At 51.4% G+C, this 62,287-nt stretch overlaps 2 protein-coding genes, 1 long non-coding RNA gene and 1 pseudogene across 8 annotated transcripts; 3 read left to right on the top strand and 1 right to left on the bottom strand.

The window, feature by feature from the left end:
* Positions 1 to 7,915: 7,915 nt before the first annotated feature.
* On the top strand, positions 7,916 to 8,851 carry LOC103634419 (uncharacterized). The gene is made up of 2 exons (XM_020541265.3): positions 7,916 to 8,078; positions 8,411 to 8,851. The coding sequence occupies exons 1-2, from the start codon at positions 7,953 to 7,955 to the stop codon at positions 8,639 to 8,641; spliced, it is 357 nt and encodes a 118-aa protein (XP_020396854.1). The 5' UTR covers positions 7,916 to 7,952; the 3' UTR covers positions 8,642 to 8,851.
* A 1,150-nt stretch (positions 8,852 to 10,001) lies between these two features.
* LOC103633491 (uncharacterized) lies at positions 10,002 to 17,360 on the top strand. Of its 2 annotated transcripts, none has more exons than XR_556534.4 (12): positions 10,002 to 11,077; positions 11,672 to 11,839; positions 11,958 to 12,179; positions 12,269 to 12,308; positions 12,382 to 12,443; positions 12,638 to 12,903; positions 14,581 to 14,812; positions 14,902 to 14,943; positions 15,052 to 15,079; positions 15,233 to 15,370; positions 15,467 to 16,493; positions 16,874 to 17,360. It is a non-coding gene; the product is annotated as an uncharacterized lncRNA (long non-coding RNA). The 2 variants fall into 2 exon arrangements; XR_002263720.3 differs by having other exon boundaries at positions 15,018 to 15,079.
* A 60-nt stretch (positions 17,361 to 17,420) lies between these two features.
* Positions 17,421 to 20,325, bottom strand: LOC103633490 (GDSL esterase/lipase At1g28600-like; annotated as a pseudogene).
* A 685-nt stretch (positions 20,326 to 21,010) lies between these two features.
* Positions 21,011 to 25,295, top strand: LOC100278701 (uncharacterized). 5 transcript variants are annotated; one of them, NM_001326432.1, is made up of 7 exons: positions 21,112 to 21,241; positions 22,273 to 22,323; positions 22,391 to 22,433; positions 23,638 to 23,678; positions 24,830 to 24,889; positions 24,984 to 25,056; positions 25,131 to 25,295. In NM_001326432.1, the coding sequence occupies exons 1-6, from the start codon at positions 21,173 to 21,175 to the stop codon at positions 25,041 to 25,043; spliced, it is 324 nt and encodes a 107-aa protein (NP_001313361.1). In that variant the 5' UTR covers positions 21,112 to 21,172; the 3' UTR covers positions 25,044 to 25,056; positions 25,131 to 25,295. The 5 variants fall into 5 exon arrangements, with proteins under 5 accessions (NP_001313358.1, NP_001313361.1, NP_001313360.1 ...); NM_001326431.1 differs by having other exon boundaries at positions 25,149 to 25,292; XM_020540446.1 differs by having other exon boundaries at positions 21,122 to 22,193.
* The last annotated feature ends 36,992 nt before the right edge of the window (positions 25,296 to 62,287 follow it).

Raw genomic sequence — 62,287 nt, 5'->3', positions numbered from 1 at the left:
GCTAAATGTCCTAGATTCGTGGAACTTGGATTGATTTATAGCATACATGTATTTATGCCTTTGATCATGTTCCTTATGCATCTTGTTGCTTACTTGTGGTGCTCAAGTTGTACAAACACTCCCCGGACCTCACAAGTCCTTTTTGCAAGTGATGCACATATTTAGGGGGAGCTGTGCTACAACTTGACCCTTTGTATAGATGTCCAAACAGTGTGGGCCGCCCGTTTGGCCCGTGGCACGACACGAATTTAGCCCGGTCCAAATACGGCCCGGCACGGTGGTTACGGGCCCGGCCCGGCACGGCCCGTTTAGCGGGCCGGGTATGGGCAGATACGGCGGCCCGCGTGCTTTGGCCCGGCCCGACCCGATAAATGGGTCGGCCCGACGGCGGCCCGCATATTTATGTAAATACTAAATATGTAAATACATTTAATTCTCTCATAGTATGTAAATACTAAATACGCGGCCAAACATATATAAAATGCATACATTAATATAAAATGCATACATAAATATTTTGTTGTCTTAATATATATAAATAATATGTTATTATATATGATTAATTATGTTAAATATATTTATTTATATACCGTTCTACTGTTGGTTCGGGCCAGTGCCCGGCCCGGTCCGTTGAGGCCCACCGGGCCAACAGGCCGCCCCGGCACGATTTTTCCCTGTGCGTGCCGGGTTTGGGCATGTCCCTAGGCACGTGGGCCAGCCCGACCCGGCCCGAAGCATCAACGGGTCGTGCCTGGCCCGGCCCTATTCGTACCGGGCCGAAACGGGTTCGGGTCGGGTCCGTGCCGGGTGACCCGTTTGGACATCTATAACCCTTTGAGACTAACCAGGTGCTTGAGTTTGCTTGTTTTAGTCTCAAAGGAGGTTTGAAAGGAAAAAGGTGGACTTGGACCATGAAAGACTTCCACTGCACTCCGATGAGAGGGTAACTTATTCCAAGTTCATCTCACATACTCTTATTGCCTTTGTATTCTTATTTGAAGATTTTGGTGAGGCAATGGGGTTCTAGGGCCTAGATTGATCCCGTTTTGGTGCTTGATGCCAAAGGGGGAGAAAATAAAGGCCAAAGCAATAAATAGATCAGCTACCACTTGAGAGTTTTTGAAAATAATAGAATAGAGTTGTTGGTTTGTCAAAACTCTTTTATTGTCTCTCTCGTCAAAAGTTGGCTTCTTGTGGGGAGAAGTATTGATTATGGGAAAAGGGGGAGTCTTTGAAATCTTAAATCAATTTCTCTTGGAATGACTCTCTTTATGTCTTAACATGTGTGTTTGACTTAGAGATAGAAATTTGAGTTTGATTTGCAAAAACAAACCAAGTGGTGGCAAAGAGTGATCCATATATGCCAAATATGAATCAAAACAATTTTGAGTTCTCATTTGCATTGATATTGCACTTGTTCTAGTTGCTTTATGTTGTGTTGGCATAAATCACCAAAAAGGGGGAGATTGAAAGGGAAATGTGCCTTTGGGCCATTTCTAAGTATTTTGGTGATTGAGTGCCAACGCAAGTGCTTTTGTGTTGATCTATGCAATGTGGTGAACAAAGTGCAAATCATGTCAAAAGGTATGTTTCTAGACTTAGTACATTGTTTTATGGACTAATGTATTGTGTCTAAGTGCTGGAAACAGGAAAGATTGAATTGGAAATGAGATGGCTCTGTTCAGCCAAAGTCAGCTCAGTCTGGGTGCACCGGACTGTCCGGTGGTGCACCGGACAGTGTCCGGTGCGCCAGGCTGGCTCAGGCGAACTGGCTGCTCTCGGGAAGAAATTAACGGCGTACGACTATAATTCACCGGACTGTCCGGTGTGCACCGGACAGTGTCCGGTGAGCCAACGGTCGGCCGAGCCAACGGTCGGCCGCGCGATCCACGCGAGACACGTGGCCGAGCCAACGGTCGGGAGGGGGCACCGGACTATCCGGTGTGCACCGGACAATGTCCGGTGCGCCAACGACTCCTAGGCGCCAACGGTCGGCTTCGTCAAATAAGGAAGGATATCCGCACCGGACTGTCCGGTGCGCCAGGCGACAGAAGGCAAGATCAGCCTTCCTGGAATGCTCTCAACGGCTCCTAGCTGCCTTGGGGCTATAAAAGGGACCCCTAGGCGCATGGAGGACAATACTAAGAATACTCAAAGCATTCCTAAGCACCAAGACTTCGATTCCACGCATTTGTTTCTTCGTGATAGCATCTAGAGCTCTTGTTGAGTTGTGAACTCGTCGGGTTGTGTTGCGAGCTCTTGTTGCGACTTGTGTGCATGTTGACATTCTGATTTTTGTGTCTTGTGTGCGTTGCTCATCCCTCCCTTACTCCGTGCTTCTTTGTGAACTTTAAGTGTAAGGGCGAGAGACTCCAAGTTGTGGAGATTCCTCGCGGACGGGATTAAGAAAAGCAAAGCAAAACACCGTGGTATTCAAGTGGGTCTTTGGACCGCTTGAGAGGGGTTGATTGCAACCCTCGTCCATTGGGATGCCACAACGTGGAGTATGCAAGTGTTGGTCTTGGCCGAACCACGGGATAACCATCGTGCCATCTCTGTGATTGATCTCTTGTGGTTATTATGTTTTGTTGAGACTCCTCTCCAGCCACTTGGCAATTATTGTGCTAACACTTAACCAAGTTTTTGTGGATTAAGTTTCAAGTTTTATTAGGATCACCTATTCACCCCCCCTCTAGGTGCTCTCAATGGGCCACGCTACCGTGCAGGGAGACACACACGTAGAAGACTCGGACATCAATGAATGCAGTCGTCCAGGTGGTGGGGGAGGGCATTGTAGGGTTGCACGACGGGAAGGCTACCCCTAATGTGAGGCACATGCGGATTCCATTTGGGCAACATCCCCCTGTCCAAGATCACCCCTGCACGACACGAGGTGAAGAAACACTATGTTTAGCGAACAGAATATTTTACAATTCGTTGTTGGAGACGGTCTCAATGCACTACATGCGTCGTACAGTGACAAAGAGCAATATGTAATGTTATCTTGTTATAAGCAATGTAATTATACGACTAATAATAAATTAAAGCCCCCCACTCTAGAGCGCAACATCCGACGAAGTATTGATGTTGACGTGCTAGAAAGAGTCACACTATGTTCATGCATAGATGCAGAACAAAAATACATGTCAAATTAAAGCATGTACAATTGATTGTGCGTCACGTTATTCTTGCTAGTTGTCGACGTAATGGAGGAGCATCAGAGATCATAGTGACTACATCAATCACAGTGTAAGAGCAGGGTAAATTAGTCACATGCGCTTTTGTATACATTGTCTCTGCACAAAGGAACTGGCCTATGAAGTACTATTTGTTCTCTACAAGTGATGGGAGTTTCTCTATGGGAGTAAGGTAGCAGGTGAGCATTGAAAAATCTGGTGGGATATCAAAAAACTCTTTTAGTGTGGCCCATCTTGTAAATACTATCATTTTTTCAATAAGGAAAATTTTATTGCATCAAGATAATCATTGAAAGGGAAATGTGCCATTAGGTCATTTCTATTTGTTTTGGTGATTAAATGCTCAACACATTACTATGGACTACCAACTCCACATATGAGCATGAACACATGTGCTTATAAAGCAAATTGAGAAATATAAGAAAATTGCATTTTGGAGCATATTGCAAATCCTATTGCATCGAAGGAACAAACATATGATTATAGCACTTAATAATTTTTTAGTTGCTAAATATGTTCATCCAAGTGTTAGGAAGCAACTCAAGTTGAACCAAATTGGAGAAAAGATGTTTGACTAAGTTTGGCTAAACTTGGGTCAGTCTCGGGCGCACCGGACTGTCCAGTGTGCACCGGACTGTCCAGTGTGCACCAGACTGTGTTTGGTGCCCAGGCTGATCAGTCGGCGAAACAAGCCGCTCTCGGTTTTCTATCGGGGGCACCGCGACTATAAATCATCGAACTATCCGGTGGACACCGGACTGTCTGTTGTGACAGCCGTGTGTCTGAGCCAACGACCGGCCGTGCAATCAGTGTCGACCACATCAACCTAGCCAATAGTCACCAGGCTGCACCGAACTGTCCGGTGTGCCAAGTGACCAACGGCCGACAACGATCAACTTTGCAGGGAAGAAAAGAAACGCATACTATCCAGTGTCCGGTGCACCCGTAAACATAAGGCAACCAGGGTCTTCCAAATGGATCTCCAACGACTCCTAGGTCACTTGGGGCTATAAAAGGACACCCTAGGCGCCATTTAGCAGCACTCAAGCATCCTTTGAGCACACTACAACTCCAAACCTTTGCAACCACACTTTTGATTTGTTAAAGAGAGATTTGGGCGCGTTCTTGAGCTGTAACGCTGTCATTTTGTTTCGTGCGTTCTCTATTTTTGCTTGTGTGCGTGTTGTTGCTATGTTGTGCTCTTATGCACGTTTTTACTCCTATCTTTACCCTGTTTTTTATTGTAATCAATTGTGTAAGACGTGAGAGACTTCAAGCTGTGGAGATTCCTCCCAAAACGATTTTAGTATAAGGAAGATATCTATGACACTCAAGTTTGATCTTTGGACCACTTGAGAAGGGTTGAGTTCAACCCTTGACCAAAGGATGTCACCACAACGTGGAGTAGACATTGGTCGAACCATAGTAAAATTGTTGTGTCTCTTATCCATTTATTTTTTGTGATTATTGTCTTCTTGGGTTCTCTACTCACTTGCAATATCGCTCCTAAGTTTAATACTCATCTTAAAGGAGCAATCAAGTGAAGAGTTCTTCCTTAGCTTGACTTTCTCCCATGCACTCGGTACCTCGAAGTTTTTCTTGCCTCCATCCTTGGCTTGACCATTTGTCTCCAAGTTATGCACATCGAGTTCCACATAATCAATGACCATCCTACACTTTGCTTGTAATGTCCATTATTCATAGTCATCTAAGCCTTGGGACGATGACACTTGATCACCTGTGTTGAACCATATAAGTTTTGCACTAAGCACCTGTTGAACATTTAGCGCATATGTCAGTCCTTTAATTGGGTTGTCATCCAAACCAACAAAACCCACAAGGGAGCTTTCAGCCTGCAATATTGTCCTCTAAACGGCTCTCTAAATATAGAGGATATTGTAGGATCCTAGATATATAGAGTTTCTCTCTCCTCAACTCCATCCATTTTACTACTTTAAACAACAATCTCAGCAAAACTAAAATATGTAAAATACATTTTCTCCATCCATTTACTACTTTAAACAACAAATTTAGTAAAATAAAATATGTAAAATACATTTGAGAGTATGATAAATACGTACGTACAAAAACAAAAACTAAAATCTCTACTATACTTAAAGCACCAGTTTCAACGGTCGTCATGCGTCATCTTTTTACAAAAAAAGTCCCTACATTTCTAAACCAACTCAGCGTAAAATATTAAAAAGCAGTGCAGCAGGTGGGGTTTGAACCCATACGCTAATGGAAGAAGGGTGGAAGACACTGTGTGAAGCTATCTAACTAGTAGAACATCATGCCCAGATATTTATAATATTGAATATAAAATGTACATATGTATATATGATTTTTTTGTAAAATAGAAAAAATAATCATGTCGGGCCGAGCCAACACTACGGGGCGAGGCTACGGCCCAAGCATCGCACGACGCTCGTGCCGGGTTGGCCCAGACACTATTAAATGGGTCGTGGTTCGAGCCTGCTCGCCAGACATGGCCCATTTGACCATCTATACCTCCGCACATAATGATGGTCCTCGCCTCGGTTGCCACCACCTCGCTCGCCATTCTACTTCTTTTCTCTCTCCCCTCATGTCTCCACCTCCGTGCCACCCCATTCTCAGCAGAGGGCGTAGGAGCAGGCGCATCCTCCACGTTTTCGTCTGACACCAGTCCCGACACCGACTCGAGGAGTGGCTATTGCACGTCCACGAGGACGTTTCACATCATGCGCGCACCATCGTTTTCGCCATCGTCGGACGTCCCATTCGTCTTCCCGGTCTTTGCCATGTTCTTCCTCCCTAACCTGCTGCCCTCACCCACGGTCACAGCCACGAGCCGACCGACGCTCGTCGACGCGGGTACGAGGCGAGTCGGTCATGCTCCTGGCCTTTCTCCGTGCGTGTCGTCGAGGAGGATAGGGTGGCGCCTCCCACGCTTAGGTTATCTTAGCGATGAGGAGTCCAGGTCTAAGATATTGGACAACTAAGGCCCGTAGCGTGGCAGTAGTCGACATATGCTACGGAGTTGGTGGTGGTGGTGTGTCGCTTCGGCAGGTCCAGGGCTGGGAAGACACTCGCATTCTCTCGCCCTTCTCGGGCTGACGTCTGGTGCGGGTGCCTCTTGGTTTGGATCTAATCCGGCTGGGCTTCTTTCTCCGCTTGCGTGCTCTCTCTATATATCTAGCGGTATACTATCTATGTCGTCTCCAAATGCCCAGGTCTTCGTCGTGTCCATCTCCGGCAACAAACATGTATGCCCGCCTCTTCCCTTCCTCTCCTGCTCTACGAAACCTTGGAAGTGGGGGATGCGAGGGATGGGGGTCTCTGATTTGCTGCCTATGATACCCATGCGTTCATAAAAAATATTATGCGAAGAGTGGAGACAACCAATAAAAATTTTTGAGATCTTTTTGGTGGATAATTTACGTGGGTATTGTTGCGAGCCGTCGCAACGCACGGGTAATCGACTAGTATGCCTTTAATATAGGTGTTTATGTATAGATAACGTTGTTGGAGAGGAAAAAGATATATAAGAGAGAATTTTTTAGAGGAAACCGTAAAAATCAAATATAGGGAATGAATATATAAAGAACGTTGTTGGAGATATGCTAATACTTTGGTGTCGTATCGATGATAGTATTGGTTCTGTTTTAAATTATAAACATTTTTTATTTACGTTTTTTAATATACACGTGTAAAAACCATGAATTCCCTATATATGAAAGCAGGTCAGAAACGGCGCTCCCTAGCCTATCCACGTCAGCGTCTAAAATTTTAGCTATCGGATCGCGCATCGACGTCCGACAAATCTGCCTACCCATCTCGGTTCTGGGATGCTCGCGAAGGTTCTGGACCGGAGAAGGCCCCCCTCCACCTCCCCGCCAGGAGCTCCGTTAGCTCCCATCACGGACCACGGTGCCAGCAACTCCACCACCCCGCCAGGAGCTCCGCCCCCCTCCTGCCGACGGATCTCCAACCCAGCCATGAGCTCCCCCCTCCCGCTGGCGGATCCCCCACCCTGCCAGGAGCTCCCCCCTCCCGCCGGCGGATCCCTCTCGGCTGCCGGGGCGGCACTATCCATGGTGAAGAGGGTGTCGACCGCGATGGCTACAACGACGATGATGGAGCAGCTTGACGCTCCCAACAGATGCGAGCCATTCTCCTCCTCCCTACGTCCTTTCTCCCTCCACGACGCCATAACCATGCCTACTCCGGCCGAATCTAAAGGTGTCGAGATCCCCAATCCTTCCCCTCCTCTCCCCCTCTCCACGACACCGCAACTGTGCTCGCATCGCCATCCCCTCCCCTCCCTTGTCTCTTCGCCAGGAATCCCATCCCCGCCCCCGATGCCGCAGTTCTGCTCGCATTGGCCGGATCTGGGAATGAAGAACCCACGGTTCCACGACCTCCTCTCCGTGGAGCCTAAAAGGCATCACCCCCATAAGCGAGAGGAAGAAGACACATTCCTATGTATTCTCTCAGTCTGTCTGCTGTTGTCTAGAAACATCATGTAATGAGGCTGGGGAACGATCCCACGGAGTGCTCCCGTGTCAGTCGCCTTGGTTCGGCAGAGGCCAGCCACCGCGGCGCCTGGCCCACAGCAGCAGCCACCACGGCTCGCTAGGACTAGGCCGACCTAGATGAGATGCAGTGAGCTGATGGGAGAGATGGGCGAGCAAGAATTGGTACGGTAACCGGGAGCCAATCTTGATTTATTCCTTATGTCATGAATTCCTTTTATTTACACCCACAGCACCCATGTCCTCCGCCTCGTGCCTCGTCCATCCCGCTCCAAGGTTCCGGGTTCGGCTCCTGCCTCTCCCCTCCTCCGTCGCCGCGAGGCCGTTGCTTGGCTTCAGGCCTCGGTGTGGGGCTCCAGCGAAGGTACGTCTATCTGTTCACTCGATTGTAGCTGTTTGCGCAAACTAAATCTTCATTCAACAGTACATAATTTGCTCTCTTTTGTTGCTTGGATTTGTTGAATTTTGCATTTCGCTGGTTAAATCTGGGCTTCAGACTTCCATTTTTGTTGCGTGTGCTGTCTGATTACAGGTTGGCGTACGGAATTAGAGTGATCAGTGTATCCAGTTTGTTATAGGAACTGCAATGTTGCTTATCAACTGACTATGCTATATGCTTAGTCGACCGCTACTCATGGTCTTTTTTTGGTCTTGGAATAATCCGGAGCGTCTTTTCTCTTTCCTTTGAGCTTATAGGGATGGGCATTGTGGCACGTCTCATGCTTCAAAAATGGTCAGGATGGGCCAACAACATCTGACGAAGGTGATGACTTCAAGTATGTTGCCCAATCACAGAGCTCTGGTGGTGCAGAGGTGAAAAAGGAAGAGGTGAGTAGCTTAAACGGGGAGCAGGAGCAGAATTTGAAGGACGGCGATGGGTTCCTGCAACTGCAGAAGGCAAGTCTGATTTGCTTGAATTGTTTGTAATTTGTACTCCAGTAAATTTGGACATGGAATGTGCTACTTGGATGGGGGTGCTTGAGAGAAAAAGTGACGTGTCATTATTTAGGATACATTAAAGCTAAAACTACTGCATAACTGGATTGTCAACTTATATTTGTCTTGATTGTCTGATAATTTAATGTAAGAAACTGGAATGAAAACTATTGGTCATAATTATAAAACAGCTATAGAATATGTTACAACTGTTTTCATATGGCAATTTGCATGCTTTGTTAAATTTGTAACTATTAATCAGGACATATTACAAAATTGTATGTGTTTGTATATTAGCACTGATAGCAGCATTTGATCACCCAACACAAAAGTTGTTTGCTGTTCTAATTATTTAACTGACCAAACATAGGCTAGGGAGCGCCGTTTCTGAGTTGCTTTCATATATAGGAAATTATCATTATTTAGCTAATATTTGCTAACTACTGCCTAGCAGAGTGGATAGTAGGTTGTGGTGTAACTGGTGTTCAGATCCATAACTAATGGATTAATTAATAAGTGGAGAGTAATGTTCCTGTGAGCCCCCATTATTTGGGTAGATAGTAAGATAATGGGGATTTAGAAACAATCTAAAGTTTATTCCCATATGTTATCTAGACCTATTTATATCCATAGAGCTAAAGTTTAGCAGATTGCTACATCCTTATTATTAGTTTGGAGCCAAACATGTCCTGATTGTATAATTTAAATGTTTATATGAGTAACCAATTTGTTTTAGCTTTGCTATTTTACAAGTGTTAGGATGCTTAACTATTTCATACTTGCTTTGTAGGAATGTTAGATGCCGACAACATCTTGCTCTACCAGAAGGTACCAGCTCCAAATCAGAAACCAAAATTTAGGGAAAAAATACGAACTGCAACCTTATCCGTCATCTTTAGTAATTCATGTGTTTATCTTATTTGCACCAAGAACTATGCTGGAGGCTATAAAACTGTGAATGCTATTTGTGACATGTAAATAATACTAGCTTGTACATGCATCTAAATGCATATAAGAAACACAATGCACCTTTTGTTTGCATCCCATGTAAATTAAAATTTAAATCCAAACATTACAAAATTACAAAACACACACAACACTACGCGCGCATGGGCGCACGCAAGACACTAGTCTAAAAAAAGACAGAACACCTTATACACCGTCCGTAACTTATTATTGCGGTGGACTGGTTTTTACATTAATTTATCATGGGCATTCTGTGCACCACTAATAAATACTATCTTTGTTCTCGAATATTCATGGTTCGCTAGTTTATTTTTAAACTAAACTGCGATAAATAAAATAAATCTCTACTACTAATTATAAGCCTAATGTAGGCGTCCACACCTCCGGTGCACGTTCTGCCGCCCGCGCATCCCTCCCGCATCCCACCCCGCCCGCGGCCGCACCCCGCCCCGCATCACGCAATCCAGGCGCAATTCCCGCTCCAGCAAGGTTCTGGGAAAGGTTTCCATCGTTGACGAAGCACCAACCTCCATCCTTCTCCACGCTCTCCTGGAAGACTACCATCCATGGTTTACGGAGAAATCGTGCCTCCCCAGTGTGCCCTTCCATCCATGGCGGGGGGGGGGGATGCGGGAGGGATGCTGCCACCGATGAATCGCTCATTGCCTTCCCCGCTGAGGAGTTTGGGTGGGAGCAGGTCGCGTCCCACTCCACTGCCGCTGTGGAAGCCCGAAGCCCGAGTGGGAGGTGGTCGCCTCGAAAACCCTAGCACTCACCCCGCCTCCTGCTATCCTCTCCTTCTACACCCGCTCCCGCATTTCTATTTCCACCACTGCCTCTCCCCACCGCGAGTGCGGCCACGACAACCGCTATAGGCAAATCTGGGGAGAAGAAGCCACCGATCGTGAGTGCGAAGCGGGCCGACACAGTATCTGCAGCAGTAGCGCCTGAAATGTCGGCCTCCGGTGGCGGCTCCGCAGGTAATCGCACGGTGGCAGATGTGCTGATGGGGAACGCACGGGCTGCTGCCAGCAAGACGAAGAAGGCATCACCATCTCTGGAGAATCCGCAAGCAAAGACCGACCGTGCAAAGGTCGAACTGGAGGTCCAAGCGGTGCCGTCCCCAGCGAAGTCCCCCAAATTACCAGTTGTGATCACTCAATTTGATGACGCGAAGGAGAATTCCCTATCGCCAAAGAGGTCCTAAATCCTAGCTGTTAAATCTGACACCTAGCCTCCTGGTGAAGGTGTTGTCTCGCACACCGATGGGAAGAAGGGTCACCCTCATAGACCAAGGCTAAATGACAAGCTTCCTAATCAGAGGAGAATAATCGGACTGCTACACCCAAGAAGGTCAAAACCATAGATTTCCTGAAGATAGAGGAGAAGAATATCACCCTAGAGCTAAAGAAGAAAGACACCAAGTTCAACCCGATGGCAGTTCAATAATCTTTTGAAGAGGTAACTCCCTGTTTTGTGCTTATTTACACTCCTACATTTATTTTGAATAGGATCAGATTGAAATTATCCTATTGCTTGCGCATTAGATTTTTGTTAGTATTTTTAATCAACTCTACAGTCATGGTAGGATGCAACTGTGCAATACACGTTTTATAGGGTTCTACATGTGCTGTAATTTATTGATGATTGTTTGTGCAGTAAGAAATGGTGCTTTGCAAAATTTAGAATAAACTATGTAATAATAATGTACTGTTACTAGGGTTTTATTCTCCTATATAAGAAGTTCAAACGGTTATTATTGACATATTAATATATTTATATCTCATCCTTATCTGAGTTTATCTTGATTAGCTAAATAGTAAAGGCATTGAGTTCAATAACCTTAAGAAGATCAATGTTTACTTTGTTGGTATGATACTCTTAACCCAACGTGTAAATTGTTGAGTAGTTTATTGAATATATGTGAATAGATAAGGTTGTTTTTAGTTAACAAAGGAGGCCACATTTCATATGTTGTCTCGGCATAACCTACTTGGAGCTATTGCGGTTGCATGATTTTTTATGTTAATTCTAGCACTCTACATCGTTCGACAGTGCCGCGGCAGAGCCAAGAATCAGAAGTACCCTCCCATGGTGGGCACCGTGTTCTAACTGTTCCACTTCTCCCGGTTTGATGGAGCACCTGACGGAGCTCGCCCACAGGTACCAAACGGTCTTCTGATTCTTAGGCAAAAAATCACGGATGCAAGAACTACTCTCCAGGTACAAAAACCATATTTTTATTTCTTTAGTGTTTATATTATTTAAATACTGAGCTTCATGTTCTGTTTTGGATGTAAGCTCTTCTTAATATTTTATACTGGATTCTGTATTACTGGAGGTATCTTCAAGTACAACAAGCAAATAAGAAGAAATATATCAATTTAAGCAAAATATGAGCTTCATTGACACAAGGGGCCCTGAACTAGAGGCCGAAAAGAGAGTTGGGGCTGATGGATTTACTGAATGGCAAGTTGGAGAAAGCTGCTACAACCCAAACTGCCTTCTCTTTTCTGTGACTTGTACAATGTAAATTAGACTGGCAATTATAATTACTTGGAAGGTACTGGTATATTTTTCTTCCTTTCAAAACTCATAAGTTGTTGGTATCTAATAATGGATAAATCTGGCCTTCTACTATTTATTTTGTAGGATAGTTCTGACATCATTACCGTAGTGCTGGTAATGCATGGTAAGACATCGGTTGATTATGAACCTTTTGCTATGCAAGAATAATTTCCAATTTGTCTTGACAATATTTTCAGGCTAATAACAACATTATTCGTTTCCATCCCACAAGAAGGAATATCAATGGTCTTCTACAAAGGTAGAGTTTACCACACTTTGTACACAAAAATTGACTCAGAATGGTAAAGTGTGTACATGTTTATATGGATGCATTTTCTCTAATTTTATATTTTCTCTACTCCATAGGGGTATAGAGACTTCCTATGTCCAGTGTACTCTCAGCACCATCTTTTACTCTGATTCTTATCTGAACATTCGATATCAATTCTGTAGGCACTCCCTGCTTCCGTGGTTATGGCAGGCGTAATGTTGAGCGCAGGAGGAATTCTGTCCGTGGTTGCATCGTGAGCCAAGACCTATCTGTTATCAACTTGGTGATTGTGAAGAAGGGTGAGAATGATCTGCCTGGTCTGACTGACACTGAGAAGCCAAGGATGAGGGTTCCCAAGAGGGCCTCAGAAAGTTGTTCAACCTTAACAAGAATGATGATGTACGCAAGTACATGAACACATACCGCAGGACATTCACTACCAAGAACAGTGAGCTTCCTTGCATCAAACCGCAGTTCAATTTCAATGTCTTGTTAAAGTAGACTTGAATTTGGTTGGGTTTGACAGTTTGTCTCCCAAGTGCTCGCATGCTTTGTCTTGGTTATTTACCCTTCTACTTGGTACTCTTCTTGTTATGTGTTGGATGGGTTTCTTGACAATGAGCCACAGAACACAGGCAAGGCCGCCACCCCAGTTGTTCTGAATGCTATCTACAGATGAACGCTACTCTGGAAAGCTATGGTACCCGCACAAAATATTGTAGCTCGTGCGGTGTACCCCTCCAAAAGTTCGTTGGTTTTAGAGTTTTTATCTGTTTGATCTATGCTGAAAAAGGGTTCTACCTTTTCTGTGAATTATGCAGACGTGAATTTTAGTATCATTTTCAGTTGAGTTGAATTTACAAACCGAGAAGTGTTTTGTTTCATAAGGAAAGCTATGCTTCAGTTGTTAGATGGTAGCGAACCATTTTTCATTGCAACTGTTTAAAAAATCTCTTTTGTATCATGCACTTGCTACGCTTTATTATTTGTGGATAATTCTATGATAGTAGTAGCACTTATTCACTGTTACCAGTAACTAGAGAAACAAATTTAACTGGTAGCAGTAGCACTAGCACATTTAATAATTGCACACCTCAGTTATGCTTGACTACAAAACACTGAATCACTGCACACCTCAATTATGCTTCACTACATAACACTGAATCACTCACTACACCAAAATAATCAATTTCCGAGAGGCCAATAACTTCCTACGGGTTTTTTTCAAAACCGTAGGAAATTACTAATTTCCGAGAGGCTACTGGGGCCTCTCGGAAGTTACATTAACTTCCGACGGCTGGCACAGCGCCTCTCGGAAGTTAGGTTAACTTCCGAGGGCCTCTTGGAAGTACGTTAACTTCCGACGGCCTGCACAGTGCCACTCGGAAGTTGCGTACTGAGGCCGTTGACCGGTCGCTGTAGGTTAACTTCCGACGGCCTGCACAGTGCCCTCTCGGAAGTTATGTTTTTAGGAAACGGTGCGCGCGCCCGTCTCTGTTCCGTCTTCCATTTTGCAGCCGCCGCCGCTACTCTGCTCGCCGCTCGCCGCTCCAGCGCTCGCCGTCGCGCGCGCGCCCCGGCCCCCATCTCGCCGGTCCGCCACGCCGCTCACCGGCTGCTCGCCCGTCCCGCTCGCCGGCTGCTCGCCCGCCACCACCCCGGACTCTATGCCCACAGCATTAATTTTCTTGAAAGTGGCATGCATGTTCAAAGGTCACTGTATGTAGAAAGCTAATTTAGATGACAATGAGTCAATGACGACCCCGAAGAATCTCATACGCTTGTGACGTCGCTTGCTGTAGCATACATATTGCTGACACCATCTGTGAAGGTTCCACATACTCTACCATTTTTTCGAGATGTTTTGCTTGCAATGACCCTTTACTTCCGTGGACACACGGTGGGTGTGTCTCCTCACCGTTTCCTCTGCATTTTCAGTTGAGTTGAATTTACAAACTTTGGGATGACAATGTGTCTCCTCACCATTTCCTTATGCAGACATGAATTTTAGTATCATTTTCAGTTGAGTTGAATTTACAAACTTTGGGATGACTTATTTCTTGATCCATGACTCTTGCTGATGTCATACTTAAATATAGGTGTGATATGTTCCTTTGTTTTGCAGGAGTTCAAGGGTTATGTCTTCAAGATCATGGGTGGATGTGACAAGCAAGGGTTCCCAATGAAGCAAGGAGTTTTGACTTCTGGTCGTGTTCGCCTTCTGCTCCATATGAGCGAGATTGGGGCTGTTGGATTTACCGCATGGCAAGTTGGAGAAAGCTGCTACAACCCAAACCGCCTTATCTTTTCTGTGACTTGTACAATGTAAATTAGACTGGCACTTAATTACTTGGAAGGTACTGGTATATTTTTCTTCCTTTCAAAATTCATATGTTGTTGGTATCTAATAATGGATAAATCTGGCCTTCTACTATTTATTTTGTAGGATAGTTCTGACATAATTACCGTAGTGCTGGTTTACTGCATGGTAAGACATCAGTCGATTATGAACCTTTTGCTATGCAGGAATAATTTCCAATTTGTCTTGACAATATTTTTCAGGCTAATAACAACATTATTCGTTTCCATCCCACAGGAAGGAATATCAATGGTCTTCTACAAAGGTAGAGTTTACCACACTTTGTACACAAAAATTGACTCAGAATGGTAAAGTGTGTACGTGTTTATATGGATGCATTTTCTCTAATTTTATATTTTCTCTGTATCTTATGGGACGTATTGTTGAATCACACATTCTACATTTTGTTGATGGCTAGGTCTATCATCTTCTCTAGAGGGTTCATAACCACTGCGCATTAGCTGTCTTTGAGGAGTACAATAGGAATGAATGATGCTCAAGGGTACCAAGAAGGAGATGACCATGACTTAGTGCTGCTGAAACAAGAATGGATCAAGTATGCCTTGGTTCCCTTCCACCACCTGTTTGTAGTCATCTCTTTAATCTGCCAGGAGGAGTTAACCTCATCTTTTGCTGGTGTTTGGCAATACAGAACACAAGACAATGCTCAAGAGTAAACTTATTCTTGAAGATGAATTTGATTGGAATTTACCTTTGGTGGTCTCAGGTTCAGATTAACATGAAAGGTCCAAACCGAGATTACTTACTATTAGCTGACTACTTAAATTTTCATTTTTATCTTTAGAAATCAGTGAACTTTTCCTGCTGATTTGTTCTTTTTAGTTGATCAGTCATGCTTTAAATTGTATTAGATCAGATTTGCATCTAATGCAAGTCCTACAATTTTTTTATTTTTCTTACCTCCCATCTACAGCAGTGAACATCATTAGCCTTGATTGAGACTTCATAGATGTTATGAGTGATCCAATGGCTCATGAGCGAAATGCAAGAAATATCTGGAAATTCATTTTCAAAGTTTTGGGTGACAGAAGTTGAACCTTAGTCATGTGTGGCCATAGGAAGTTGGGTCACTGGCCACATCTATTAATGTTCCAATTGTGAAACTGGAAAAGGTAAAGAGAGTAGTAACAAATGATTTGCATGTTGCAATGTTATTGCAGTGTCATCCAAGCATATACATGTCACATCATTGCATTATAAAGGGGACAAAATCTATCTACTTTACATATTTCATTTGAAGTTCAGAATATTAGCTAAGCATGATCCCTATGATCCTTGCACATCAAATATCAATCCTTCATTGTGTATTAAAGAACCATTCTTTTGGTTGCAGAGAAAAGTGAAGAATATGTGATGAAGGGCTTTCTTGCGATTTACATTACCATTCTTTAAAATCCCTCCTTGCATTTGCTCGTAGCTAGCAGTGTTTGGTACCTCTGTTGATTTACCTCTTTATCCCTCCTTGCATCTGTTCGTAGCTAGCAGCTTGCACTATTATACTGTTTGGTACCTTTATTGCTTCGATTACGCATAGTGGTGGTGACGACTAAGATGCAGGAGCATGTGGGGAGCGACAATCGTGCATGTGGCACGCGTTGGACTTCACGACAGAGAGCGCTAGGAGGAAATGTTTGCAATCTGTTTTGGATTTGTCAAGAGTGAGCACCTTACCTCTTTATCCCTCCTTGCATCTGTTCGTAGCTAGCAACTTGCACTATTATATGGTTTGGTACCTCTATTGATTTACCTTTTTATCACTAATGCATCTGTTCATTGCTAGCAACTTGCACAAATATAATATTTGGTACCTCTGTTGATTTAAATAATTATTCCTCCTTGTATTTGTTAGTAGCTAGCAGCATGCACTGTTATAATGTTTGGTACCTCTATTGATTGAACTGTTTACTGTTGTTTTGGCTTCCTTTTGTCTTCGAAAAGTTGATCGATCATTGATCTATAGATCTATGAATTATGTGATAGACTCAGTTTATTGCATGCGATTCATATGTTGTATATACTTATCCAAGGAGCCTTACAGGCTATCCGCCCGGTCAACAATAAGATGGCTTTTGTCGTGCTGCACTAGAGCATGAGCGTCGTGTAGTGCATTTGCGCTTCGCCACTGCCTTCAGCAAAGAGTCCATCATCGACGTCGAGGGCGAAAATCTTTCTCCCCATGGAGCCCCTTAAGGCCACCACACAACAAGTTCATCTGTCTTGTCTCCTGATTTGGGATTCGTCTATGGCTTCAAAGTATATCCGTTACATGTTAGTATTATATTTCCTTAGATATCTAGGTTGCTGAATATTTTTTCTAGGTAGCTAGGACGATGAATTAACATGAGATGACTATGTTGTTTATATATATAGACTGTTGTCAGTATAAATTAGGTTTGCTGGTGTAGCCTAATTCACATGCTTTTGCAAACATGGTGAATGATCATATTTCAATGTATATGGTTATGACTTACCTCTTTTCGTCAAATAATGTGAGATATTGAGGTGAATAATAAATTATGTGTTTCTTGTCTCCAAGTAATCGTTATGCACTAATATTTTAATAACGAGAGCATAGGAACGATAAATAGTGTTTCTGTATCCCAATGTATCTTATTATTATATGTTGACTCCGTAGCAAAGCACGGGCATACACCTAGTAACAAAATAAGCAGTAAACAAAAACACAGACAGATTTATGCATTTTTGGCAATCCCGCGGGGGCGGGCGATCAGGTAGGGCTGATTTGGTGACCGGAGATCCCGAAGTGAAGAAATCCTCTTGCTATTCAAAATTGAATTGCAAAGGGATTCCTCCCCCATGGATCTCCTAGGGATCTCTAATCACTAAATCAGCATGTAGTGTGGCTATTCCTTTTTGCATCGTCCGGACATGATGGGAGGATGGGCAAACGGGCCGTCGAGCACCCCGCGCGCCATGATCCGGTACACGGCCTCCGTCATGTGCAGCCCGTCCCAGGACACGTACCTGGACGGGTCGGCGCACTGCACGGCGCCCGGCTCGGAGCAGTGCACGGTGAAGTTGGCGTTGTGGAAGCCGCCGCCGCCGCAGCACGCGTCGAGCGCCGTGGCGGGGGCGAAGCCGTTGCGCGCCGGGGCGCCGACGATCCCGGTGACCTCGGCGTAGTAGTCGACGTAGACGATGGAGACGTCCCGGTACGCGCGGCGGAGGCCGGCGAGCTTGGCCCGGAGCAGCGCGTTGTGGCGGGACGTGAGGTCGTTCAGCCACCGCAGGCAGCCGGCGGCGCCGCTGTCGCGGAAGAGGAAGATGTACCTCGGGAGGCAGCCCAGAGGGAAGATGCCCGGCACGTACACCGTCTTGGCGCCCAGCTGGATGAGCGACTCCAGCGAGCGCCCGATGGACCTGATGACGAGGGGCACCAGGGAGTCGACGAAGTCCAGCGTCCGGTTCTGGAAGAAGGGGTGGTTGTAGTCGTTGGCGCCGATCTCGCCCACCAGGAACAGCGAGCTCGCCATGATCTCCCGACGCTCTGCGTGCAGTGCGTGCGTGCAGGCACAGTAATTCCGGTAGTGACAGTGCCGATGAACAGTGAACTCGAAACAGCACGTCTACTGGGAGTGGGACGAACCGCGTGGATCGCGTGTTGTTTGTGTCCTTGGTTGGCGACAAATTAACGACCACATTATTCTACCCTAACCCTACCCATTGCCCAACGTAGAATATATATGTCATAATCAGGTTAATAAATAGTAATATCTACAAAAATATAGTATGCGCACAACAGGGTAAGATGTCCTAATCAGGATAATATATATATATATATATATATATATATATATATATATATATATATATATATATATATATATATATATATATATATATATATATATATATATATATATATAGCACTACGAACGAGAAGCATGATTATTATGTGTGCTGTCACTGTCTTTGGAGAGCGATGACGACAGCGCATGTTTATACTAGCTAATTAATTTATATGATACTACCTCCGTTCTTCATTCTATTTTAGAAGGTTTGATTAAACATGACACACGGCCATATCTTTTAAGTTATACTTTAATCATTTATTTATATTATATAGATTCGAAGTTATAGTTCAAACATCTAATTATATTATATATATACATCTATTGTAATTGTATAATACGTATAATTATAAATTAAATATATCGGCCCTTAATTATAATAGTTTAAATATATTAGCTAGACTAATGATTAACTATTTTAAACTTTGAATCTTCATATCTGTGTCCGGCCGTCTCATATGTATTAGAAGAGAATGGATGAAGTAATATATATATATATATATATATATATATATATATATATATATATATATATATATATATATATATATATATATATATATATATAAGAATTGAAGGAAGAAACTCTACAATAATTTCATCATATAAGGCAACGGCACCTTAAAATTTATAGGTTTCCTAGGAGACTGTTTTTTAAGAAAAAAATGCATATCTATGTTAGAGAGAAATGTATTTTTTCTAGAAGCCACAGAGCTGGATTCATCCACAGTTATGTATGTAGTACGTGGTAATTGCTGGCTATATGTACGTATACACGCATACCGTGCTCGTTGGAGGCGAGCATGGCGAGCACCTTCTTGAACCAGCCGATCTGCACGCCGAGGGAGTAGGGCGTGATGCCGTTGACGTTGAGGCCGTGCTTCTTGAACAGCAGCTGGTTGAGCGCCGTGCCGCTGGCCACCGCGAAGTTAGCGCCGTGCCGGAAGTCGTCCTTGCTCTTCCCGTCCAGGTACGGCGGCCAGCGCGGGTACCCCAGCCGCTCAACTGCACATGCGCAGGGACACGCGCGAAGCAGATACAACACATACACTACAGTCAGTGGGCAGTGGCACGTGCACATCTAGCGGTCGATCGGCGCTCCTCGTTCGATCGCACACGTACCAATGAAGTCAACGATGAGGCGGCCGTCGGACCAGCGGCCGGTGGGGCGGTGGAAGAAGGTCTCGCCGTGGAGTAGCGGATGAAGTTGCCCGTGTCGATGAGCGAGTCGCCGAACGCGAAGAAATGGCTGTAGCAGCCGCCGCCGTGGTACGGCCGTGTCGCTGCCGCAGCAGGAGACACGGGCACTGTCGACGCCGCCGCCGCCACCACCAGGAAGGCAGCCGCGATGAGCAGCTGCTCCAGCGTCGACACCATACCGGCCGTGTAGACGACGATACTATACGATAGAGCCAGCTAACGAATGATTGATTATATATGTAGCGTACGCGTTTAGGCTGCTACTACCTCCAAGCATGGCTCTAGTATCATCGCGGCTACCTGCAGATTCTGATTACTATAATCCCATCAGCTCGTCTGCATGGATCTCGTGCGAATATTATCTTGTTTTAGGAGATTTTTGAAGCTTAGCGGGTCGGTGAAGTTGAAGATCAGATGGGGAGCTAGCTGGGCTGGGCCTGGGCGCCCACACGAGGTGCGCATGCAGAGAGATAGAGTCAACTGTTTAATTTGCACGGTCGCGGACGGGCAATGGTTTTATGCTCCCCTCTAAGCTAGGCTCTGACCGATCTGAGTGTTAAGAAACCCAACCCTAAGATTTGGTAGGCTCATACCGAATATGTAGAGCTTGTACTCCTCATATGATATATATAAAAGAAAGATTTTGAAGGCCTAATACTAAAAATCTTGTGTCTCGTGTATTCTCTGTCGCGTTTTGGGGACGGGAGATAAGTCTTGTTCAATTTCTTGGTCTCATATACTGATGAAAGAGAAGAGAGCGGATCTAATGATCCATGGTAACATAGTTACTCATCACTACGCACACCGTATGCTAATTGCAACCCAAAAAAAAACATACGCACGCGCGCATACACACACATCCAATCACTGTTCCCAAGTGTTTTTGGTAATCACTGCTTACCCCTTAATTACATACGGATATATCTTGTGTACAAGCATCCCATCTAAATCTAACTGTCATTGCTAGTTTACGTTTCACCTATTTCATCTAAAATCTAGTATGATATTAGTTAAATATAAAACATCAGTTACTATTACATTTTAATTGATTTGTATGTTTATGTTAAATAATCGATTGTTCACGATACATCCCTAGTTACATTACATCGAGTGAAACGCGACCATTGTTACTAACAGCACTGGTGATCTCCCGGCAAGAAGCTGACGGCCCGCTGGCCTTAGATGTATTGGGCCCACTGGCCTCACAGGTCATATCCGGCCCATGTGGTAAGACTCGAAAGCTCGAAGCGAAGCCTCCCTGACTACAGAGAACCGGAGGACTGAGGAGGAGGAGGAGACGTCACGCCTGCGCGGCTGCGCCCACCATGGACGAGGAGGAGTTCCGGCGCATGCTCGACCTCTTCCCGGTCGTCCGCTCCCGAGACTACTGCTGCGTAAACCTCCTCCTCCTCCTCCTCCTCCAGCCCTCGTACCCCTCTCCTTTTTCCGTCTGCCTGTGCCGCTAAGTCCCGGGCTCTGATTTGGGGACCTCCCGAAGTTCCATGGAGCCGCGATCTGTGGCTTGGAAGCGTAGAACTCGATTGGGAATTCGGGGTAGCATAGAACAATCTGCCTTTCTACCGGTTCCAGTGATCGGATCTCCTGTTGCCACACACATTTGCTGGTATAGTGCAGCTCCGGGTTTCGAAATCAACTTGATGTTTGTTTGCAGAAGTGGTTGCGGTAGAGGCCCATGTAGCCTTTGGGGGATATATAAAAAGATGATGGCACATTAGCATCCTTTGACGGAATTTACGTTACTCCTTTTGAAGGATGCAGTACTACAAACAACGAAGAAAGAAAAACATATCCATGTTCCCTGAACAGACTAGTTTTTCTCCCCTTCTTTTGGGTAAAGGGGACTGCCCATTTTCTCCCTTTATTAACGAAGAAAGGCCCTGTAGAATGGGAAGGATACATATCCTAATAGACCTTCCCGACAATTGCTGGGAATGCTTCTAAAACGGGGTTCCAGGTTTAGTCTATTGCTCCCAGCCCCTCAAAATAAGCAGGCTAATATTAGTCTTATACTGAGCAGGCTGCTGTTGGCCTCTTAAAGTGGGGCAAATATTAGTGACAAACTTTCAGGTAGAGCGTGACAAAGTCGTCGTCATCTCTGTATTGACCTACACATAGTCCTGCAATGTCATGAATGTCTGTTTCTATTTGAGTCCAAGGTTTGTGGTTGCGAGAGTATTAAATGGGGGCATGGCCGAAGGGGACAGTGGCTGCGCATTTATCTAAATAGAAAAGCGGGTTGAACCAGAACAAAGAGCAATGTGTTTGATATGGAATCATAAGGAATCGTATTAGATGTCCCTTTGCAGAAGTAACCGAATAAACATGGTTAGTACTTATTTCCTGTTTTCAGACCTGTTGAGCATGAACTGATGCAAACCATTTTTTTTGTGTGTGCCAAATGTAGTCCGATCTTGGAACATCCAGCAGAGGAACCAGACAGCGATCACGAGTTCAGGTGTGTTTGATTTAGTTATCTTGGTGCTTCCTGACTAGACTATTGCTAATGAAGATATTGCTTGCAGGAGGCAACTAAGGGCGATAATAAGGACTCGTCCGGTGGACGAGGTATGTCAGCCGATAGTTTGTTGTTCATCTCAAGGAATTTAGATTAGAATACCATTACTAAACCTAAAATTGCCATGTGCAACTGTGTCCTTATTTTTGAAACCTATCCCCAATTGTTATTGCTGTAGAGGCAAAGGCTGATGCACCCTTCATCCCTGTTCAATTGATTCCAAGGGGAAGTTATTCATGATCTGGGGTATCAATTAGACTTGGGACTTCAGCATGTCACCTGACTGTAATATGTCATATCCACAACATAACAACAAGTCAACAAAGCCTTTCAGTCCCAATTAAGTTGGAATAGGTTAGAGTTAAAAAACCAGCAGATACCACAAGTTAAAGTTTAGGCACATGTATGGCTGTTTAATACACTCCTATTCAATGCTAAATCTTTTCCTATTGAAGGCTAAATCTTTAGGTATATTTCATTATTTCATGTCTCCTTTTACTGTCTCTTCCAATGTCAACTTCGGACTTCCTCTGTCTCTCTTCCCATCGCTATCACGTCTTAGGATCCCACTACGCACTGGTGTCTTTGGTCTTTGGAGGTCTCCGTTGGACATGTCCAAACTTTCTCAACCGGTGTTGGAAAAACTTTTCTTCAATTGGTGCTATCCCTAGCTATCATGTATATCATCGTTCTAGGCTCGATCCCTTCTTGGACATAAATCCAACACAACATACACATTTCCGTAACACTTATCTTCTGAACATGTCATCTTTTTATAGGCCAACATTCTGCACCATAGAACATAGTAGGTCTAATCATCGTCCTATAAAACTTGCCTATTAACTTATGTGGTACCCTCTTGTCATACAAAATGCCAGATGTTTGATGCCACTTTATCCATCCTACTTTGATTCTATGGCTAACATTTTCATCAATATCCTCGTCTCTCTCGAGCATTGATCTTAAATATTGAAAGCTATCCATCCTAGGCACTAATTGACCTTCCAAACTAACATATCCTTCCTCATGTGTAGTAGTGTCGCAATCACATCTCATATATTCTATTTTAGTTCTACTAAGTATAAAATCTTTGGATTCTAGAGTTTCCGCCACAACTCTAGTTTTCTATTTACTCCTACCCGACTTTTATCAACTAGCAACTACATTGTCCACAAAAAAACATACATCAAGGGATATCTCCTTGTATGCCATAGCGAAATAGAGTAGTCACTACTTTTCTTGCATTTTTTACAGATATGTTTATGCAGAAATTGAAGATGGCTGCGGAGAATAAGGTACACATATTTCTTTTCCAGTATGAGGAAGCTAGCAACTCAATACAATGTGTGAAACGTTTTTTTTGAGAGCTTTGAGTAATGTTGCGTGTCTTGTAGGTCTGTTGTGAGGAAGAGGAAAAATAAATTGGGGCACAAAAAACTGGCCCGGTTAAATACCCACCAGAAAACCCAAACGTACCGCTCATATTTCCATGAAGGACATGCTTTATCACAGCGCTAATTGTTAGTAGCCTACTCTGTACCAGTACCACTCCCTTCTCTGTTCAGTGTTCACCACTGAAGGTTGGGAAAAATTATTTGCATACTGGATGCAAACTTACTTCTTTGCAGTCTCTCACATCCACTACATAGAGGCCCACATGAATAGAAGAAAAAAAAATCAAACGGTTAAGTTGCAGATTTTGATCTGTTTGTGTGGGCCTTCAGGTGGTGGATGTGAGATGTGAGGGGCTGCAAAGGAGTGGATTTGTATCTGGTATGTAGAGAATTATTTTCTGAAGGTTGTGACCTAGGTCTTTTGTGGTTATGCTCGTGGAGCTCCTGTTGGTCTGAGTAGCTGAGGGTTGAGAGAAATACTTTTGGAGGATTGGCTAGGAGCTGACAATATTTTGGTATAGGTCGTCAAAGTATATGCTGTTGTTTTCCATGTTTTTTTTGTTCGTGTCCCATTCTATTTTCTTTTTTCCTCATTCTAGTGGTTTTACCCATTCTATTTTCTTTTTTCCTCATTCTAGTGGTTTTACGGAAGTGAAACCAGTGTCACCATAAATTGATCTCGATGTACACCCGAAAAGCTGTTGTAAAAGCTTTACAACATGTGGTTGTTCATTGGAACTTCATTTTAGAAGTTAGGCAACATTGATTGGTCGTCTTGGCTTCCTTGCTTGTTAGATGGGTCTACCATTTGATGTCTATGGCAGTAGCATCACTACTGGCTACTGCCACAACTACCTTTGTTTGACTATATATTTGGTTAGTATTGTATGGTTGTTGCACGCTGCCACTACTCTCATGGTTGCCATATTTCTGTTTGTCACAATTGCCATCTTTGTTGGAATACATCTTTGGCCAACATTAACTATCTGGCAAAGTTCAGGCACAATTTTTCATGGTGGTTTAATAAATTATTTTGTCTCACACTATGGCAGATTGGAGCGACAAAGGCAGAGTTCTTCTGCAAGACATTCGAAGAAGTTCATGAGAAACTTGTACCGACTTGCCTCCTCATTCTCCATTTTAATTACCAACAACTATTCATAGAGACTGAAGTTTATTTTCTGGATTTGACCAATGTGCATGCAGGTTCACAGAGAGCTGAATTTGGATGCTGCTAAGAAGTTCCTGAGCGCATATGAGAGCTGATGATGAACAATAGGTAGATGCTGCTTAAGGGTCGGTAGTTGCCAATGATCTGGAAAGTTGTTGATGCTGTTGAGATTTTGATCACAGGCAAACTTTTAACAACAGGTAGATGCTGTTGAGCGCATACTGATACCGCCTGATTGGTTCACCGATCGCCCGTAGCCAGCTCGTATGCAGCCAGGCTGTCCAGAGACTGTTATTTGGGCCGTAGAAGTGGATGCACTCAAAATAAATGTTGCGTTTACTCGTGCAGCCTCACGTCTTTTACGTGCATGCAATTAAACATATGCTCAATAAAATCAATGCATGTGATGGTTTAGAATAAGAATATGGGGGCAACCAATCATGATCGGACTGATATTGTTATCGATGAACATGTACCAATCTAATAGCACACCACACACATAGCGGGACGTTTTAGTTTTTGTTTGGATATTCTCGTATTCACCTCAAACTGCTCATTGAGGTGGATTGAGGTATAACTTAGACTAAATTACTCGTAATCCACAACAATAAATATGGATTGAGGTAAATACGCGATTCTCCAAACACAAGTATTTAATGGTATGCTTGATTTCATTACCAGGTCCCTTTAGTGCATGTACAATCTTATTAATTAGAGGGTATCTTGAGGGGTCTTTAAGTGATTAAGTGAAAAAAAATCAAGATATGAGCTTTTCGTGAAGAGCCTGCATATTCACAGCCTAGATTTCTCTTTATACTTGAAAATACCGCACTAGAGACTCTAGGCTGAACATGACTTTGGTCTGTTTGGTTTGTTTACTAGTCTTAGTGCATAATATCATACAATGTAGTATATAAAGATGATGTGACATGTGAGTAAAGAGAAAAAGAATAAAGCAGTATTTTTAGCTGGAGAATACCACTTAGTCACGAGAACATATGCATTGAAATTTAAATCATTTAAATAGCACACAATTTATAATCAAACATATTGTCGGCGTTTCGAGACCGGGGGGTCCCTAAGCCGACGAGTGAATGTCGCCGCGTGCCCCAGCCCAAATGGGTCGACGCGAGGCCGAGCGCGAAGGGGGGAAGTGAGGTGGCCGGAGATGGGCGTGAGAGAGGTGGAAATCCCGCGGCCTTCGTGTTCGTCCCGCGCCCAGGTCGGGTGCGCTTGCAGTAGGGGGTTACAAGCGTCCACGCGGGTGAGGGAAGCGAGCGGCCCCAAGAGAGCGTCTGCCCCGTCCTCGTCCCCGCGCGGCCAACCCTCTCTAAGAGGGCCCTGGTCCTTCCTTTTATAGGCGTAAGGAGAGGATCCAGGTGTACAATGGGGGTGTAGCAGAGTGCTACGTGTCTAGCGGGGGAGAGCTAGCGCCCTAAGTACATGCCGATGTGGCAGCCGGAGAGATCTTGGCACCCAGCTGGTGTGATGTCGTGGCTGTCGGAGGAGCGATGGAGCCTGGCGGAGGGACAGCTGTCGGAGCGGTTGAGTCCTTGCTGACGTCCTCCTGCTTCCGTAAGAGAGCTGAGAGCCGTCGTCGTCACAGAGCATGTGGGGCGCCATCATTGTCTATCTGGCGGAGCTAGCCAGATGGGACACCGGTCTTGTTCTCTGCGGCCCGAGTCAGCTCGGGGTAGGGTGATGATGGCGCTTCCTGTTGACGTGGCTGGCCTGCGCCCTAGGTTGGGCGACGTGGAGGCTCCTCCGAAGCCGAGGTCGAGTCTGTCTTCCATGGTCGAGGCCGAGCCCGAGCCCCTGGGTCGGGCGAGGCGGAGGTCGTTCAGCAGAGGCCAGGGCAGAGTCCGAGCCCTGGGGTCGGGCGAAGCGGAGTTCGTCGTCTTCCGGGGCTGAGCCCGAGTCCGAGCCCTGGGTCGGGCAGAGCGAAGTTCATCGTCTTCTGAGGCTGAGCCCGAGTCCGAGCCCTGGGTCGGGCGGAGCGGAGTTCGCCGTCTTCCGGGACCTAGCCCGAGTCCGAGCCCTGGGTCGGGCGGAGCGGAGTTCGCCGTCTTCCGGGACCTAGCCCGAGTCCGAGCCCTGGGTCGGGCGGAGCGGAGCTTCCTATGGTGCCTTTGGTAGGGCCTGACTGCCTGTCAGTCTCACTCTGTCAAGTGGCACTGCAGTCGGAGTGGCGCAGGCGGTGCTGTCCTTCTGTCAGGCCGGTCAGTGGAGCGGTGAAGTGACAGCGGTCACTTCGGCTCTGCCGGCGTGCGTCAGGATAAAGGTGTCAGGCCATCTTTGCGTTAAATGCTCCTGCGATTCGGCCGGTCGGTGCGGCGATTTAGCCAGGGTTGCTTCTTAGCGAAGGTAGGGCCTCGGTCGAGCCGGAGATGTGTCCGCCGTTGGAGGGGGGCCTCGGGCGAGACGGAAATCCTCCGGGGTCGGCTGCCCTTGTCCGAGGCTAGGCTCGGGCGAGGCATGATCGAGTCGCTCGAATGGACTGATCCCTGACTTAATCGCACCCATCAGGCCTTTGCAGCTTTATGCTGATGGGGGTTACCAGCTGAGAATTAGGCGTCTTGAGGGTACCCCTAATTATGGTCCCCGACAGTAGCCCCCGAGCCTCGAAGGGAGTGTTAGCACTCGCTTGGAGGCTTTCGTCGCACTTTTTTGCAAGGGGACCAGCCTTTCTCGGTTGCATTTTGTTCCGGTGAGTGCGCGCGAGCGCACCCGCCGGGTGTAGCCCCCGAGGCCTCGGAGGAGTGGTTTCACTCCTTCGAGGTCTTAATGCCTTGCGTAATGCTTCGGCTGGTCTGGTTGTTCCCTCATGCGAACAGGCTGTAGCCCGGGTGTACGGTCGGGGCCCAAGTTCTCGGGCTGGTATGTTGACGCTGTCAACGGTTCGGCCGGAGCCGGGTTTGCGAGAGCAGCCCCCGAGCCTCTGCACAGGGCGAGAGGGCGATCAGGGACAGACTCGGCTTTTTTACATACGCCCCTGCGTCGCCTTTCCGCAAGGAGGAGGGGGGAAAGCGCCATGTTGTCCTCGATGGGCGCCGAACATGGTGTCTCCGGTGAGCTGCAAGCGGGTAATCCGAGTGGACGTCCGTGCCCCGTTCGTTAGGGGTCGGCTAGGGGCCCAGAGGCACGCCCAAAAGTACCTGCGGGTGATCTGCCGGACCCGGTCCCCTGGCGACGGGGTCTGAGGGCTCGATGCCTCCCTCCGATGGGATTCCGTTACAAGATCGCTCCCGCTGGTCTCGGAAATGTCCTAGGGTACCTCGGGAGCGCAGCCCGAGCCTTGGTTATGTATCGAACGTACCCCTGGTCATCCCTCGCTCGGCGTCTGAGGCGGCTGTGAACCCTTCGGGGGCCAGCCTTCGAACCCCTGATCAGTAATGGGCGCGGAGCCCGAGTAGCCTGAGGCGGCCGTGGAACCCTTCGGGGGGCCGGCCTTCGAACCTCTGACCAGTAGTGGGTGTAGGGCCCACGCGATCTGAGGCGGCTGTTGAAACCCTTCGGGGGGCCAGCCTTCGAACCTCTGATCAGTAAGGAGGCTCGGAGCCTGGTTCCTTCACGGGGAAGGGTCCTTTTCGGGGTATCCCCCTTTCCTGGTCCCTGTTGCAAGAGATAGAGAAAGAGGAGGAAAGGAAAAGGATATGGAATTGAACGATGCGGCGTACCTTTTTTGGCGCGGTTATTACGGCGAAGGCGAAGCGTCGCCCGCTTCTCCTGCCAGAAGCGCCGCCTGTCCTGCCGCGGAGTTAATGCGACGGGGCGAGCGGTTGGCGGGGCGGCCGTCGCGCGTGCGCGAGCCGTTCGAGGAACGGATCACGGGCGCGTTGTCTTCACGCCGTGAGAGGAGGTTCTCTTGCTGCCCCTGGATGGGACGTGAGCTTGGCTGACGACGTGACCGCTGCTCCCGCCCGCCTGCCACCGTCATTACTGCCGGCCCACTTTCGGCCGCATTGACCGCCGCGCCAGGCTGGCGCTGCTGGGTCGTGTGCCTGGTCGCCTCGAGTCGCGGTATTGGTTCCGCAACCGAAGAGGCGCGGTGGTGGCGCAAGTGGCGGTGCAGTTGCTTGCATGCAGCATCCGGCGCGCCGGTTGCGTGACGCGTGGGCCTGGGCCTCCAGGCTGGGCGCGTTGGGAGTCGGAGAAGCGCGTCCACTTGGCGCGGTTGCATGCCGTCTGCATGGCTGCCCGCCTCTCTCGCCCGTTGGTCTGGGCAAAAGTGGAGGGTCACTTGTAACCGCTGGGCGGTTGAGTGCACCACGCGCGGCGGTTTGGCTTCTTCTGCTCCGAGCCGGTTTGCATGACATGCGGGACCCAGCCCCCGCGCCGCAGGGGAGGGCCTTGGAGCGTGTTGGAGAAGACTCAGCCCGTGACGGTTGGGGGCGCATGTAGGGAGAGTTGCCTTTAAAAGGAGGGCGACCCCTTTCGGAAGGCGACCATGTCTTCTCGCTCCCTTATGCATCGCGTCTCTCCACCTTCCAAGCCCCCGGATGGGGGATACCCGCCGTCTTTTCGCCTCATCGTTGGAGGAACGCAACTCCGTGGGAGTTGGTACCTTTCAGCCATCGTTCGGCTTCAAGGATTTTCATCACACAGCCCGGTTGCTCCCCTCCGCTGGTGGTCACCCAAGACGGTGACCTCCAGCTCCTGGATGGGGAGAGGCAATCCGGGCTGTGATCCCGATCCCGCCTCAGCATCGAGGGTGTTCGTCATCCTCGCTGGGGCGGGGAGCGAGGCGAGCCGGGGCTCTACCTCCTGTGCGGGTCGGCGGGCCACCTCTTCTTCCAGCTTCTGGTGGTGGCAATCGCCCTCCAGCCCTGCGGCGGAGACGTCCTCCAGCCATGCCGGGGAAGGCGAACTGTTGCTACCTAGCTAGGATGCAACATTCCGCCCTCTCCCTGGCATTCGCGACGAGGACGGCAGCGAGGACCTGCCGGTGCACTTGGGAGCGGCCCGCTCTTTGGCTTTAATAGCTGGTTCCCGTCCCTTGAGCAGGACCGCGAACGAGAGCCCTCCGGTGGCCGCGTCCACCCGGGACCATGGCTGCTGCTGCAGAGGTCGCTGGCAGGTCCCCCGACGTTCGTTGCCCCGCAGGCTCGAGGTCGCTCATACCCGCGGGGGACGGAACCAGAGTTCCGTTTGTAATGGCACTTTGAATGCCAGTGTTTTTGTTCATTATGGCTGTCGAGGCCTGAACATGTATGTAATTTTGGCACGGAGCCGTGTTTTTTCCTCATTTTCGAGCACTAAGACTCGCCCGTTGATTATCTGAACCGCTTCACCAAGCATGAGTCGCCCCGTGTCAAGGTGACGAGTGAGGTATCTGTATCCCGGAGGCGTAGGAGTCCCTCGGCTCGGTCGGCCTTGTTGCCTGAGGCTCCTCTAGCTTAGTTAAAGGGACCCCTTGGCCGCTCTTCGACGAGCCGAGGCCAGGGGTAGCGATATCAGCATGAACAGAGGTGGAGTTGGCTCGAAAATGAAAACCTGGTTGGCCGGAGCCTAGTCGGGTTGTCCGTTAGCGGGACCGACGCCGGAGTTGACCAGCCGAGGCCTCGGGTCGGGCTGGCGCCCTTGGAAGATGGTTGGCCGAGGCCCCAGAGGTGACCGACCGAGCCGCCTGCTCGGGCCGGATTCCCGGAGAAGACCCTGGCAGCGATGGCCCGGGCGTGGTGATGACGTCGTCCTTCGGAGTGGAGGTCTTCGGACCGCGTCACCGTCCGAGGCTAGGTCGAACCTCGCCGAAGTTGTCGTCGATGCCGAGGGTGCTGCTGCCCCCTTCCAGCGTCAAGAACTGAGCCTGCAGGATCAGATTGTCTTGTAGCGCGTGCCTTCTGCGGCCGCCGAGGCCAAAATACACACCCTCGCTGTGTTGTAAAGTTGCGTCTCCTTTCCTCTTGTTTCGAGTATCTGGACTCTTTTGTCGGTAACAGGGATGTTTGTGCGAGCGAGAGTTGCTTCTCGCGAAAGGTGATGAGTGAGGTATCCGTATCCCGGAGGCGTGGGAGTCCCTCGGCTCGGTCGGCCTTGCCGCTTACGCGCACTTTCACCCGTCCATGAGGCCCTGTCACCGACTCAGTCGAGAAGGCTCGAAGGATCGCTTCGACAGAAGAGCTTCCGAACGTGAAGACTTGTTCGGTCCGCAGAATCACTTTATCCGAACGCGAGTTACTTATCGCAGAAGGTGATGAGTGAGGTATCCGTATCCCGGAGGTGTAGGAGTCCCTCGGCTCGGTCAGCCTTGGCTGCTTACGTGTACTCCGTCGTTTTCAGGATCCACTTTTCGAAGTAGTCAGAAAGCACGAAAGATATTCTCGCAGAAGAGATCTTTTTTTCGAGGAAAATTTCAACGCAGAGGGGGTTCCCCCCCTTTTAGCCCCCGAGGGAGGGTCGGGCTTTGCCGAGGCGAGGCCGACCCTTCCTTGATGACTAAACTTTGCGTGGGTGCGAGGTATATGAACAACTTTGAAAACATCTTAAGGGTAGAAGCGACGTAGCTGTTGGATGTTCCAAGCGTTGCCGTAGACCTCGCCTTGACTGTTGGCCAGCTTGTACGTTCCGGGCTTCAGAACTTTGGCGATGACGAATGGCCCCTCCCAGGGGGGCGTGAGCTTGTGCCTCCCTCGGGCGTCTTGCCGCAGCCGAAGCACCAGGTCGCCCACCTGGAGGTCTCGGGGCCGGACCCCTCGGGCGTGGTAGCGTCGCAGGGACTGCTGGTACCGCGCCGAGTGTAGTAAGGCCTTGTCCCGAGCCTCTTCCAGCTGGTCCAGCGAGTCTTCTCGGCTAGCTTGGTTGCTTTGATCGCTATAGGCCCTTGTCCTCGGGGAGCCGTATTCCAGGTCAGTGGGCAAGACGGCCTCGGCCCCGTAGACCAGGAAGAACGGCGTGAAACCCGTGGCTCGGCGCGGCGTTGTCCTCAGGCTCCAGACCACCGAGGGGAGTTCCTTCATCCAACGATTGCCGAACTTGTTGAGGTCGTTGTAAATCCGAGGCTTGAGCCCTTGTAGAATCATGCCGTTGGCACGCTCTACTTGCCCATTCGACATGGGATGAGCCACGGCGGCCCAGTCCACCCGGATGTGGTGATCTTCGCAGAAGTCCAAGAACTTTCTGCCGGTGAACTGGGTGCCGTTGTCGGGTGATGATGGAGTTCGGGACCCCGAAACGATGGATGATGTTGGTGAAGAACGCCACCGCCTGCTCGGACCTGATGCTGTTCAGAGGTCGGACCTCGATCCGCTTGGAGAATTTGTCGATGGCGACCAGCAGGTGCGTGTAGCCCCCGGGCACCTTCTGCAAGGGGCCGACGAGGTCCAGACCCCACACAGCAAAGGGCCAGGTGATGGGTATCGTCTGCAGAGCCTGAGCGGGCAGGTGGGTCTGCTTCGCATAGAATTGGCACCCTTCGCAGGTGCGGACAATTCTAGTGGCGTCAGCCACCGCCGTTGGCCAGTAGAAGCCTTGCCGGAAAGCATTCCCGACAAGGGCTCGAGGCGCTGCATGATGGCCGCAAGCCCCCGAGTGTATCTCTTGCAGGAGTTCCTGACCTTCGGCGATGGAGATGCATCGCTGGAGGATGCCCAAGGGGCTGCGGTGGTAGAGCTCCTTCTCATCGCCCAGCAAGACGAACGACTTGGCGCGTCGCGCTACCCGCCGAGCCTCGGCTCGGTCGAGGGGTAGCTCTCCTTGGCGGAGATATTGTAGGTACGGGGTCTGCCAATTCCGATCAGGCGTGGCCCCGCTCCGCTCCTCCTCGACGTGCAGTGTCTCGCCCTCGGAGGCCGAGGGTACCTCGGGCTGAACCGAGGGCGCCTCGGGCCGAGCTGAGGGTGCCTCGGGCTGTGCCGAGGGTACCTCGGGTTGGACCGAGGGCGCCTCAGGCTCGGGCGAGTCGTCGATCTTGACGGAGGGTTGATGCAGATCCCGGGAGAAGACGTCCGGGGGAACCGTTGTTCGCCCCGAGGCTATTTTTGCCAGCTCGTCCGCAGTCTCGTTGTAGCGCCGAGCGATGTGGTTAAGCTGAGCCCGTAGAACTTGTCTTCCAGGCGCCGAACCTCATCGCAATAGGCCTCCATCTTCGAGTCGCGGCAGTGGGAGTTCTTCATGACTTGGTCGATGACGAGCTGCGAGTCACCGCGGGCGTCGAGGCGCCTGACCCCTAGCTCGATGGCGATCCGCAACCCATTGACCAGAGCCTCGTACTCAGCCACATTGTTGGACGCCAGGAAATGGAGGCGTAGCACATAGCGTAGGTGTTTCCCGAGGGGCGAGATGAAGAGTAGGCCCGCGCCGGCTCCCGTCTTCATCAGCGACCCGTCGAAAAACATGGTCCAGAGCTCCGGTTGGATCGGAGCTGTCGGTAGCTGGGTGTCGACCCATTCGGCTACGAAGTCCGCCAATACCTGGGACTTGATGGCCTTCCGAGGGGCGAACGAGATTGTCTCGCCCATGATTTCCACCGCCCACTTTGCAATCCTGCCCGAGGCCTCTCGGCACTGGATGATCTCCCCCAGGGGGAAGGATGACACCACAGTTACCGAATGAGACTCGAAGTAGTGTCGCAACTTCCGCCTTGTCAGGATCACTACATACAACAGCTTCTGGACTTGTGGGTAGCGGATCTTGGTCTCGGACAGTACCTCGCTGACGAAGTAAACTGGCCTCTGAACGGGCAATGCATGCCCCTCTTCTTGCCTCTCGACCACAATCGCGGCGCTAACCACCTGAGTGGTCGCGGCGACGTAGACCAAGAGGGCTTCTCCGTCAGCTGGAGGCACCAAGACAGGCGCCTTTGTGAGGCGGTACAGAGGCAGACCTCTTTCACCGAGGCGTGAGATGAAGCGGCTCAGAGCCGCGAGACATCCCATGACCCTCTGTACGCCTTTTAAGTCCTTGATGGGCCCCATGCTGGTGATGGCTACGATCTTCTCCGGGTTGGCTTCGATGCCCCGCTCGGAGACAATGAACCCCAAGAGCATGCCCCGGGGGACCCCGAAGACACACTTCTCGGGATTGAGCTTGACGCCTTTCGCTTTGAGACATCGGAATGTCACTTCAAGGTCGGAGAGGAGGTCGGATGCTTTCCTTGTCTTGACTACGATGTCATCGACGTAGGCCTCGACCGTGCGACCGATGTGTTCGCCGAACACATGGTTCATGCACCGCTGATACGTCGCGCCCGCATTCCTCAAACCGAACGGCATGGTGACATAGCAGTACATGCCGAAGGGCGTGATGAAAGAAGTCACGAGCTGGTCGGACTCTTTCATCCTGATTTGGTGATACCCTGAGTAGGCGTCGAGGAAAGACAGGGTTTCGCACCCAGCAGTGGAATCCACGATTTGATCGATGCATGGCAGAGGGTAGGGAACCTTCGGACATGCTTTGTTGAGACCAGTCTAGTCTACACACATCCGCCATTTCCCCCCTTTCTTTCTCACAAGCACAGGGTTGGCAAGCCATTCGGGATGGAATACCTCTTTGATGAACCCTGCTGCCATTAGCTTGTGGATCTCCTCGCCTATCACTATGCGCTTCTCCTCATCGAATCGGCGCAGAGGCTGCTTGACGGGTCGGGCTCCGGCCCGAATATCCAGCGAGTGCTCGGCGACATCCCTCGGTATGCCGGGCATGTCCGAGGGACTCCACGCAAAGACGTCGGCGTTTGCGCGGAGAAAGTCGACGAGCACTGCTTCCTATTTGGGGTCGAGCCTGGATCCGATCCGGATCTGCTTGGAGGTGTCGCCACTGGGGTCGAGAGGGACGGCCTTGACCGTCTCCACTGGCTCGAAGTTGCCGGCATGGCGCTTCACGTCTGGCACCTCTTTGGAGAGGCTTTCCAGGTCGGTGATGAGGGCCTCGGACTCGGCGAGGGCCTCGGCGTACTCCACGCACTCCACGTCGCATTCGAACGCGTGTTTGTACGTGGGGCCGACGGTGATGACCCCGTTGGGGCCCGACATCTTGAGCTTCAGGTAGGTGTAGTTGGGGACGGCCATAAACTTCGCGTAGCATGGCCTCCCCAGTACCGCGTGGTAGGTTCCTCGGAACCCGACCACCTCGAACGTCAGAGTCTCCCTTCGGAAGTTGGAGGGCGTTCTGAAGCAGACGGGAAGGTCGAGTCGTCCGAGGGGCTGGACGCGCTTCCCGGGAATGATCCCGTGGAAGGGCGCAGCGCCTGCTCGGACGGAGGACAGGTCGACGCGCAGGAGCCTGAGGGTCTCGGCGTAGATGATGTTGAGGCAGCTGCCCCCGTCCATAAGGACCTTGGTGAGCCTGACGTCGCCAACGATGGGGTCGACGACGAGCGGGTATTTCCCCGGGCTCGGCACGTGGTCGGGGTGGTCAGCTTGGTCGAAGGTGATGGGCTTGTCGGACCAGTCTAGGTAGACTGGCACCGCCACCTTCACCGAGTAGACCTCCCGGCGCTCTTGCTTGCGATGCCGAGCCGAGGCATTCGCCGCATGCCCACCGTAGATCATGAAGCAGTCACGGACCTCGGGGAACTCTCCTGCTTGGTGATCTTCCTTCTTGTCGTCGTCGCGGGCCCTGCCACCCTCCACGGGTGGCCCGGCCCTGTGGAAGTGGCGCCGAAGCATGACGCACTCCTCAAGGGTGTGCTTGACGGGCCACTGATGATAGGGGCACGACTCCTTGAGCATCTTGTCGAAGAGGTTAGCACCTCCGGGGGGCTTCCGAGGGTTCTTGTACTCGGCGGCGGCGACAAGGTCCGCGTCAGCGGCGTCGCGTTTCGCTTGCGACTTCTTCTTGCCTTTCTTCTTGGCGCCGCGCGGAGTAGACGCCTCGGGAGCATCTTCCGATGGGCGGCCCTGGGGCTGCTTGTCCTTTCGGAAGATAGCCTCGACCGCCTCCTGGCCAGAGGCGAACTTGGTGGCGATGTCCATCAGCTCGCTCGCCCTGGTGGGGGTCTTACGACCCAACTTACTCACCAGGTCGCGGCAGGTGGTGCCGGCAAGGAACGCGCCGATGACATCCGAGTCGGTGATGTTGGGCAGCTCGGTGCGCTGCTTCGAGAATCGCCGGATGTAGTCCCGGAGAGACTCTCCCGGCTGCTGCCGGCAACTTCGGAGGTCCAAGGAATTCCCGGGGCGCACGTACGTGCCCTGGAAATTGCCGGCGAAGGCTTGGACCAGGTCATCCCAGTTGGAGATCTGCCCCGGAGGCAGGTGCTCCAACCAGGCGCGAGCGGTGTCGGAGAGGAACAGGGGAAGGTTGCGGATGATGAGGTTGTCGTCGTCCGTTCCACCCAGTTGGCAGGCTAGGCGGTAGTCCGCGAGCCACAGTTTCGGTCTCGTTTCCCCCGAGTACTTTGTGATAGTAGTCGGGGGTCGGAACCGGGTCGGGAACAGCGCCCGTCGGATGGCCCGGCTGAAGGCCTGCGGACCGGGTGGTTCGGGCGAGGGACTCCGATCCTCCCCGCTGTCGTAGCGTCCCCCACGCCTAGGGTGGTAACCTCGGCGCACCCTCTCGTCGAGGTGGGCCCGACGGTTGCGATGATGGTGCTCGTTGCCGAGGTGGCCCGGGGCCGCAGGCGCGGTGTTGCGCGTGCGCCCGATGTAGACCGAGGCTTCCCGCATGAATCGGGAAGTCGCGGCATGAGGTTCCGAGGGGTATCCCTGCCTTCGGGAGGCAGAGCTCTCGGCCCGTCGGACCGCAGCGCCTTCCAGAAGATTCTTGAGCTCTCCCTGGATTCGCCGACCCTCGGTGGTTGATAGCTCCGGCATCACGCGGAGAAGCATCGCTGCTGCAGCCAGGTTCTGACCGACCCCACTGGATGCGGGTGGCGGCCTGACCCTGACGCCGTCGGCGACGCGGTGCTGGAGACCCTGGGGCAGGCGACGTATTTCTCCGGCCGGGGGTTGGCTCGCCCATGCCTGTCCGACGTCCCGGCGGATCGGCTCAAGCGCTCCTGCTCCCTCGTCGAGCCTGGCCTGCGCCCCGCGGACTTGTTCGAGTTGTGGGTCGTGACCCCCCGCCGGAACGGGGACCACAGCTAGCTCCCGCGGGATGTCAGCGCGAGGCACCGGCCTAGGGAGATCACCGTCCTCCGGCATGCCGAGATGATTGCCTTCGGAGGGATCCCCTAGATCGACGTGGAAACATTCGCGGCTTGGGCCGCAGTCCTCGTCGTCGAGGCTGCGGCTACCGTCGGAACAGTCGGAGAGGCAGTAGTCACATGCGGTCATGAAGTCCCGCATGGCACCGGGGTTGCCAAATCCAGAGAAATCCTAACAGATGTTGAGGTCGTCATCTTCCTCGGACCCAGAGGGCCCGTAGGTCGAGACGTCCGTCAGCCGGTCCCAAGGCGACCGCATGCGAAACCCCAGAGGGTTTGAACTCGCCTCTACGAGAGCGCCCGCCAAAGCAAGGTCGCTAGGCGGGTTGAGGCTGAGTCCAAATGACGTAGGATGGGAATCGGTCGGTACCTTTCGGTCGACGAGCAGCGACATAGTCACGTCGGGGACTGATTGCACCGTCGTCTCAGGTACGAGGGCGACGTCCTGCAAGCTTTCCGCGAGTGCACCGGCGTCGTCCACTTGCTCGAGATTGGCGTGTCGCGGGGAGATGGCGCTCGCCTTCGTCTCAAACGCGAGGTCGACGCCCGACGCGCCCCCCGTTGGAGCGCTGGGGACGTCGACTCGCTCGACAGCCGACGAGGCGCAGCCTCCCGCTTTGCCTTGGTTGCCCCGCCTCCTCCTCCGTTGGCGGGGGAGAGGACGGGGCGAGCTCGAATGTTGTTCTTCCACTACGCGGGGAAGACGTCGTCGATCCCGCCGCCGGCGGGCGGGCTGTCGGTCGCCATTGTCGTTGTCGCACGGCGGTGGAAGGAGTATCATGTCGTAGCTGCCATCGAAGGACATGAACTCAAGACTCCCGAAACGGAGCACCGTCCTGGGTCGGAGAGGTTGCTGGAGACTGCCCATCTGGAGCTTGACGGGAAGCTGTTCGTCAACACGCAGCAGGCCCCTACCTGGCGCGCCAACTGTCGGCGTTTTGAGACCGGGGGGTCCCTAAGCCGACGAGTGAATGTCGCCGCGTGCCCCAGCCCAGATGGGTCGATGCGAGGCCGAGCGCGAAGGGGGGAAGTGAGGTGGCCGGAGATGGGCGTGAGAGAGGTGGAAATCCCGTGGCCTTCGTGTTCGTCCCGCGCCTAGGTCGGGTGCGCTTGCAGTAGGGGGTTACAAGCGTCCACGCGGGTGAGGGAAGTGAGCGGCCCCAAGAGAGCGCCTGCCCCGTCCTCGTCCCCGCGCGGCCAACCCTCTCTAAGAGGGCCCTGGTCCTTCCTTTTATAGGCGTAAGGAGAGGATCCAGGTGTACAATGGGGGTGTAGCAGAGTGCTACGTGTCTAGCGGGGGAGAGCTAGCGCCCTAAGTACATGCCGATGTGGCAGCCGGAGAGATCTTGGCACCCAGCTGGTGTGATGTCGTGGCTGTCGGAGGAGCGATGGAGCCTGGCGGAGGGACAACTGTCGGAGCGGTTGAGTCCTTGCTGACGTCCTCCTGCTTCTGTAAGTGTCGGCGTTTCGAGACCGGGGGGGTCCCTAAACCGACGAGTGAGTGTGCCGCGTGCCCCAGCCCAGATGGGTCGAGCGCGTGGGCGAGCGCGAAGGGGGGAAGCGAGGTGGCCGGAGACGGGCGTGAGAGAGGTGGAAATCCCGCGGCCTTCGTGTTCGTCCCGCGCCCAGGTCGGGTGCGCTTGCAGTAGGGGGTTACAAGCGTCCACGCGGGTGAGGGAAGCGAGCGGCCCCAGGAGAGCGCCTGTCTCGTCCTCGTCCCCGCGCGGCCAACCTTCTCTAAGAAGGCCCTGGTCCTTCCTTTTATAGGCGTAAGGAGAGGATCCAGGTGTACAATGGGGGTGTAGCAGAGTGCTACGTGTCTAGCTGTAACACCCTGAATTTGGGGGTATAAAATTTCTTTGCTCATATTCACAAATTCAGGTGTTACTTCCTTTTCTCATCCTTCCTCATTCTTTTCTTTCTCATTTCTATAGGAGATAAGTGCTTATTTTATTTGTAATTATAGTTTATTATGTTAAACCCTAAGGGAGTATGAATTGTTGCATCATGTTGAACCCTAGATTTCACTTTTGCTTGGTGCATAATTCTTGGAAGGCTTTGTTTGAATTTGTGGCTTGTTTGAATTTGGATCAAATAGGGAAAGTAAAAAGAAAAGGGAAAAACAATTCAGAATAAAAAGAAAAGAGAAAGAGGCCCAACCCCGCCGCCCCCTCGGCCTTTCGGCCCAACCGGCCCATTCCCGCGCGCGCGCCTCTCCCTCCCCCTCCTCTCTCTGCCCCGGCGGGCCCGCCCGTCAGCGCAGCCGCCTCCCGCGCGCCCGCCTCCGCTCTCCCCTCTCTCTCTGCTCGCGGGCCCGGGCTGTCAGCCCCGTCGTCCCCGCGTAACCGCCGCCGAGCTGTGCGCGCCCGCCTTCTCCGCGCCCACGTCGCGCGTGGAGCTCGGAACTGACCCGCCCCTGGCCACTTGAGCCCCGAACCCCACTCGCCCTCACCCCTCCCCCATTTGCGCTCCAGTAGACCCTCTTTCCCCCTCGCTGCGCGCACGCAGAGCGCCGCCGCCATAACCCCCGCCGTCCCGAGCTTGTTTCCCGGCCGCCGTTGGAGCTCCGCCGTGTCCGTTGCCACGGTGAGCTTCGCCCCGGCGTCCGCAACCCGGGACGCGCCCCAATTCCCTCTCCCCCTCCCTATTTCTCTCTGCCCGCGCTCACCCGCCGTTCCCCGTGCAGCCGCGGAGGTCCCCCACCGTCGCCTCGGACCACCGTCGCGCCATTGCCGCCGCCGAGGAGTCCCCGGAGCCCGTCTTGAGGTAAGGGACCTCTCCCGCCCCTATCGCCCTTTGTTTTGCTCTCTGCCGCGTGTAATTCCTCGCCGGAGTAGAGTAATCCCGCCGCCGAGCCGCTCCGCCGTGAACCGCCCCCCTCCGGTGCCCGTGCCCCGACCCAGACCCCACCAGAGAACTCCCCGTGCCCTCCCCAACCTTCCCGGCCACTCAGGTCGCCCCAGAGGCCCGCCAATCGCCTGCGCCCCTCGTCTCCGGCGAGCCCTCCGCCGCGGGGACGAGCGCCGCCGCCCCAGCTAGCCGTAGGAAAGACCCAGGCCGCCCACCCGATCCCCGCCGTTCATCCCAGATCGGGCGGCCCTGATTCAACTCGCCCGGACCTAATCCTGGCCGTCCGCCGGAGATCCAGCGGCCCAGGCCCACTTCCCCCTCACCCCGTCTCCCTCCCAGTTGGGCCCCGCCTGTCAGCCCGCCCGCGCGCGCTCTGCCCGCCGGCCCCGCCTGTCAGCCCGCCCGCGCGCTCGCCCTGCCCGCCGGCCCCGCCTGTCAGCCTGCCCACGCCCCCGCTCTGCCCGCCCGGTCCCGCCTGTCAGTCGCCCAGGCCGCCACGCGCTCGCGCGCCCGCCCGCAGGATCTAATCCTGGCCGTTCGCTTGAGATCCGACGACCGTAGGAGCCCGATACCCCTTCGCCTGCGCATTTTCTTAAAGGGACCCCCGGTTTTCTGGAATTTGAACCCGTCGTCCCTGGTTTGTCGCAGTTAAGTCCCTGGCCCTTTTATTTAATTCAAAATAGGTATTTAGGGTATAATTTTAATCCCCAAACTTGTAAAATTCATAACTTTATCATATGAACTCCAAATGAGGTGCTTCAAATTGCAAAATGCTCATTATGTTTTTGTCTATCTATTCAAACAATGTTTCCCTGCTGTTTCCATGTACCAATTAATAGTTAATCACTAGGATAGGATTAAGGCTATTGGAACCTTATTTGAGATAATTAGAAATTGGTAGACTTTAATAAAAGTTGGGTTACTTAAGTTTATGGACTTAAACACCTAAGTTTAGGAACTTAAAACCAGGTAATGATTTAATTCCACCACTGACTTAAACTTGATTAGTGGATAATGAATCACTTTGTATAGTCCTCTACTCCAGACCTAGGGAACACCAGAGTGCCTATCCCTTTTCAACTATGAACTTGTGATCTTTCTGCTGCATATGTTTGGAATGTTGTTTTTTGTTTGTTATCTTCCCAAGTGCATAGTGTGAATGATTACTTTACATAGACAACGAGCAGTCTGTGTTTCCCGAGGAAGTTGCAGAGGAAGTCCCTGATCAGCAGTTTGGTGAAGGCAAGTGTCCTCTGTCCCATTATGTCCTATTCATTTATAACTTACTACCCCGCACTACTTACTTGAAACCTAAGGATTGACTAGCTTTACATTTTACTTTATCCTTGATGACCTTATGGGCTATTATGGTTAGCACTTTGCTATTGCTTTGACATAATCAATGAACATGATGTGACTATTTATGATACTGTTATCCTGATGATGTTGATGATCTTGTGATACTCTAGGGGGCTCAGGCTGTTTCCTGAGTACCTCTCCGTAAGGACTGGTTCGTTGAGAGACCACCCGGGATAACAGTGCAACCATGAGGGTGAAATGGGATGCCCTTAGCCGATTAATTAGATGAACTAGAGGTGTAGTTGCTTAGCCGTCGTGCCGTCAATGGGGTCCAGGCACAGTGCTTGCTCTGCCGAGGCTGAGTGCCGAGGTTCTTTCGTTTTGCTCTTTGTTAGTCACTCTCCTGCGGGGAGGGGTACTGTGTTTATCAAACTGGAGAAACCTAACGGGCAGCTATGATCTCTAGGGAATCTTTGTAAAAGCTACGTAGTGATGCCCTGCCGGACCACCTAGGTAGTGGTCAATGGGGACTAGCTCTCCCCGGGTAGAAAGGGAATCATGACTCATGGGTAAAGTGTGCAACCTCTGCAGAGGGTAGTGAAACTGATATATCAGCCGTGCTCGCGGTTAAGAGCAGCCTTGGGATCCTCTTTAATTAGAGATACAGATGGTTCGAGATACAATGATTATGACATGGTTTTGGTTCGACTATGATGATGATGTTCCTCGATGAGGAAATGGTTTACGGGTTGGTTAATGCTAAAATCTGGCTTCTACTAATGATAAATACTTGACCAACTAAAAGCAACTGCTTGAGCCTAACCCCACATAAAGCTAGTCCACTTCAGCCAAACGGGACATTTGCTGAGTACGTTGATGTGTACTCATCCTTGCTTTACCACAAAACACCAGGTTGTCCGCATTGTAACCACTGCTCAGGAGAAGGTGAAGCCGTGGAAGGAGACTTCCAGGAGTTCCAAGACTACGATGAATTCTAGGTGTGGGTTGGCGGCAACCCCCAGTCAGCTGCCTGTGAAGGCCTTATCTTTACTGCGTTTCGCTAGCACTTTGATTTAACTGTTAAGATTGATGACTATGTGGATGTCTATGACTCTGTGATGTAATAAGTTAATACTCTTTTATGTTATTATTCGAGCATTGTGCGATGATGTTCATTTATGTAATCGCTGTGTACGTGAGTTCTGATCCTGGCACGTACATAGTTCGCATTCGGTTTGCCTTCCAAAACCGGTTGTGACACTAGCGGGGGGAGAGCCAGCGCCCTAAGTACATGCCAATGTGGCAGCCGGAGAGATCTTGGCACCCTGCTGGTGTGATGTCGTGGCTGTCGGAGGAGCAACGGAGCCTGGCGGAGGGACAGCTGTCGGAGCGGTTGAGTCCTTGCTGACGTCCCCCCTGCTTCCGTAAGGGAGCTGAGAGCCGCCGTCGTCACAGGGCTAGCGGGGCGCCATCATTGCCTATCTGGCGGAGCTAGCCAGATGGGACGCCGGTCTTGTTCTCTGCGGCCCGAGTCGGCTCGGGGTAGGGTGATGATGGCGCTTCCTGTTGACATGGCTGGCCTGTGCCCTAGGTCGGGCGATGTGGAGGCTCCTCCGAAGCCGAGGTCGAGTCTGTCTTCCATGGCCGAGGCCGAGCCCGAGCCCCTGGGTCGGGCGAGGCGGAGGTTGTTCGGCAGAGGCCAGGGCGGAGTCCGAGCCCTAGGGTCGGGCGAAGCGGAGTTCGTCGTCTTCTGGGGCTGAGCCCGAGTCCGAGCCCTGGGTCGGGCGGAGCGGAGTTCGCCGTCTTCCGGGGCTTAGCCCTAGTCCGAGCCCTGGGTCGGGTGGAGCGGAGTTCGCCGTCTTCCTGGGCTTAGCCCGAGTCCGAGCCCTGGGTCGGGCGGAGCGGAGTTCGCCGTCTTCCGGGGCTTAGCCCGAGTCCGAGCCCTGGGTCGGGCGGAGCGGAGTTCGCCGTCTTCCGGGGCTTAGCCCGAGTCCGAGCCCTGGGTAGGGCGGAGCGGAGTTCGCCGTCTTCCGGGGCTTAGCCCGAGTCCGAGCCCTGGGTCGGGCGGAGCGGAGTTCGCCGTCTTCCGGGGCTTAGCCCGAGTCCGAGCCCTGGGTCAGGCGGACCGGAGTTTCCTATGGCGCCTTTGGCAGGGCCTGACTGCCTGTCAGTCTCACTCTGTCAAGTGGCACTGCAGTCGGAGTGGCGCAGGCGGCGCTGTCCTTCTGTCAGACCGGTCAGTGGAGCGGCGAAGTGACGGCGGTCACTTCGGCTCTGCCGGGGGGCGCGCGTCAGGATAAAGGTGTCAGGCTACCTTTGCGTTAAATGCTCCTGCGACTCGGTCGGTCGGTGCGGCGATTTAGTCAGGGTTGCTTCTTAGCGAAGGCAAGGCCTCGGGCGAGCCGGAGATGTGTCCGCCGTTAAAGGGGGGCCTCGGGCGAGACGGAAATCCCTCGGGGTCGGCTGCCCTTGCCCGAGGCTAGGCTCGGGTGAGGCATGATCGAGTCGCTCGTATGGACTGATCCCTGACTTAATCGCACCCATCAGGCCTCTGCAGCTTTATGCTGATGGGGGTTACCAGCTGAGAATTAGGCGTCTTGAGGGTACCCCTAATTATGGTCCCCGACAGTAGCCCCCGAGCCTCGAAGGGAGTGTTAGCACTCGCTTGGAGGCTTTCGTCGCACTTTTTTGCAAGGGGACCAGCCTTTCTCGGTTGCATTTTGTTCCGGTGGGTGCGCGCGAGCGCACCCGCCGGGTGTAGCCCCCGAGGCCTCGGAGGAGTGGTTTCACTCCCCCGAGGTCTTAATGCCTTGCGTAATGCTTTGGCTGGTCTGGTTGTTCCCTCATGCGAACTGGCCGTAGCCCGGGTGCACGGTCGGGGCCCAAGCTCTCGGGCTGGTATGTTGACGCTGTCTCGGTTCGGCCGGAGCCGGGTTTGCGAGAGCAGCCCCCGAGCCTCCGCACAGGGCGAGAGGGCGATCAGGGACAGACTCGACTTTTTTACATACGCCCCTACGTCGCCTTTCCACAAGGAGGAGGGGGGGAGAGCGCCATGCTACCCTCGATGGGCACCGAACATGGTGTCTCCGGTGAGCTGCAAGCGGGTAATCCGAGTGGACGTCCGTGCCCCGTTCGTTGGGGGTCGGCTAGGGGCCCAGAGGCACGCCCAAAAGTACCTGCGGGTGATCTGCCGGACCCGGTCCCCTGGCGACGGGGTCCGAGGGCTCGATGCCTCCCTCCGATGGGATTCTGTTACAAGATCGCTCCCGCTGGTCTCAGAAATGTCCTAGGGTACCTCGGGAGCGCAGCCCGAGCCTTGGTTATGTATCAAACGTACCCCTGGTCATCCCTCGCTCGGCGTCTGAGGCGACTGTGAACCCTTCGGGGGCCAGCCTTCGAACCCCTGATCAGTAATGGGCGCGGAGCCCGAGTAGCCTGAGGCGGCCGTGGAGCCCTTCGGGGGGCCGGCCTTCGAACCTCTGACCAGTAGTGGGTGTAGGGCCCACGCGATCTGAGGCGACTGTTGAACCCCTCGGAGGGCCAGCATTCGAACCTCTGATCAGTAGGGGGGGCTCGGAGCCCGGTTCCTTCACAGGGAAGGATCCTTTTCGGGGTATCCCCCTTTCCCGGTCCCTGTTGCAAGAGATAGAGAAAGAGGAAAAAAGGAAAAGGATACGAAATCGAACGACGTGGCGTACCTTTTTTGGCGCGGTTATTACGGCGAAGGCGAAGCGTCGCCCGCTTCTCCTGCCAGAAGCGCCGCCTGTCCCGCCACGGAGTTAATGCGACGGGGCGAGTGGTTGGCGGGGCGGCCGTTGCGCGTGCGCGAGCCGTTCGAGGAACGGATCACGGGCGCGCCGTCTTCACGCCGTGAGAGGAGGCTCTCTTGCTGCCCCTGGATGGGATGTGAGCCTGGCTGACGACGTGACCGCTGCTCCCGCCCGCCTGCCACCGTCATTACTGCCGGCCCACTTTCGGCCGCATTGACCGTCGCGCCAGGCTGGCGCCGCTGGGTCGTGCGCTGGGTCGCCTCGAGTCACGGCATTGGTTCCGCAACCGAAGAGGCGCGATGGTGGCGTAAGTGGCGGTGCAGTTGCCTGCATGCAGCATCCGGCGCGCCGGTTGCGTGATGCGTGGGCCTGGGCCTCCATGCTGGCGTGTTGGGAGTCGGAGAAGCGTGTCCACCTGGCGCGGTTGCATGCCGCCTGCATGGCTGCCCGCTCCTTCCGCCCGTTGGTCTGGGCAAAAGTGGGGGGTCGCTGTCACACCCGGTTTTAGAAGGCAAACCAAATGCGAACCATGTACGTGCCAGGATCAGTTATTCACGTACACAGCAGTTACATAATATGGACATCATCACACAGTGCTCAAAATAGTATTAATAAGGGAAATAGTCGATTACATCATACGTCTGAGACGTCCATATGGTTCTTACAATAAATCAAAGTGCGGAAAAGAAACGTAGATAACGCGGCCTTCACAGGCAGCCGACTGGGGGTTGCCGCTAACCCACACCTAGAACTCGTCGTAGTCTTGGAACTCCTGGAAGTCTCCTTCCACAGCTTCATCTTCGCCTGAGCAGTGGTTGCAATGCTGACAACCTGGGGGGGGGGGTTTGGTGTGTAGAGCAAGGGTGAGTACACATCAACATACTCAGCAAGTATCCTGTTTGGCTATAGTGGACTAGCTTTATGTGGGGATAAGTCAAGCAGTTGCTTTTAGTTGGTCAGATTATTATTTACTAGTAGAAAGCCAAGTTTTAGCATTAACCCAAGTTATTAACCCGATGTACCCTTTCCAAACGGAAAGAATACCACTTACCAGCACCATAGTCATAACCAAAACCATCAATCTCATTGCCACCTGTAAACCAAAAGGTCTCTTATCAAGTATCACTAATCTCTGGAGCTCCCTTGGCCGCTCATAACCGCGAGCACGGCTGATATATCAGTTTTCAAACACTCTGCAGAGGTTGTGCACTTTACCCACAAGCCGTGATTCCCTCTTGCCTCGGGCCGATCAAACCCTTAAACACTATCAAGGTGAATAGGCAGGGTCTCACTACGTAGCCTTTACAAAGATTCCCCGGGGCTGTAGCCACCCGTTAGGTTTCCTAAATGCACCGCACTCCTCCCCAAGGGGCGAACCCAAACTTGGCAGAGCGAGCCGCATACACCGAGCCCCATTGACGGCACGACGGCTAAGTGAACTACATCCCGGATCCTCTAATTATTCAGCTAAGGGCATCCCATTCCACCCTCATGGTTGCACTGTTTTCCCGGGCGGTCATCCATAGAACAGGTCCTTACGGAGAGGCACTCGAGAAACCGCTCGAGCCCCCTTGAAGACCACAAGTACAACATCATGATAAGAGAAGGGAAAACAGCGTATCATAGATAATCTCATCATGTTCATTGATTAGAGTTAAGCAATAGCATAAAGCTAACAATAATAATCCAACCCAAATAGGTAAACAAGGACATGGATAACAAAAGCTAGTCAATCCTTAGGCATAAATGTGTAAAGCGGGAGGTGAATTAAGTAATGAATAGGACAGAGATAGGTCAAAGGACACTTGCCTCCACCAACCGACTGCTGCTCAGGGGCTTCTCCTGCGAATTCCTCGGGCTCTTCGACCGGATCGTTCTCTATGCGATTGCAAACATACATACATCCATCCATATTTAATACAAAAGAACAGTACACCATACAAGGGAACAAATAAAGTGAGTATGCATCAAGTATGACATTCGATATCGCATTTGTTATGGTTAGAAAGAAACGGGAAAGGGTCTCGCAGGGGGTTAAATCTTATGCACTAACGATCAATTACAATTGGTTCTTAACAAAGAATTCTGTTATATGCACTAGTGGGAACCTAATCATTTTAAGTTGATCAACATCGCACGAGATAAACAATTAACTACATAAATCAATTAGCATAACGGAATTTTAAATTAAACTTCCTATTTCAATGGCATATGAACAACGATTAGCCTACTTAAAATAAAATAGCTATGATCACAGAAAGTAAATAAAATAAAATAAAAAAAAAATAAAAAAACAGAAGGGGGGGGGCGGTTGAACCGGCCCTAGGGGCGGTTGAACCGGCCCTGCGCAGGGGGCGCGGCCAGGGGCCAGGCGAGCGCGCGGGGGAGGGGGCGGCCGGGCTGGCCAGGGCGGCCGAGCCAGGCGAGCGGCCAGGGGGGCGCGGCCAGGGCCAGGCGGGCACGCGGCCAGGCGGGCGGCCGAGCCAGGCGGGCACGCGGCCGGGCGGCGCGCGGCCAGGGGGCGCGGCTGGGGCGGTGGCCGAGGAGAGAGGAGGGGAGAGGGGAGAGGGAGGGAGGAGGGAGAGAGGGAGGAGGGGGGCTCACCGGCGGGGGCGGCCGACGGCGGGGGGCGGCGGCCGGCGCTAGGGCAGGGGGTAGGGGCGGCGGCGGCTTAGGGTGAGGGAGAGAAAATGAGAGAAAATGAGAGGGAGGGAGAAAGAATTTGGGGAAAAAGGGGAGGTGGGGGGGCGGCATGGGCCAATTGGGCCCAAGGGGGGGGCGCCAGGGGCGGCTGGGCCGGCCGGGGTCGGCCCACGGCGCGGGAGAGAGAGAGAAAAAGAAGGAGAGAGAAAGAGAGAGAAGAAGAAAAAAAAAAGAAAGAAAAGATCTTCTCCTCATTTTCGAAATCCGATCTTTCTACATGAATGCATTTGCACTTTCAAAGCAATCAAAAGAAATGCAAGGTTCGGCATGGTGCATCAAACAACATAAAGTACTTAGGGTTTTTCTTACACGGGAAATCCAAACCGAATCCCGCTAGAACTTTGGAAAAGGTCAAGGTGTAGCGAGGGCAAAAAGAAAAAGAAAAGGTAACGCCCGAATTTTGGCGAGTAAAGAAAAGAAAAAATTCAACTGCAAAAATTCGGGGCGTTACAAACCTATCCCCCTTAAAAGAATCTCGCCCTCGAGATTCAGGGCTGGCTAGCAAAGAGCTCTGGGTACTTAGCCATCAGATCATCTTCACGCTCCCAGGTTGCTTCTTCCTCAGAGTGGTGATTCCATCTGACCTTGCACATTCTGATGGTCTTCCTTCGGGTGACTCTATCTGCAACCTCAAGGATCTGAGCTGGCTTCTCAACATAGGTCAATTCCTCCTGGACTTCAAGACCTTCCACTGGCAACTGCTCTTCCGGCACACGCAAGCACTTCTTCAACTGAGACACATGAAAGACATCATGCACAGCAAACAAATTCTCGGGCAAACTGAGCTGATAGGCCACTTCTCCTCGTCTTGCAAGAATCTGATACGGACCAATGTAGCGGGGTGCTAGCTTGCCTTTCACTCCAAACCTTCTGACTCCTCTGATCGGTGACACTTTCAGATAGACAAAGTCTCCGACTTCGAAACTCAGCTCTCTTCTCCTTGTGTCTGCATAGCTTGGCTGCCTCGATTGCGCTATCTTCAGATTTTCTCGGACCATCTTGATGTTCTCTTCGGCTTCAAGCAAAATGTCTGGCCCAAACACTTGCTTTTCTCCAGGCTGATCCCATTGCAACGGAGTTCTACAACTCCTTCCTTGTTGATTATGTGACCCAAGAACAGGACTTCACTGATCCAAAACTCACACTTGCTCAACTTTGCATACAACTGGTGCTCTCGCAATCTCTACAATACCATCCTCAAATGATCTGCATGCTCTTCTTCGCTTTGAGAATAAACCAGAATGTCATCAATGAATACCACCACAAACTTATCAAGGTAATCCATGAATACACTGTTCATCAAGTTCATGAAGAATGCTGGCGCATTGGTCAAACCAAAAGACATCACTGTGAACTCATACAAACCATACTTGGTAATGAATGCCGTCTTCGGAATGTCCGAAGGTCGGATTCTGAGCTGATGATAACCTGACCTCAGATCGATCTTGGAGAACACACTGGCTCCTCTCAACTGGTCGAACAGATCTTCTATTCTGGGCAAGGGATACTTGTTCTTGATCGTGACTTCATTCAAAGCTCGATAATCGATGCACATCCTCTTAGTGCCATCTTTCTTCTCCACAAACAGGACAGGGGCGGCCCAAGGCGAGGTGCTTGGCCGGATGTAACCTTTCTCTGACAGCTCATCAATCTGCTTCTTAAGTTCAACCAATTCTGGTCCAGATATTCTGTAAGCTCTCTTAAAGATAGGGGCGGTTCCGGGAAGAAGCTCTATGGCAAACTCAACTTTCCGCTCTGGTGGCATACCCGGTAAATCCTTTGGAAACACATCCGGGAACTCGGACACAATCTTGATGCTTTCAATTGGGTCTGCTTCACTGCTATCGACAGCTAGCTGATAACAACTTCCTTTCTTTGGCTCAGGCGGGACTAACTCGGTCACCACTTCCTCTCCTAGTGGAGACACCAACTTGATTGTCCTTTTATCACAACTGATAACTGCCTGATACTTATCTAACCAATTCATCCCTAGGATGACATCTATTCCCTGAGTACCCATTACTATAAGGTTGGCGGGAAACGCTATCCCCCTTATTTCCACACTTATATTCAAACAAATGCTATCGGCTCGAATTCTACCACCGGCTGAGTCAATTTGAATGGGGGTTGACATGGTAGTAATTGGAAGATTATGTGCTTCTACCCATGATGCAGTAATGAAAGAATGCGTTGCTCCAGTATCAAATAACACTTCTGCAATATGGGAGTCGACTGGGAACATACCTACTATCATGCCGGGGGTCTCCTGAACTGCTTCAGCTTCCAAATGGTTCAGCCTTCCATGATTATAGCGCGGCTGAGAGCGATTGCCTGCTCCAGGCTGAGACACATTCTGCTTTGCTGGGGCATTGGGGCCTGACTGCTGCTGGGCTGCCTTCTTCGGACATTGCATCACCCAATGGCCCTGCTCTCCACAGTGGAAACATGCTCTGTTTCCAACCTGAGCTGGTGCTGCCTGACTGTTCTGCTGGTTTGCTGGGGCAGGAAGACGGGGTGCTTGCTGATTCTGCCTTTGAAACTGACCTCCTGACTGATGGTTCTGACGGTTCTGGTACTGATTCTGAGGATACTGCCTTTGGAACTGCTGATGTTGCTGAGGTGGACGCTGATTCTGCCTGAACTGCTGAGGTTGATTGCCTGAAAAACGAGGGCGGCTGCTGCTTCCAGGCTGGGGTCCACTGATCTTGCGCTTACGATCTTCCATCTCCTTGCGCTTTCTCTCTGTCATGATTGCTCTGTCAATCAGGTGCTGGAATGTCGGGAAGGTGTGATTCATCAGTTGATACTGCAGAGGGTCAACCAAGCCTCTCAGGAAACGGTATTGTCGCTTGGCGTCAGTGTTGACATCCTCAGGAGCATAGCGAGACAATTGCAGAAACTTGTCCCGGTACTCACTGACAGACAATGGCCCTTGCTTCAGGGCCAGGAATTCCTCCTTCTTCACTGTCATCAGACCTGCAGGAACATGGTACTGACGAAAGCTACTTCTAAACTCTTCCCAGGTGATGGCGTCAGGATGGGCATGGGTGGCGAGGTAAGACTCCCACCATGACTGGGTTGCTCCTCTCAACAGACGGGGACCATACAGAACTTTCTCCCTATCATCGCACTGAGCGGTATGCAACTCCCGCTCCACAGTGCGCAGCCAATCTTCAGCATCCATAGGGTCAGAAGAGTGAGCGAACGTCGGGGGATGACCTCTCATGAATTCAGCACGCTTGTCTCTGGGCATCTGAGGCTGGGGTGGTGCTTGCTGCTGCTGCTGCTGCTGCTGAATGGCGGCCAAAGTCTGACCGATGGCCTGAACTGCCTGAGTCTGCATCATAAACATCTGCTCAATCGACATCGGGGGCGGGGGCGGCAGCTGCTGCTGCTGGGGCGCCTCATCTTGCTGACCGGCTCGCTCCTGCTGAGCACGCCTTCCTCCTCTGCGCCTGTTCTCTGACATCTGCAGAATGCAACCACACATCAGAACTGATCTGGCAAATCTTGCAGCATAAGAAAAGAGAATAGAATTCTTCAACAGCACTGAACAGATGAGCATCTTCACTGATCTCCAACACAGACCACACAGCTGCTCAGAATAAGAGGAAAGTGGAATAAAAGGTTTCCCAACTATGTAACTAACTTTATTACCATAATAGGTAAACCAAAATGCAGGGGATACCCACACTCTGGTGACAATCATTACAAAGATCCAAACCAAACATAGTTCATCATGACAAACATAAATGCACAGGATATAGCAAACTACCCTGTCTAACTAAGACTAACTAAGAGCGAGACTAACGCTAAGACTGAAGCTTCTATGTATATATATTTTGTATTAATTACAAGATCCAACTCTAACAATCTATGGTTCTAGAGTTATCTTGGTCTTGCAGGCGGGATTGCCATAAGACTGGTGTCCACGCTGAGGTGAGCGGTATGGGTGCTGAGTCCCAACGGGAGCGGGGGAACCACCATCCAAATGACGACGTTCCGCGCGCTCAGCCCGCAACAGGGCGATCTCAGCACGAGCCCTACTCAGCTCATCTAATGCATGGTCCAGCTCCGTGTTTAGTACGGTGGCTAGGTTGACTGTGCTGCTCAACCTAGGATTGCCCTCACCGACAGGTGAGACAATCACGCCTCCTGTGCTGCCAGATGAACGGCGGGGGTAATACTTCAGGTCAAGACCGTCAGCTGCCCCACCGAAAACCGAGCAGTAGTGCGAAAGCGCACGCCGTGCAGCATCTTGCATGGCTGCCTCAGCTGAGTCCCGCTCAGAGATAGAATAGTGCTCTGAGCAGGCCTCTGCACCCTGGAGACTGTCCTCCGGGCAGCGCACCAAGCAAGTCGCCTCCCAGCGGTCTGGGTAGACCCCGCGACTATGCTGGTAGACCACACAGCGATACTCGACGGACCAAGTATGCCGGTCAAATGCCCGACGTAGCAGGGTGTCGAGCGCATCGTGGAAGTGACACCCGCGAGCAGCGTCGCGAGTGATGGGTCGAGCAACCCATCCTTCCGGCTCAGGGTTAGCAGAGAAGTCGGTGTCGTGGCTCGAGCTGTCGTCGCCATCTCCGTCGTCTGGGTCTCCTCCAGCAGCTACTCCAGAAGCTGGGGCGCCCAGTGGTGGTGCAGGGGGCGGCTCCAGAGGAAGCACAGGAGAGCAGCTCCTCACAGACTCTATCTCCTGGTGGAGCGAGAAGGAAGAGCTCTGCTGCTCCTGTCGTCGACGCTCCTGCTCCTCACGCAGGCGGTGGTGTAGTCTCTCCAAGTGGCTGGACTGTCCGGCCACGGGACGGCGAAGCGGACGCTCAGCAAGGCGGGAGGGTAAGAAGGGGATGACTGACTTTCGTGCAGTGTGTCTAAGTCGAGCCATCTACAAAAGACATCGCAAGCAAAAGGGTAAGAACAGAATTAATATGACCAGCAAGTAATGAATCATAAATAGATGAAGGATTAGAATAAAACATGATTTTCAGCAAGGTATAATATATAGTAGAACATAGGTTTGGTCGGTATGACCAACTTTTGAAGGGATATCAAAGTCAAGGCAGAGACAGAGGTCTATAGTCCTTAGAACGACCATTCTACTCTAGGTTAGCGGTCCTACAGTCAGCACGGCTTTGATACCACTTATGTCACACCCGGTTTTAGAAGGCAAACCGAATGCGAACCATGTACGTGCCAGGATCAGTTATTCACGTACACAGCAGTTACATAATATGGACATCATCACACAGTGCTCAAAATAGTATTAATAAGGGAAATAGTCGATTACATCATACGTCTGAGACGTCCATATGGTTCTTACAATAAATCAAAGTGCGGAAAAGAAACGTAGATAACGCGGCCTTCACAGGCAGCCGACTGGGGGTTGCCGCTAACCCACACCTAGAACTCGTCGTAGTCTTGGAACTCCTGGAAGTCTCCTTCCACAGCTTCATCTTCGCCTGAGCAGTGGTTGCAATGCTGACAACCTGGGGGGGGTTTGGTGTGTAGAGCAAGGGTGAGTACACATCAACATACTCAGCAAGTATCCTGTTTGGCTATAGTGGACTAGCTTTATGTGGGGATAAGTCAAGCAGTTGCTTTTAGTTGGTCAGATTATTATTTACTAGTAGAAAGCCAAGTTTTAGCATTAACCCAAGTTATTAACCCGATGTACCCTTTCCAAACGGAAAGAATACCACTTACCAGCACCATAGTCATAACCAAAACCATCAATCTCATTGCCACCTGTAAACCAAAAGGTCTCTTATCAAGTATCACTAATCTCTGGAGCTCCCTTGGCCGCTCATAACCGCGAGCACGGCTGATATATCAGTTTTCAAACACTCTGCAGAGGTTGTGCACTTTACCCACAAGCCGTGATTCCCTCTTGCCTCGGGCCGATCAAACCCTTAAACACTACCAAGGTGAATAGGCAGGGTCTCACTACGTAGCCTTTACAAAGATTCCCCGGGGCTGTAGCCACCCGTTAGGTTTCCTAAATGCACCGCACTCCTCCCCAAGGGGCGAACCCAAACTTGGCAGAGCGAGCCGCATACACCGAGCCCCATTGACGGCACGACGGCTAAGTGAACTACATCCCGGATCCTCTAATTATTCAGCTAAGGGCATCCCATTCCACCCTCATGGTTGCACTGTTTTCCCGGGCGGTCATCCATAGAACAGGTCCTTACGGAGAGGCACTCGAGAAACCGCTCGAGCCCCCTTGAAGACCACAAGTACAACATCATGATAAGAGAAGGGAAAACAGCGTATCATAGATAATCTCATCATGTTCATTGATTAGAGTTAAGCAATAGCATAAAGCTAACAATAATAATCCAACCCAAATAGGTAAACAAGGACATGGATAACAAAAGCTAGTCAATCCTTAGGCATAAATGTGTAAAGCGGGAGGTGAATTAAGTAATGAATAGGACAGAGATAGGTCAAAGGACACTTGCCTCCACCAACCGACTGCTGCTCAGGGGCTTCTCCTGCGAATTCCTCGGGCTCTTCGACCGGATCGTTCTCTATGCGATTGCAAACATACATACATCCATCCATATTTAATATAAAAGAACAGTACACCATACAAGGGAACAAATAAAGTGAGTATGCATCAAGTATGACATTCGATATCGCATTTGTTATGGTTAGAAAGAAACGGGAAAGGGTCTCGCAGGGGGTTAAATCTTATGCACTAACGATCAATTACAATTGGTTCTTAACAAAGAATTCTGTTATATGCACTAGTGGGAACCTAATCATTTTAAGTTGATCAACATCGCACGAGATAAACAATTAACTACATAAATCAATTAGCATAACGGAATTTTAAATTAAACTTCCTATTTCAATGGCATATGAACAACGATTAGCCTACTTAAAATAAAATAGCTATGATCACAGAAAGTAAATAAAATAAAATAAAAAAAAATAAAAAAACAGAAGGGGGGGGCGGTTGAACCGGCCCTGCGCAGGGGGCGCGGCCAGGGGCCAGGCGAGCGCGCGGGGGAGGGGGCGGCCGGGCTGGCCAGGGCGGCCGAGCCAGGCGAGCGGCCAGGGGGGCGCGGCCAGGGCCAGGCGGGCACGCGGCCAGGCGGCCAGGCGGGCGGCCGAGCCAGGCGGGCACGCGGCCGGGCGGCGCGCGGCCAGGGGGCGCGGCTGGGGCGGTGGCCGAGGAGAGAGGAGGGGAGAGGGGAGAGGGAGGGAGGAGGGAGAGAGGGAGGAGGGGGGGCTCACCGGCGGGGGCGGCCGACGGCGGGGGGCGGCGGCCGGCGCTAGGGCAGGGGGTAGGGGCGGCGGCGGCTTAGGGTGAGGGAGAGAAAATGAGAGAAAATGAGAGGGAGGGAGAAAGAATTTGGGGAAAAAGGGGAGGTGGGGGGGCGGCATGGGCCAATTGGGCCCAAGGGGGGGCGCCAGGGGCGGCTGGGCCGGCCGGGGTCGGCCCACGGCGCGGGAGAGAGAGAGAAAAAGAAGGAGAGAGAAAGAGAGAGAAGAAGAAAAAAAAAAGAAAGAAAAGATCTTCTCCTCATTTTCGAAATCCGATCTTTCTACATGAATGCATTTGCACTTTCAAAGCAATCAAAAGAAATGCAAGGTTCGGCATGGTGCATCAAACAACATAAAGTACTTAGGGTTTTTCTTACACGGGAAATCCAAACCGAATCCCGCTAGAACTTTGGAAAAGGTCAAGGTGTAGCGAGGGCAAAAAGAAAAAGAAAAGGTAACGCCCGAATTTTGGCGAGTAAAGAAAAGAAAAAATTCAACTGCAAAAATTCGGGGCGTTACAGTCGCTTGTAACCGCTGGGCGGTTGTGTGCACCACGCGCGGCGCTTTGGCTTCTTCTGCTCTGAGCCGGTTTGCATGACATGCGGGACCCAGCCCCCGCGCCACAGGGGAGGGCCTTGGAGCACGTTGGAGAAGACTCAGCCCGTGGCGTTTGGGGGCGCACGTAGAGAGAGTTGCCTTTAAAAGGAGGGCGACCCCTTTCGGAAGGCGACCATGTCTTCTTACTCCCTTATGCGTCGTGTCTTTCCACCTTCCAAGCCCCCAGATGGGGGGTACCCGCCGTCTTTCCGCCTCATCGTTGGAGGAACGCAACTCCGTGGGAGTTGGTACCTTTCTGCCATCGTTCGGCTTCAAGGATTTTCATCACGCAGCCCGGCTGCACCCCTCCACCGGCGGTCACCCAAGATGGTGACCTCCGACTTGATGGTGGGGGAAAGCGAGCCGGGCTGCGGCCTCTGCCCCTCCCTTAGCCTCAAGGATTTTCATCACCAGGGCTGGGGAGGGGAGTGCGCCGAGTTGAGGTCGGCCCCCGCGTGGGCGGCGGCCCGCTCCTTCACTCAGTGATCGGAGGGAAGGGCGGTCGTCGTCCATGGCGCTCGCAGCTGCACCGTGCCTGGCTCTCGGACGTGAGTGGCTTCGAAGCCGCTCGCGGCGCCGGCGTCCGCCACGGCAGCTTGAAGAGGTTCTTCTGCCGGCGAGATAGCCAAGGCCGGCCACGGACCGACCTTCAACTCTACGGCCTTCTGCCCGTCCTTGCCTCACAAGTTTTGGCATGGGCGGGGGCCTCCTGGCAGCAGCATCCGCCCTGAGGTCTGTGCTGCCGCTGTTCGGCCCCCCGGAGCAGAAGTCATCGTCGTCGCCGCTGCTAGAGCAGGTGACGGCGCGCCGTTCGTCGGTCTTCCGTTGCTCCACAGGCCTTCCCCCATGGAGTGGGGTTGTTCGTACCTGCGGAGGGGGAACCGGAGTTCCGTTTGTAATGGCACTTTGAATGCCAGTGTTTTTGTTCATTGTGGCTGTCGAGGCCTGAACATGTATGTAATTTTGGCACGGAGCCATGTTTTTTCCTCATTTTTGAGCACTAAGTCTCGCCTGTTGATTATCTGAACCGCTTCACCAAGCATGAGTCGCCCCGTGTCAAGGTGACGAGTGAGGTATCCGTATCCCGGAGGCGTAGGAGTCCCTCGGCTCGATCGGCCTTGTTGTCTGAGGCTCCTCTAGCTTAGTTAAAGAGACCCCTTGGCCGCTCTTCGACGAGCCGAGGCCAGGGGTAGCGATATCAACACGAACAGAGGCGGAGTTGGCTCGAAAATGAAAACCTGGTTGGCCGGAGCCTAGCCGGGTTGTCCGTCAGCAGGACCGACGCCGGAGTTGACCAGCCGAGGCCTCGGGTCGGGCTGGCGCCCTTGGAAGATGGTTGGCCGAGGCCCCAGGGGTAACCGACCGAGCCGCCTGCTCGGGCCGGATTCCCGGAGAAGTCCCTGGACCGCGTCGCCGTCCGAGGCTGGGTCGGACCTCGCTGAAGGTGTCGTTGATGCCGAGGGTGCTACAGCCCCCTTCCAGCGTGAAGACCCGAGCCTGCAGGATCAGATTGTCTTGTAGCGTGTGCCTTCTGCGGCCGCTGAGGCCAGAAAACACACCCTCGCTGCGTTGTAAAGCTGCGTCTCCTTTCCTCTTATTTCGAGCATCTGGACTTTTTTGTCGGTAACAGGGATGTTTGTGCGAGCGAGAGTTGCTTCTCGCGGAAGGTGACGAGTGAGGTATCCGTATCCCGGAGGCGTGGGAGACCCTCGGCTCGGTCGGCCTTGCCGCTTACGCGTATTTTCACCCGTCCATGAGGCCCTGTCTCCGACTCAGTCGAGAAGGCTCGAAGGATCGCTTCGGCAGAAGAGCTTCCGAACGTAAAGACTTGTTCGGTCCGCGGAATCACTTTATCCGAACGCGAGTTACTTATCGCAGAAGGTGATGAGTGAGGTATCCGTATCCCGGAGGCGTAGGAGTCCCTCGGCTCGGTCAGCCTTGGCTGCTTACGTGTACTCCGTCGTTTTCAGGATCCACTTTTCGAAGTAGTCAAAAAGCATGAAAGATATTCTGGTAAAAGGGATCTTTTTTCGAGGAAAATTTCGACGCAGAGGGGGTTCCCCCCCTTTTAGCCCCCGAGGGAGGGTCGGGCTTTGCCGAGGCGAGGCCGACCCTTCCTTGATGACTAAACTTTGCGTGGGTGCGAGGTATATGAACAACTTGAAAACATCTTAAGGGTAGAAGCGACGTAGTTGTTTGATGTTCCAAGCGTTGCCGTAGACCTCGCCTTGACTGTTGGCCAGCTTGTACGTTCCGGGCTTCAGAACTCTGGCGATGACGAATGGCCCCTCCCAGGGGGGCGTGAGCTTGTGCCTCCCTCGGGCGTCTTGCCGCAGCCGAAGCACCAGGTCGCCCACCTGGAGGTCTCGGGGCCGGACCCCTCGAGCGTGGTAGCGTCGCAGGGACTGCTGGTACCGCGCCGAGTGTAGTAAGGCCTTGTCCCGAGCCTCTTCCAGCTGGTCCAGCGAGTCTTCTCGGCTAGCTTGGTTGCTTTGATCGTTGTAGGCCCTCGTCCTCGGGGAGCCGTATTCCAGGTCAGTGGGCAAGATGGCCTCGGCCCCGTAGACCAGGAAGAACGGCGTGAAACCCATGGCTCGGCTCGGCGCTGTCCTCAGGCTCCAGACCACCGAGGGGAGTTCCTTCATCCATCGCTTGCCGAACTTGTTGAGGTCGTTGTAAATCTGAGGCTTGAGCCCTTGTAGAATCATGCCGTTGGCACGCTCTACTTGCCCATTCGACATGGGATGAGCCACGGCGGCCCAGTCCACCCGGATGTGGTGATCCTCGCAAAAATCCAAGAATTTTTTGCCGGTGAACTGGGTACCGTTGTCGGTGATGATGGAGTTTGGGACCCCGAAGCGATGGATGATGTTGGTGAAGAACGCCACCGCCTGCTCGGACCTGATGCTGTTCAGGGGTCGGACCTCGATCCACTTGGAGAATTTGTCGATGGCGACCAGCAGGTGCGTGTAGCCCCTGGGCGCCTTCTGCAAGGGACCGACGAGGTCCAGACCCCACACAGCAAAGGGCCAGGTGATGGGTATCATCTGCAGAGCCTAAGCGGGCAGGTGGGTTTGCGTCGCATAGAATTGGCACCCTTCGCAGGTGCGGACAATTCTAGTGGCGTCCGCCACCGCCGTTGGCCAGTAGAAGCCTTGCCGGAAAGCATTCCCGACAAGGGCTCGAGGCGCTGCGTGATGGCCGTAAGCCCCCAAGTGTATCTCTCGTAGGAGTTCCTGACCTTCGGTGATGGAGATGCATCGCTGGAGGATGCCCGAGGGGCTGCGGTGGTAGAGCTCCTTCTCATCGCCCAGCAAGACGAACGACTTGGCGCGTCGCGCCACCCGCCGAGCCTCGGCTTGGTCGGGGGGTAGCTTCCTTTGGCGGAGATATTGCAGGTACGGGGCCTGCCAATTTCGATCAGGCGTGGCCCCGCTCTGCTCCTCCTCGACGTGCAGTGCCTCGTGAAAGGGAATTAGGCTTAAACCTAGTTCCTAAATAATTTTGGTGGTTGAATTGCCCAACACAAATTATTGGACTAACTAGTTTGCCCAAGTGTATAGACACTACAGGTGTAAAAGGTTCACACTCAGCCAATAAAAAGATCAAGAGTTGGATTCAACAAAAGAGCAAAGGGCCAACCGAAGGCACCTCTGGTCTGGCGCACCGGACTGTCCGGTGTGCCACCGGACAGTGTCCGGTGCACCACCGGACATGTCCGGTGCACCAGAGGACTCCAACTCGAACTCGCCACCTTCGGGAATTTCCAGAGGCACTCGCACTATAATTCACCGGACTGTCCGGTGTGCACCGGACATGTCCGATGCTCCAAGAAAGGGCGGCCTCCGGAACTCGCCAGCCTCGGGTTTTCATTCCAGCCGCTCTGCTATAATTCACCGGACTGTCCGGTGTACACCGGACTGTCCGGTGCAACAGCGAAGCAACGGCTATTTCGGCGCCAACGGCTACCTGCACTGCATTTATTGCGCGCTCTGCGCGCGCAGAAGTCAGGCGTGCCCATACCGGCGCACCGGACAAGGAACAGTGGATGTCCGGTGTGCACCGGACATCCAGGCGGGCCCACAAGTCAGAAGCTCCAACGGTCAGAATCCAACGGCAGTGATGACGTGGCTGGGGCACCGGACTGTCCGGTGCGCCATCGAACAGACAAGCCTCCCAACGGCCACTTTTGGTGGTTGGGGCTATAAATACCCCAACCACCCCACCATTCATTGCATCCAAGTTCTCTACTTCCCAACTACTACAAGAGCTCTAGTATTCAATTCTAGACACACCAAAGAGATCAAATCCTCTCCAAATTCCACAAAACGCCATAGTGACTAGAGAGAGTGATTTGCTTGTGTTCTTTCGAGCTCTTGCGCTTGGATTGCTTCCTTCTTCCTTGATTCTTTCTTGTGATCAAACACTCACTTGTAATTGAGGCAAGAGGCACCAATTGTGTGGTGACCCTTGCGGGAAGTTTGATTCCCAAGTGATTTGAGAAGAGAAGCTCACTCGGTCCGAGGGATCGTTTTGAGAGAGGGAAGGGTTGAAAGAGACCCGGCCTTTGTGGCCTCCTCAACGGGGAGTAGGTTTGCAAGAACCGAACCTCGGTAAAACAAATCCACGTGTCACACTCTTCATTTGCTTGCGATTTGTTTTGCTCCCTCTCTCGCGGACTCGTTTATATTTCTAACGCTAACCCGGCTTGTAGTTGTGATTATTTGTGAGAATTTCAGTTTCGCCCTATTCACCCCCCCCTCTAGGCGACTTTCAATTGGTATTAGAGCTTGGTGCTTCATTAGAGCCTAACCGCTCGAAGTGATGTCGGGAGATCACGCCAAGAAGGAGATGGAGACCGGCGAAAAGCCCACTACAAGCCACGGGAGCACTTCATCGGAAGAGTCCCGCACCAAGAGGAAGGAGAAGAAGAAGATCTCCTCCAACAAAGGGAAGGAGAAGAAATCTTCTTCTCACCACAAAGAGAAGAAGGAAAAATCTTCTTCCCACAAGCCGCGTCGGAGTGGGGACAAGCAAAAGAGGATGAGGAAGGTGGTCTACTACGAGACCGACACTTCATCAACATCAACCTCCGACTCCGATGCACCCTCCGTAACTTCTAAACGCCAAGAGCGTAAGAAGTTTAGTAAGATCCCCCTACACTATCCTCGCATTTCTAAACATGCACCTTTACTTTCCGTCCCATTAGGCAAACCACCAACTTTTGATGGTGAAGATTATGCTAGGTGGAGTGATTTAATGCGATTTCATCTAACCTCACTCCACAAAAGTATATGGGATGTTGTTGAGTTTGGTGCACAGATACCATCCGTAGGGGACAAGGATTATGATGAGGATGAGGTGGCCCAAATCGAGCACTTCAACTCTCAAGCAACAACAATACTCCTCACATCTTTAAGTAGAGAGGAGTATAACAAAGTTCAAGGGTTGAAGAGCGCCAAGGAGGTTTGGGATGTGCTCAAAACCGCGCACGAGGGAGATGAGCTCACAAAGATCACCAAGCGGGAAACGATCGAGGGGGAGCTCGGTCGGTTCCGGCTTCGCAAAGGGGAAGAGCCACAACACATGTACAACCGGCTCAAGACCTTGGTGAACCAAGTGCGCAACCTCGGGAGCGTCAAGTGGGACGACCACGAAATGGTTAAGGTTATTCTAAGATCTCTCATTTTCCTTAACCCCACTCAAGTTCAATTAATTCGTGGTAATCCTAGATATACTAAAATGACCCCCGAGGAAGTAATCGGGCATTTTGTAAGTTTTGAGTGCATGATCGAAGGCTCGAGGAAGATCAACGAGCTTGATGATCCATCTACATCCGAAGCTCAACCCGTCGCATTCAAGGCGACGGAAGAAAAGAAGGAGGAGTCTACACCAAGTAGACAACCAATCGACGCCTCCAAGCTTGACAATGAGGAGATGGCGCTCGTCATCAAGAGCTTCCGCCAAATCCTCAAACAAAGGAGGGGGAAAGACTACAAGTCCCGCTCCAAGAAGGTTTGCTACAAATGTGGTAAGCCCGGTCATTTTATTGCTAAATGTCCTATATCAAGTGACAGTGACCGAGGCGACGACAAGAAGGGGAGAAGAAAGGAGAAAAAGAAGTACTACAAGAAGAAGGGCGGCAATGCCCATGTTTGTCGGGAGTGGGATTCCGATGAAAGCTCAAGCGACTCCTCCGATGACGAGGACGCCGCCAACATCGCCGTCACCAAGGGACTTCTCTTCCCCAACGTCGGCCACAAGTGCCTCATGGCAAAGGACGGCAAACGGAAGAAGGTTAAATCTAACTCCTCCACTAAATATGAGTCTTCTAGTGATGATAATAATAGTGATGAGGAGGATAATTTGCGTGTTCTCTTTGCCAATCTTAACATGGAGCAAAAAGAAAAATTAAATGAATTGATTAGTGCTATTCATGAAAAGGATGACCTTTTGGACTCCCAAGAGGATTGTCTAATTAAAGAAAACAAGAAACATGTTAAGGTTAAAAAGGCTTATGCTCTAGAAGTAGAAAAATGTGAAAAATTATCTAGTGAGCTAAGCACTTGCCATGAGATGATTGACAACCTTAGGAATGAAAATGCTAGTTTAAATGCTAAGATTGATTCTCATGTTTGCATTGTTTCAACTTCCAATCCTAAAGATAATAATGATGATCTGCTTGCTAGGATTGAAGAATTGAATATTTCTCTTGCTAGCCTTAGAGTAGAAAATAAAAATTTAATTGCTAAGGCTAAAGATT

The sequence above is a fragment of the Zea mays genome, chromosome 7 (assembly GCF_902167145.1).
Source record: "Zea mays cultivar B73 chromosome 7, Zm-B73-REFERENCE-NAM-5.0, whole genome shotgun sequence".
Classification (NCBI taxonomy): domain Eukaryota; kingdom Viridiplantae; phylum Streptophyta; class Magnoliopsida; order Poales; family Poaceae; genus Zea; species Zea mays.
This window is presented reverse-complemented; position numbering and strand designations above follow the sequence as displayed.

Coding starts and splice junctions, on each gene's coding strand:
- LOC103634419 (XM_020541265.3), top strand. CDS start 7,953: ATGTCCTCCGCCTCGTGCCTCGTCCATCCCGCTCCAAGGTTCCGGGTT. Junction 8,079..8,410: donor GGTGTGGGGCTCCAGCGAAG/GTACGTCTATCT, acceptor TTGAGCTTATAG/GGATGGGCATTGTGGCACGT.
- LOC100278701 (NM_001326432.1), top strand. CDS start 21,173: ATGGACGAGGAGGAGTTCCGGCGCATGCTCGACCTCTTCCCGGTCGTC. Junction 21,242..22,272: donor GCTCCCGAGACTACTGCTGC/GTAAACCTCCTC, acceptor TGCCAAATGTAG/TCCGATCTTGGAACATCCAG. Junction 22,434..23,637: donor GGACTCGTCCGGTGGACGAG/GTATGTCAGCCG, acceptor CATTTTTTACAG/ATATGTTTATGCAGAAATTG.